The 72,089-nt window shown below is 33.4% G+C and overlaps 4 protein-coding genes and 1 long non-coding RNA gene across 13 annotated transcripts in view; 1 reads left to right on the top strand and 4 right to left on the bottom strand.

Moving 5' to 3' along the window:
* Positions 1-621, bottom strand: part of LOC100248721 (E3 ubiquitin-protein ligase CHIP-like) — a 9,355-nt gene extending 8,734 nt beyond the window's left edge. The window contains exons 1-3 of one of the 2 annotated variants that reach the window (XM_059738233.1): positions 396-621; positions 110-177; positions 1-32 (exon numbers count right to left, since the gene is read on the bottom strand). The exon at positions 1-32 is cut by the window's left edge and continues 32 nt beyond it. In XM_059738233.1, coding sequence (XP_059594216.1) covers positions 1-32; positions 110-177; positions 396-497 — 202 coding nt within the window. In that variant the 5' untranslated portion in view covers positions 498-621. The remainder of the gene's footprint in view (positions 33-109; positions 178-395) is intronic. The other variant, XM_059738234.1, reaches the window with a different exon arrangement.
* Positions 622-12,229: 11,608 nt separating this feature from the next.
* Positions 12,230-26,906, bottom strand: LOC100852448 (adenylylsulfatase HINT3). Its single transcript, XM_059738232.1, has 7 exons — positions 26,490-26,906; positions 25,021-25,076; positions 22,388-22,445; positions 18,313-18,379; positions 13,223-13,278; positions 12,718-12,771; positions 12,230-12,635 (listed from the first exon to the last, which is right to left on the bottom strand). Exons 1-7 carry the CDS (start codon positions 26,652-26,654, stop codon positions 12,504-12,506), a joined length of 588 nt encoding a protein of 195 aa, XP_059594215.1. The 5' UTR covers positions 26,655-26,906; the 3' UTR covers positions 12,230-12,503.
* Positions 26,907-31,014: 4,108 nt separating this feature from the next.
* LOC100241542 (serine/threonine-protein kinase MHK) lies at positions 31,015-44,823 on the bottom strand. Of its 5 annotated transcripts, none has more exons than XM_059738229.1 (18): positions 44,748-44,823; positions 44,311-44,526; positions 44,102-44,180; positions 41,015-41,083; positions 40,842-40,931; positions 38,578-38,716; positions 38,343-38,445; positions 38,099-38,151; positions 36,611-36,677; positions 35,516-35,624; positions 35,352-35,417; positions 35,153-35,221; positions 35,009-35,069; positions 34,801-34,902; positions 33,759-33,826; positions 33,626-33,671; positions 32,853-32,928; positions 31,015-31,297 (listed from the first exon to the last, which is right to left on the bottom strand). In XM_059738229.1, exons 2-18 carry the CDS (start codon positions 44,316-44,318, stop codon positions 31,195-31,197), a joined length of 1,308 nt encoding a protein of 435 aa, XP_059594212.1. In that variant the 5' UTR covers positions 44,319-44,526; positions 44,748-44,823; the 3' UTR covers positions 31,015-31,194. The 5 variants fall into 5 exon arrangements, with proteins under 5 accessions (XP_059594212.1, XP_059594214.1, XP_059594211.1 ...); XM_059738231.1 differs by having other exon boundaries at positions 33,759-33,793; positions 44,748-44,821; XM_059738228.1 differs by having other exon boundaries at positions 44,648-44,812.
* On the top strand, positions 31,042-34,486 carry LOC132254076 (uncharacterized). The gene is made up of 3 exons (XR_009466160.1): positions 31,042-32,012; positions 32,294-34,350; positions 34,400-34,486. It is a non-coding gene; the product is annotated as an uncharacterized LOC132254076 (long non-coding RNA).
* Positions 44,824-58,548: 13,725 nt separating the features above from the next.
* On the bottom strand, positions 58,549-71,305 carry LOC100852840 (pentatricopeptide repeat-containing protein At3g07290, mitochondrial). Of its 4 annotated transcripts, XM_059738226.1 has the most exons (5): positions 69,367-71,305; positions 68,357-69,066; positions 67,993-68,231; positions 67,389-67,499; positions 66,664-67,279 (listed from the first exon to the last, which is right to left on the bottom strand). In XM_059738226.1, exons 1-2 carry the CDS (start codon positions 71,144-71,146, stop codon positions 68,447-68,449), a joined length of 2,400 nt encoding a protein of 799 aa, XP_059594209.1. In that variant the 5' UTR covers positions 71,147-71,305; the 3' UTR covers positions 66,664-67,279; positions 67,389-67,499; positions 67,993-68,231; positions 68,357-68,446. The 4 variants fall into 4 exon arrangements, with proteins under 4 accessions (XP_010645291.2, XP_059594209.1, XP_003634842.3 ...); XM_010646989.3 differs by lacking the exon at positions 66,664-67,279 and adding an exon at positions 58,549-58,871 and having other exon boundaries at positions 68,357-71,305; XM_003634794.4 differs by having other exon boundaries at positions 68,357-71,305.
* Positions 71,306-72,089: the final 784 nt, after the last annotated feature.

Below are 72,089 nucleotides of genomic sequence, written 5' to 3'. Positions count from 1 at the left end.
TTCTACAATCCTCCTCCACTCTCGTCCAATTGCTGTGGAGAAACAGATTATTAAAACCCAAAAAACAATAAAAATCAACACTAAAAGAAAACAAAGCAACCATACATACTTGCGTTTCCGATGGCCTAGGGCACGATTCGTCCAATAAATAGGAACATTTGGGCACAATGTAATAGCCTTGAAATCCAAAAAAAATACAACAACGTGACAATTGAAAAATGATAGTACATACTATTTTCTGTTTGGTTCCTCGGAACAATCGAAAGAAAAGAAAAGATGTGAAACTTGTTATTTTATAAAACGGCCATTGAAAACCCCAAACCTCTAAGTTTCATTTCGTTTCTTTTCTAAATCCATATTATCAGCCACCAAACGACTTTTTACAGGTATATTACCTCAGTATAAGCATCGATTGCGGCAGCGAAACGACCCTTCTTGAAGTAAGTGTTGCCATCTAGCCTGAGTTGTTCCGCTTGTTTGGCTGCCGTCGGAGACATTTTTCTCGCGTTTTCTCAGATTTTATTTTTGCTCTCTCTTTTCCTCTTTTTTACATGTTGGAAGACTAGAAAATAGGTCAGAAAATTCGAGGAAATCCCAGGCGACGGCGAAACCAGAAAGAAAGTAGGAGTTAAAAACTTCGGACCTTCTAGAATGGAAATACAGTCACCGGTAGGTGACTTACAAACGTCACGGTACCATGTCATTGGTAAGACCCCATGCTGATGTGGATCAATCGAGCTGTGTCATTGGCGGAAGTGAGTCAGTGAATGTTAGTGCATATTTCTGAGTCTCCCTAAATGCCCTTTTTTAAATGACGATAAATCACAGGGAGGTGACTTAAGGAGGTCACAATGGGTTCTATTGGATGACATGTATGCTGATGTGGACAGATAGAGTAGTTTGATTGGAAGATAAAGTCGATGATATTACGAGTACTTATCGTTTTTGCATAAATGCCCTTGGTTGAAACTTGTTTGACTGAAGTCCAATCAGTTCGACCAAGTCTTCTTTCACTTTTTTAAAATTAGGGATGTTGACATACCTTGTGTGCTAAGTTTCCACACAGTGATCATGATGTGTTCTTAACTTTTTATTATTCATTTTTTAAAATATGTTATATTCTCCCACCTAACATTTTCACTTTTTCAGTAGTCATTATTTCTTAATTTTGTAAAAATAAGAAAATTTTAAAGCTATTTGGTAACCATTTTGGAGAACAAATTTTTATTTTTTACAAAAAAAAAAAATTTAAAAACATGTCTACAATAAAAAATTATTTTATATTGTTAAGAATAAAAAATATAATATTTTCATATAATATCTTTGATTATTTTTTAATGATTATTTTAAAAAATAATTATTTAAATATATAAAATGATTAAAAATAAAATATTCGATATAAAAATTATTTTTAAAATATATTTAAAAATATTAAAAATAGGTTAAAAATATTTTATGTTTCTAAATAAATTTATATTTTATAAAATATTACATAATAGTTTTCAAAAACAATGTAAAAAAAACACATAAAACACGTTTGGCAAGATAAAATCATTTTTTATTTTATACTCTTAAAAACAGAAAATAAGGTGAAATCATATATTTTAGTTGTTTTATATTATTTTCATAGAGATATTTAAAAAAATAATTATACAAAAATGTTAAAATGATTAAAAATAAAATATTATATATAAAATTTATTTTTAAAAATATGAAAAATAGATTAAAAATATTTTAGGTTTTTAAAAAGACTTTTATCCTATAAAAATAAGATAACAATTTTAAAAAAATATTCTCAAAAACTATTTCTTTATAATTATTTTTGAAAATAATTAACAACAAACCCTTAGTTCTTTTAAAGGTGATGTGAAAGTTTTTTTATACATTAAATTTGGGAAATGTTTAAATTGTATTTTTATATTTAATAAAAATATTTTTAAATATAAAAATCACTGGTGTGAAGGCTTGGAGAGGAGTTGAAACATAAATAGATCAAAATAAATTTATTTTTATGTGATATTTTTTGTGGAGGCTAAAGAAGCGATAAGTTGTGACATTTTCCACAAGAAATGGCCCACAACACATCAAGCAGTAGGGCTTTTTATAAAAAGCTTAGTGAATGAAATGAAATGAAATAAAATATTATTATTAATTACCCTAATTAATAGCACTGCCTTTTACAACACATCAAACACTTTTGCTTTGCAAAAAACTTGGCGAGCTAAATGACATAAAATATTATTTTTGTAAACATCATTATCAATAGCCATGATTATGCGTTCTAAGGACGGGGAAATGTGCAAGGCCACGACATCGTATCTGTAATATTTGAAAATATGAAAAAATATTAAGAAAATTATAATTTTATTGGTGAAATTATCATAGTAAACAATAACTCAATTCAAGTAAGTGTATTATTTATATCTTTAACATTTTTATGAGATTTAGTGAATAATGACTAAAACAAAGTGGTTGATCTGATTTAAGATACCATCAAAGGAGTAGAAAAATTTACTGAAAGGTTCTTGAAAGAATATTATAAAGCAGTTTATACAATATTCCAAGTAATAAATGAATTCAAATTTGAAAAAAAAATCTTAGAAGAAAAAACAAAACAAAGACGTGGGATTGTTTACAAAAATTATACAAAGGTTATAGTCAAATGAAGTGGTAATATTAAGAGGTGAATTCAAGTCTTTCCACATGAATAATTATAAATCAATCTTAAATTATTTTGATTAAGTGTGGATCATTGTAAACCAAATGTGAGTCATAGTGAGAAGCTTAATGATCAAAGAATAATATAGAAATTTATACTATTTTTAAACGCAAAATTTGAATATGTTGTTGTAACAATTGAAGAAGGAAAAGTGATGTGTTCACTCTTACAATTGAAAGGGCTGATGAGTTTATCATATCCGCATGAATGACAAATGAATTGAAAAATAAACTCTAATAGTTTGGAGCAAGTTTTGCAAAGAGAGTATATCTGTAGGAGGTTATGACGGCGAACAAAGTGATAGTCTAATGGTTATGATCAAGATAGAAGGATACTACAACTTCACTAATAAAGATTGAGATGGTGACAAAAATTCTTCTAGATGAAGGGGCAACACTTTCGATTCTAAAGATGAATCTCATATGTAGTATTTCAGATTTAAGAAGTATGAACACTATAAGTCTAAATGTTGAATGAAACTATAGGATGAACAAATAAAGTAGAAAGCATGACTGGAGTAGTTCAAAATTCAGTGTATGTAATAACATCAAACACAAAATTACAAATATATTTGGTACTTAGATAGAAGGTATAACAATTTCATGTGAGGTAAGAAAAAGTTGTTTTTTTAATTAGAATAGAAAATAACTTTGGAAATAAATCCATAGTTTCAATCATGGATAAAGCTAATATTAAAATTTATTCCAAAGATCATATTAATGATACTATGGTTGATGTATTTCTCTTTTTTCATCTTAGATCTTTTTTAGAATTTATTAAGCATGAGAGAATTCATAGACAAATGATTTTATAAATTAAAAAAAGTTGATTACAAGGATGAAAATGACAAATAATAAGATTTATTTTGTTAAGTTTGAAGGCAATAGTGAAAAATAGCAATGAGCTTTGACATTTTCATTTTACTTATTTTAATTTTCATGGGTTGAAGTTATTAGTATAGAATGATATAAAGAGAGGCATACTGTGTATGGCCTGTGGGCTTCTCCCTTTTCAACTTTCGAAGGCACTCCATTGGATATTCTACAGCATGATTGGAATATGCTTCTTGGACTGATATGAGAACTTGTTGAGGATTGAACGTGAAGATGAAGTGCAAAGTTGAAAGGATTATTGTGGAGAAAAAGTATTTTCAGGTAGAGTTTGAAGGTTTGAATAGTGGAACTTGGGTATCGGTAACAGAGAGGAGCCGAGGTTTCGTAGTTTCAATAGGATTTGACATGGAGGAGCTGGATTGGTTGATGGAGCATTTGAAGAAAGTTGTGGAGGTGGAGGCTTCCAAGGGTTTTGTAAGAAAGATCAGGGGCAAGACTAAGACCCTCTTGATGGATATATGCTTCAATAACAGAGGGAGGTTCATGAAAATTACAGAATTTGTTACAAAAAGGAAACCTTTATTTCTTGTCGTCCCTGAGGGCGTCAAAGGGAAAGGATGGGAAGATCTTAGGAAGGCGATCCTATCAGTGCAAGAGTATTTTGAACGAGACGGAAGAGTTTCGAAGGAGAAGAATGGTGATATCCGGATGAATAGGGACACTTTCAGAGGAGGAAGGTCATATGCAAAAGTGGTGGCAGAGGCTGGGTTGAGGACTGGAGGTACGTTGTCAGATGGAAAATGGGCCAGAGCTGTAATATGTGAAAACCAAGAAAAAGTCCAAGACTGGACTCACGAAGGAAGAGCCATTGTGAGGATGATGGGGATGAAAGGAATGGTGTCCATAAATCCCATTTCCGCTTTCAAAGGATGCTTCTTTGTGAGTTCAACAAGGAGAGCGGAAAGAGTTCATGATCAAGGAAGACTTTCAATGAAAGGAAGAACGATTCTGCTCAGGAAATGGTCGCCCAAGGAAAATATGGTGGTTCAAGGAAAGTTCAGGAGGGGCTAGCTAGTATTGAAAGGTCTCCCTTTCCATTTGTGGGATGAAGTTCAATTGAATTTCATTTTGAAGAAATGGGGGAGGGTAACGAAGGTGGCAAAGGAAACTTTGAAGCTGGTGGACTTGACGAGGGCGAAGCTGTGGGTGGAGATGCTTCCAAACGTCGTGTTACCAGTGTTGCTTGAGGTGGAAGATGGGGAATGGTCCTATACAGTAGCAGTTTCAGTCACCGGAGAAGATGAAGATGCCGACGCTGTCACGTCTGAGATAAACCGTAGCAGGAACGAGTGGGTGAGAGTGGGAGGTTGCGTCTCTCAGTCGTCAAAAGCTGCAGAAGGGCTACGAGGTAGCGTTAGGGACATTGAGTGCTACAGAAAGAGACGTCTTCCCCGGGCACGTTATCGGCAATCAAGGACGTGTTTGGCGGATAAAGGGGAGATAGGAGGGGGATGGAGTAGATCGGGCCAAGTTGAAGCAAATTTTATTGGGCCCGAGCATGAGTCATCTTTTAAAGCCCACAAGGTTAGGGCCCAAAGTGGGATGAGGCATCGTGGGCTTTAAGATGGCCCAGATGCTCCTCAAGCCCACCAGTTTGCATCGGCTTTGTCCCTTTCTCCCCAGCGAGCTGCTTCTTCTACAAAGGCGAGCGTGACACTCTGTCCAGACAGTGCAAGGGCCGGCGCCGAGGTTTTCTTTGGAGAAGAAGGTCGGGCCATTGAGCTAAAGGCCCAGTCCCTTCCCAACCCTAGGCCATTGTCAGACAACATCGTGGGCTGTAAGTTTAAAGGCCCGTCGGGGCTGGGCCAAAACTTAGGAGGTACGAAGCCCTCTGGTATGGAAGTCTGGTCGCGAAGGGAAGAAATCGAAGCGAGGAAGGAGAAAGCCCCTGCGGTTCACATGAGAGATGCTACGCGGGAGGAAGAGACGGCAATTTCAAAGAAGACGTGGTCTACCCTCTTCCCTTCAAGCGTCAATCGACGATAAGGACATCGGTGCTGCAGTGAACCTATTTTCACACGGGGTTCGTCGTCGTCAAGTGAAGACCACAACATGGAAGAGGAGTTTGGGATGGGCTTTCAGATGGAGCGAGGCATCAGAGTGAATCCTCTCTCCAGATGTCCTCTGTCTGGTAATCTTTCGAAGGAGGACACCTCGGCGAGCCGCGTTGAAGTCAAAGGAGGGCTAACGGGACGAGTGGGGTTTGATCCTCGTGGCTATTCAGACATGGGTTCACCTTCTAATTCAATAATCAGAGGTAAAGGACTCATCTTTGAGGGGTTTTGCGAAATTCCGGGAGCCAAAAACTTGGAGGTATGTCAGCCTTCTCCTTCTCAGCCACCCGAGTCATCTTCTTTTCCTTCATGTAGTCCGGATTCTCCTTTGAAGAATCCCTCTGGTCCAATTCTTCCCAATTCAGTCCCTCTTCCCCAGTCTCCTACGGAAAACCAAGGCATCTCAAAATTTTTTTATGAAAAATGTGGTGTTGAATATTTAAATCATGGTGACATACCTGACCGTGTTGAGGAGGAGAACCAGTGTGCTTTATCTAACCAAATGACAAAGAGCTGTATCCCTAAGGATTCTATTGTCAGGTCGCATAAGGAGGTTTCAAGTGATTTCCTTATTGATGGTCTGTCCCCCGGGAAAATGGCCAAAGTGCGAGAGGTATTATGCTCTCTTGACATTAAGGTGTATTCTAGGAGGAAGAGCAGAGGCCCCACAAGGCATTGAGACATGCTGGTTTTGGCTCGGAAGGTTAGGGTCTTTGTGTTTTCCCATGAAAATTATTAGCTGGAACGTTAGGGGTTTGGGTTCAAGGAATAGGCGTAGGATGGTTAAAGATTTTCTTAGGTCAAAGAATCCGGATGTTGTGATGATTTAGGAAACAAAAAAGAAGAATTGTGATAGAAGGTTTGTGGGTAGTGTCTGGACGGTCAGAAATAAGGATTGGGTTGCTTTTCCGGCGTCTAGGGCATCAGGTGGGATTTTGATCATCTGGGATTCAAAAAATCTACGTAGAGAGGAGGTAGTAATAGGATCTTTTTTGGTCTCAGTCAAGTTCTCTTTGAATGGTTGTGGACCTCTTTGGATTTCTGCTGTTTATGGTCCAAACAGTCCTTCACTTAGGAAGGATTTTTGGGTGGAACTTTTTGACATTTATGGATTAACTTATCTGCTATGGTGTGTGGGCGGTGATTTTAATGTCATAAGGAGAAGCTCAGAAAAAATGGGGGGTTCTAGCCTAACTCCAAGCATGAGGGACTTTGATAGTTTTATTAGAGAATGTGAATTACTTGACCCACCTCTTCGAAATGCTTCATTCACTTGGTCAAATATGCAAGAGTCTCCCGTGTGTAAGAGATTGAACCGTTTTCTCTACTCAAATGAGTGGGGGCTGCTCTTTCCCCAAGGCCTTCAAGAAGCCTTAATCAGAAGGACATCGGATCATTGGCCAATTGTTATGGATACCAACCCGTTTATGTGGGGGCCAACACCTTTTAGGTTTGAGAATATGTGGTTACAACATACTAATTTCAAGGAGAACTTTAGAGATTGGTGGAGTGGGTTTCAAGGAAACGGATGGGAAGGTCATAAGTTCATGAGGAGACTTCAATATGTTAAAGCTAAATTGAAGGAGTGGAATAAGTTTTCTTTTGGAGAGCTTAAAGAAAAGAAAAAAAGTATTCTCAATGATTTAGCTAACTTTGACGCCATTGAGCAGGAAGGGGGTCTCAATCCTGATTTGTTAAGCCAAAGAGACTCAAGAAAAGGGGAGCTAGAGGAATTAATATTGAGGGAGGAAATTCATTGGAGACAAAAAGCCAAAGTGAAATGGGTCAAGGAAGGGGATTGCAACTCTAAGTTTTATCATAAAGTGGCTAATGGCAGGCGAAATAGGAAATATATCAAGGAGTTGGAGAATGAGAGGGGCTTAGTGCTAAAGAATGCCGAGAGTATCACAGAGGAGATTTTACATTACTTTGAGAAGCTTTACACAAATCCTACAGGAGAGTCTTGGGGTGTTGAAGGATTAGATTGGTCCCCTATTTCGGAAGAGAGCGCGTTAAGGTTAGACTCCCCTTTCACCGAAAAAGAGATTTCTAAGGCCATTTTTCAGTTGGATAGGGACAAGGCTCCGGGGCCAGATGGCTTTACTATTTCCGTATTCCAAGCGTGTTGGGATGTGATTAAGGAGGATTTGGTGAGAGTGTTCGCTAAATTTCATAGGAGCGGAATTATCAATCAAAGCACTAATGCCTTTTTCATTATTCTAATACCCAAAAAGAGTTTGTCAAAGAGAATATCAGACTTTAGACCCATTAGTTTGATCACTAGTCTCTACAAGATAATAGCCAAAGTGTTCTCTGGGCGTCTAAGAGGGGTTTTACATGAGACCATCCACTATACTCAAGGCGCTTTTGTTCAAGAGAGACAAATATTGGACGCGGTTCTTATAGCGAATGAGATAGTGGACGAGAGAAGAAGGTCAGGGGAGGAAGGCGTTGTATTCAAAATAGACTTTGAAAAGGCATACGATCACGTGAAGTGGGATTTTTTGGATCATGTGTTAGAAAAGAAGGGGTTCAGTCCTAGATGGAGGAAATGGATGAGTGGATGTTTATCTTCAGTATCTTATGCAATCTTGGTGAATGGTAGTGCTAAAGGGTGGGTTAAGGCATCAAGGGGATTAAGACAAGGCGACCCTTTATCCCATTTTTTGTTTACTTTAGTCGCAGATGTTCTGAGCAGGATGCTTATGAGAGCTGAGGAAAGAAATATGATGGAGGGTTTCAGGGTGGGTAGAATTAGAACTAGGGTGTCCCATTTGCAATTTGCTGATGACACCATATTCTTTTCTAACTCAAGGGAGGAAGAGATGCAGACTCTGAAGAGTCTTTTGTTAGTGTTTGGGCACATTTCTGGGCTCAAGGTCAATCTTAACAAGAGTAGTATTTATGGCATCAATCTTGATCAGGCTCATCTTTCAAGATTGGTTGAGATGCTTGATTGTAAGGCGTCTGGATGGCCTATTCTCTATCTGGGTCTTCCTTTGGGCGGGAATCCTAAGGCGTGTGGATTTTGGGATCCAGTGGTTGAGAGAATCTCAAGTAGATTAGATGGGTGGCAAAAGACCTACTTATCCTTCGGGGGAAGGATAACTCTTATCCAATCTTGTCTTACCCATTTGCCAAGTTACTTCCTATCCTTATTTAAAATTCCCGCTTCAATGACTGTAAAAATAGAGAGGTTGCAAAGGGACTTTTTATGGTCAGGGGTTGGGGAAGGCAAAAAGGATCATTTAGTGAGGTGGGATGTTGTGTGCAAACCGAAGACAATAGGGGGTTTGGGTTTGGGGAATATTTCTTGGAGGAATCTCGCTCTTCTAAGGAAATGGTTATGGAGGTATCCTAGAGAGGGATCAACTCTTTGGCATCAGGTCATTTTAAGGATTTATGGTTCACACTCTAATGGTTGGAATGCTAACACTTTAGTCAGATGGTCACATCGCTATCCTTGGAAGGCTATTGCTCAAGTCTTTCAGGGGTTTTCTTTGATTACTCGAGATATGTGGTAGGAAACGGGGAAAGAATTCGGTTCTGGGAAGATTTGTGGTGGGGGGACCAACCTTTGGGAACCCAATATCCAAGACTATTTAGAGTAGTCGTGAATAAAAACATTTCTATTTCTTCAGTTCTCGGTCCATCTCGGCATTTCTTGTGAAATTTGAATTTCCGCCGTAACATGTCAGATTCTGAGATTGAGGACTTAGAAGGCCTCATGCGGTCTCTTGATGATTTGTATCTCTCTCATTCGGTCCCAGATGCCAGATTATGGCCATTATCCTCTTCAGGGCTTTTTTCAGTCAAATCCTTTTTTCTAGCATTATCTCAATCTTCTGGATCTCCTCAGAACTTTCCTTCAAAGTTCGTGTGGAATTCTCAAGTTCCTTTCAAAGTGAAGTCCTCTGTCTGGTTAGTGGCACACAAGAAGGTGAATACTAATGATATGTTACAAGTGAGAAGACCCTACAAAGCCCTTAGTCCTGATATTTGTATCATGTGCATGAAGTACGGGGAATCAGCAGATCATCTTTTTCTTCATTGTTCCTTGACTATTGGGTTGTGGCACAGGTTATTTCAGTTAGCTAAGATGGATTGGGTTCCCCCGAGGAGCATATATGACATGATGTCCATCAAATTTAAAGGCTTCGGTAATTCTAAGAGATGGATAGTTTTGTGGCAAGCGGCGAGCATAGCTCTAATTTGAGTTGTGTGGTGGGAAAGAAAAGCAAGGATTTTCGAGGATAAAGCAAGGAATTCAGAGTTCCTTTGGGACTCTATTGTTTTCCTTGCTTCCCTTTGGGCTTTCTGTTCCAAGGCTTTTAAGGGGATTCCCCTTAATGTGATTCAACTGGATTGGATAGCGGTGTGTACTCCATAAGGATTGGTCCTTAGTGGGAGTTTGTTTGTTTTATGTGTTTTTTCCTATAATTTAGTTGTCTTTGGTAGGAGGATTTCTCATCCTTCTTCTTGTACTTCTTTTTTATATAATATATCTTTGTGGCGTTTCCAATAAAAAAAAAAGAAAAAAGTATAGAATGATATGATAGTAGGATTAAAAAAGAATATAGTAATAGGATTACCAATGATTGACATTCCAAATCATGCTTATAAAAGATGTCTATTTAAGAAACAACACAAGAATTCATTTTTAATCGAAAAATCGAAAAGGGCAAGACAACCTTTAGCGTTAGCGAGCGCACGCACACACACACACACACATATATATATACAACTACGATGAAGTAAAATCTCTTGGTCACAACAAATATATTTTGAACTTTAGAGAATTCATTCTAATGAATTTTATCTTGTCCTAAATGTCTGGGTATTCAAAGACAATTGATTGTAAATTACACCTTAGCAAAATGATATAATTGAATAAAGTAAGATAATTGTGGAAGTGAAAACAAGCATGTTGAAAGCCAAATCACCTATATAAGAGGTTTTCAGAAAGAAGTCTTACATGTGTAACATTAAGCATGCGTCCTACTAAAGCTCTTTTTTGAAAAATACCAAGGAAGCTTAGAAATTGACATAAAGTCATAAATTTCTTTCTTGTAAGCTTTTGGGTGTACTATATATCCCCGTATGATACATTGAAAAAGTGGGTAGATAATAAAAGTGAGATGCATATTTTTATTAAAGGTTACAAACTATAAAACCCAAAAACAAGAAAGTTAAATTGTTAATAAAGATGTTTAAATCATAAAAAAATGAAATTTAGACATGAATTCAAAAGAAAAATAGGAAATTCGTAATTAAAAAAGATTTTGCGAAAGACAATGAATATCGAGAGGATTTTGAAGCAAATATTCTTATTTCAAGCATATCTTCTCTTACTAAAGTTCTCTTTTACAAATAGAAAGATGGTTGGAGTTTGAATCACAAGGGCGTGAAAACGTTCTCATATTATGTTTGGACATTAAAAAGGTTACAAAGTCTTACATAAGATAATGAAATTACTTACGAAAGTTTAGTTAAGTTTTATTTATTCTACCAATTGAAAAGAAACATATTGGTGTTAAATGAGTTTGTTAGATGAAGTATAGACCTAATGGTTAAGTTAATTTGTTTAAGGGAAGATTAGTAGAAAAAACGCTACAAGCAAAAGTTATGTATTAATTATTTTAAATTTTTTGCACTAGTTACCATATTAGGCACAATTTGCATGATAGTTTTACTTGTAGCTCAAAAGTGGTGAAAAATTCACCATATGAATGTCAAGTCATCTTTCCTTTAAAAAAAATTGTTGAACAACTACCATACCATATCAAGGAAGGAGGATAGGATAAGAAAGTTTATGAACAACATAAAAAAAAAAAACATTTTATGGATTAAAGCAAACCCTACGTGCTTGGTGCATGTAGATTGACAATTATTTGTTCTAGCATGTTTTTTTTTTCTTTTTTAATTATCATTTTTAAAGTATTTTACATTAAATCAAATTTTAATAATGATATAATTATTGTGCGCCTCTACATGGATAATTTAATTTCTATAGAAATTTGCCAACAAATGTTTAAAGATTTCAAGGAAACAATGCCGCAACAAATTGAGACAAGAGATATGAGATTAATGTCCTATTCTCTTAGAATTGAGATCCAATAAATAGATAATGGTATTACATCTTACAAAAGAAATATATCATAGACATTCTAAAATAATTTAAGATGGAATTGTTAACAAAGATTCACATTCCTATTACAAAGCCATTAGAGATGAAAAAGAAAGTCATTGAATAATTAGTAAATCTCATATATTTCAAGGGCATATTAGGAAGTTTCCAGTAATTTTTACCAAACCATATATTATTTATGAAGTGAAAATTATCGATTGATTTATAGAAAAATCATACCAGTCACATTTTAAGCAATTAAACTAATTTCGAGGTATATAAATGATACTCATGATCAAAGACATCAAGGAATTTATTTAAATATTAAAATTTGCAAATATTTAAAAAAAAAACAATAGAATCATATTCGAGTACAAAGCAATATATCATGACACGATACGATTGATCCCACTTTTTGGTACTCCTTTCAAACCACTGCAAGCAACTATACCATAACATATATACATTATGTTCATTATCATTGTTCAAACATCTGATGGAAGCAATGAATATAAATCAATGTCAATATGGAAGCTGAAAAAAAGGAATATCGATGAAAAATATCAATTATAAGAGGCAAAGACATTTTGTCAGAACATGGAACTAAATTATCCTTCGAGAGCAAATCAGCAACTAATATACACGATGATCCTACAGTCATCTGGTGAAAGCTCATACCATAAAAACACAACTGCAGTGAATGATCTTTGTTAGTCTCCGGTGAGACTGGAGCCTTGATCCTTGCTTTCTTCAGCGTTGTTCAAAAAGGAGAGCTGTTCCCGGACACGGTCTGCAAGCTGCGAAGCTTCCTGGTCCAACTTTAAGGTCCGTCTCCGCAGGCTCTGCAAACATTTGTTCAACCTTCATTCCTTGGATCCATTTGAAATAAAGAAAGTTACAACTTACAAGCAAGTAGTCACATACCTCAGAAGTCCATAAGCAATCTCTTGCCTTACGAGGGATTATGTGGATGTGAGTCTGAAATTACCACATTATAAAACAGAATCAGTTTCTGCAATTAAAACAACCAAACTAGCCCATTTCAAATTTTGCTTCATACAAAGGGATGACATGGTTTAGTTTAGGTCGGTTTTTTAAAGACTGAGAGCTAAACCAAGTTGGTCAGTTTTGGTGAAACTGGGGCAGATTAAAATGGCTTAGTTAATTCAATTTGAGCTACTGACTAGAGATATTTTAGTACTGGGTTAACCTAGAAAAAGAAGGTTTATGGTTGGTTTACTTCTCAGCAATTTAAAATATTGATAAAATGAAAACCAAATTGAAACTCTCTTTTTCTAAAATTCCCCAATAGAATTGATTCGGTTCAGTTTGGTTTTCTCAAGTTCTTCAGTTTGCCAGTTTTTTTGCCTACTCCTATGTAGCTGAATGAATACTAGAATTCATGAAATAACAGGTAATAAAAACTTACATGAAATATAACTTGGCCTGCTGCTGCTCCATTGTTAACCAACAGGTTGAATGAATCTGCATGGTTCAAACTTTCCATAAGATTAGCTTTACCTTAGAAAAGGTTTCAACTATATCAGAAAGCTTCGTTTTCTAACAGAGGCAAAAGCTAATACAATCAAGTTGCTTTGAAGTTATGCAGCCGCTTACAAAATTTGGAGGAGATACGGAACTGGGTCCATACTATCTAACACTATTGATAGAATTTCCAGAATTGTTAAAAACGATTCCCAAAAGAAATTTCATGACCCTGGCCAACTTGTTTATCATGTGACCTAAGAAATCCACCTAAAGGGAAAGAATGACGGTAACAATTAGGCCTCCTCAAAGCCGAAGAACAGAATTTCATTCAAAATTCTGGCTAAGCCTAATGAGCTTTAGCAGAGGATGCTCTTCAGACATAGGTAGGATCATTTTCCAGGTACAAAGTGAGTTTGACGCAAGAAGGGGAAAGAGTACCTGAGGGAACTTTGACCTGTATCTTTAATTCCACCTAACCATGATTAAGCAGCCTTGTTACTGCACAATCTAATCTGCTTACTGTGTTTGACCTATTGTGCCACATACTATTTGAAAATCCAGGAAATCAGATCTAGTACAAGTCAATGAACTTTTCAAGAGGAAGTTACTGCCATTACACCGACAGATGCTGGAGTTGCCTGCACATCTGAGAATTCTTTGTTTCAGTGCTCTAGTTGAGCAGGCTGCTGGTGCCTTAGCAAGGGAAGCTCCAGCACCATTCTACCTTGACTGATGAGGACTCACCCTCAACACAAAGGAGCTCTGTTCATCAGGATAGGGGGAAAGATCCACTGCAATAAAAATAGATGAAACACCATAATCTCCTGAAAGTTCAATCCAATGGCCATTTTCATCAATTGTTTGGAAAACTTCTTGTGAAGGTGAAACTCTACCGATTCTTGGTCACAATACCTTCTCTATGCTCATTAGCATTTTCTGATACCTAGGATTTTTTGCTTAATGATGCAGGTATGCACTTCTAAGAAACTAATGGCATTCAACCCATGGAGCACTTTGATGAGATTAGTATTAGGGGATTGGCCAGTGGATTAGATTGTATGCATGTTCAGCTTGAGTCAAAGTAAGATCCTATTAATGGATGCTCATGCCCACTAAACTCCCTAAAGTTCTCATACTTTAGTAGACAGCCTCGATTTCCATTTCATGGATGATATGCAGAGTTAAAATTGTAGAATGGCAAATTTTGCCACAGTGAGCAAGTATTTGGAGGCATGATCTGATGTAGTGATCTTTGGAATGCCATGGAGCTTAACAATTTCTCAGAAACAAAGATCAGCCATATGAGATCAATCCATAGTTTGCTACGTTACACGAAATGTTCCATTTTAGAGAACTGGATATTGCCACTGTAATGGGGTTTTGTTTCTTAGGGTTAGGATCTGCCAACAACAAAGTTTAAACTCACATCTTATGGCGCTTCGAATTTGGCGGCCAAGTGTACAGCAGATGTTCTAGACATAAATTTTAGCATGGTGACAAGTTCTACATCACTTTCTATGACAGATGACAGATGACATCCCACACCTCATTAAGTCAATAGAAATGTTCCTTAAGAAAAGCTTCCAAAGTGAGCATTATTAAGTCCACAGCCATGTGATTTAATGATAAATTTTCAAAAAGCATTTAGGAAAAGATAAATGGTTGTCTTTGAAAACAAATACATTTCACGTAGTAAGCATTGATGATAAGGACACTTGGAACACTCCTTCCAAATTATTTTGAAATATGTATTATCTTTATAAAACTCCTTTCAGACCCTTGAATCCAATATGTTGATAAGCAAGGAATGCCTTTGGCATAATGCATCCACCCCACTTGACTTGTATGACCAAGTTATGCTTGATCTAAAAGCCTTCAAACCATTTACCATGCCTATAATTGAGTTCGTTTGATCATTTATATATCCCCAAATAATCTGCATGATCTCAGAAGAGGATAAAGTACTTTAAATATAAGGCAAGGCCAATAATAACCACAAGCTCTATAATAGTGTAATTCATAGTTGGAATAGTTTTGGGGGAAAGTTCCACTAATATAATAGGGTAAATAGGGACAACACATGGACTCATGCCTATATTTACTAAACCGTTAAATATAAGCTCATCAACTAACTTTGAAGCTCTTCATGTGCTGGCCGTGTGGATGAACGATACTGACCATTGCCCATCAAGTATGAGGTCAATGTGATGTTGGGTGTCTTTCCTAGGAGGAAAGCTATCCTCCGTAATGATATCATGGTATTCATGTAGAAGAGGTTAAATCAAAGTTGGGAGTTCATGCTTTTCCTTATTTTCCACCATGAAGAACAGAGAAAAAGCATCATCAATTCCTGTAAAAAATATTTGAAATTCAGATCTAGGGAAAATCACTTCCCTCTAGAAGTTTGGTAGTCTCTTCAGCTGGGAAAAACCTAAACCAATCTTGACCCTATTTGTTGAACACATGCATGCTCTTAAAATCATCACGTATAACCTTCTTATCATATTGACATGGGTATTTACGAAGCAACTGACAAGTATCTATGGGAACAACATCACACCGTATCTCATCTTTGTGATATTTTTCAATGAAGATTGAAGTAGGTATTTTTTATTTGCCCCTAACTGTTTTCTTTACAAAGCTATGGGAGCTTATTAGGTTGTGAAGGTTCCTTATATCAAATTCAATTTTCTCCATCATATTCATAGCAATAACATCTGCACAACTACCACCACTAATGTTAACATCGCATACTTGCTAGGTACATTAAAAGCAGAAAATTGTTGCCCAGTCAGTTTTTATCTTCTGTGTAGAAACACCAATTCCAAGCTAGAAGGAAAGAAAACTAACTTACAAACTTTAACCCTATTAGACAACCAGTTTTCCTAAAAGCTTGAGGTGTTAGAATTTACCTCACATTGTATATTATGCCCCAACACCTACCCTCATGTGCAGCCCTAACCCGTGTATGGGGCACAAAATGCATGAAAGGCAAACAAACAAATCACCTTTTTGTGATCAAAATAATTAAATAGATATGAGGGGAAGGATTTAAGCCTGGACCTCCAGTTAACCAGCGCTTTGATACCATATTGGACAACTAATTTTCCTAAAAAAAAATGAAATTAGGTTGTTAGGATTTAAGCCCACAACGTATATTATGCTCTCCAACACCCCCCTTATATGTGGCCTCATACCTGGATGTGAAGAGAGACACAATTCTTTGGGAAGAAATCATGACAGCCTTCTTCGGGCTTGCATGTGCCAAGTTTCCTAAAATAAAAAATTGTTTAAATTGTTAAGATTTGAGCCCACAATGTCTACCATGCTCTCCAATATTCACCATTACATATGACCCATGCCCATAAGCAAATAAATCAAGGAAACGTCCTTTAAGCTTGCATGTGGAGTTACTAAATTGGGAAGATAAATATGAAGTAAGATTTTAGTAAACAAATCATGGAAACCTCTTTCTAGACTTGCATGTGAGCTGACTCAATTAGGGAAGTAAATATACGGTAAGATTTGTACTCATGACTTCTTGCCAAATGAGATTCGAATACCATGTGGGACACAACTAATTTTCTTAAAGCTTAAATTGTTAGGATTTGTCCCAAAGTTTATATCATGCTCCAATGTACCCAATATTCCATGTGCTATTTGGGAGCCCCAAAAGTCTAATCTAATGCACATCAAACAGTGCGTCAACTGGAGTTTAGCAGAGGAAGTCATAGCCATTTTATTGATAGGTGTCAGAGTTGACTGTTCAATCAAGATCTGTTCTTCTGATATCCTTGTAGAGCTGCCCATTGGCGTCTTAACAAGGGATTCTCAGGTATCAAGCATTGACCCATAGCATCATAAAGCCACTACACAGATAATATTCAAAATGAATGTTGGATTCTTGCAGAAATTTCTGTGATTGTTTGGGAAATCTAGACCCACAGTGAAGAATAATTTCACATATCAAATTCTTTTCAAATAGGTTATAAAACATGTGAATAGACAAAAAACAAGTGTTATCATTACAAAGTGGTATCTCATATAAATGCATTACTCATGTAATAAAAAATAACAAATAGATCCAGGGAAATAGCTAGACACTTGGTATAAAAATTGACCCCAGATGATCAAGAAGAGGGATAATACAGTAAGGTCCTCTCTAGATTGGCAAGATTTTGTCCAAAATCTGTCTTAAGTACTAAAAAAATGGTTAACCTAAAAAGGTTTAAGCTATTAGGTAATGAACCAGCAATGTATATCAAACCAACACACACCTAACATACCACCTCATGTGTAGCCTTGCTTGCACATGGGCTCCACAAATGAGATAATAAAAAAACAAAGAAATTCAAATTCATGATGTCCAAGAACCAAAGCTCTGATAGCATGTCAAAATACCAGGTAGTCCACTGTTAAGTTATGTGCCAAAAATGTTTATGAATACAGTTAATATTTAACAATAAACTTTGAGAATATTCTCTGCTTATTACAGGTATTACAAAAAAATATGCTATCAACCCGAGACCCAGAAAAATACTTTAATTTTCTTAGGTTTTAACTGATGCAAACAAATAATAGTTTATTGCCAGTGAGAGGTCTATTTATATGCAGTTAATTCAGATATTTTTCACAAAGCTTATTTTTTAGTTTAAATTTGGGAAAAGAATGAAATACCATATAATGGACTGAGATCCACATTTGAATTTATGATTCTTTAAATGGCTATGCTTAGGGTTTAATCTTCCCAAGTAATCTAGTAAACTGGGTGGTCAGGTTTGGACCAAGGGTTTTAGTTTTATGGGCACTCAACCCAAATTGAACCAATCTCTTACCGCCTCCGGGCATCTCTAATTAACAATTGAAACCCCATTGCCATGAAATTCCCTGAACAATGGGGGTACTAAACACAGGATGGGAAGGCAATCAAGCAACAAATAGAATGTGATGTTAGTCAAAACAGTGGTAAAAGGACTATAATTACAATCTCTTTATTTATCAAAAAAAAAAAAAAGGACTATAATTACATACCACAACCAGAAGCTTTCATAATTGCATTGCTAATAAAGGGTACTTTTGAGCACATTGCAGCAACCACCTGGCAATTAGTTATTTAGGAAATTCAATGAGATTATACGATAGTGGATCTGTGAAGAAGAAAGGTGCACTTGGCACTTGAGTAATGTAGTCTCTATTTGGATCAAAGGAAGTTTCAGAGAGCAAATGAGGGGGGGAGGGGGGGAATGAGGAAAAAGGGAAGCAAAAAAAAAGTTAAGGAACATAAAACATAAGTTTAAGATCCATAATTTTTTGTCCTGTCTTTTTTCAATATTATTCCTTCCTTGAATGAAGAATATGAATTTGAAACTATACTAGTTCATTAAATTTCATGTTCTCCATATTTTCCATTGCTAACCAAATGAGAGAATAACAATTCCTTCCTATTATTATTATTACTATTATAATTACTAGTTTTAAATAATTTCCCTTATATTTTATTTTCTCCATATCCATATTTTCCATTGCAAGCCAAATGAGAGTCCTTCACATTATTGTTATTATTATTATTTTCTTTCTTTACTACTCCTCAAATCGAGATTAGCCTTTAAGCTTAACAGAAAAGGGTGCAAAGAAGAAGAAAATGAATGTTTGATTTTCATGAGTGATAGAAAAGAGGGTCATACTCCAAATATCTTCAAAAGCAATCATCCTTCTTAACCAAAATATGCAGTTTCTATAATTAGCTCAACACTACTTAATCCAATCCATACGTACATGCATAAATACTTGTATAGATATGCAAAGTTCACAAGCATCTGCAGCTTGTAACACTTAGAGTTGATGAAAGAAGTAATTAACAGAAAACGCTGTTGTATCATTCCTAAAAGCTCCCAATTCAAAGTTGGCTCCATGAAACACAGGCCTCAATCCTTAGATTGTGTATTACCACAAGCAAATTTCATTATGTAAATGAAAACATTGCTGTCCTCAGAAACCAAGGATTGGAATCATCTTCTATCAGAGTCCAAATATCAAAAGCTAATTGGCAATAGATACCCCCAAATCCATCTCCTCTATCTGCATCTGAATCCTTTAAAATTAAAGGCATGGTCTAACCAAACCGTATGGCAGTATGCTTCCTTACAAACTATACTTAAATAGAACCTCCTTCCAAAATGCAGCTTTTCATCCATAATTTATTAGTAACCAGAACTGCTTATCAAGAAAAAAAAAAAAAAATGATTAGTAACCAGAACTAATTAAGAATTTATCTTGCCTCACAACAGAGGTCCTTGGAAGGGAGAATAATTTCATTGAGCACAGCACACCAACACTTGAAAGGGACCTCCCATAAGTTCTTATGTACCATGGTAACCAAGCTAATGTATCTAAATTTCAATTCCTGAGGTACTCAAACAATTTCAATAGGTCCCTACTCAAAAGTGAGCAAACATTCCTGAAAAGAAGCTATGGAAGAGCCATCAATCCCAGACCTGTTCTCCCCATCCATTTGGAAGACATTTTTTTTTTAATAAATCTCCTCCTCTAAGAATAGTCTCTCCAACCATCCAATCTTCTGTCAAAAAATGAGGGATTTTTACAATCCCTCAATTCTATATATCTTAGTATCCCTCCCCTTGTGCAAATTTCAAAAGTGAAACTGTAGGACCCTCAAGGGGAAAGAGCATTCTGTGCAAGCTCTGAAAGATGTGTTTATCTGTTCCCTGTTTTTGTGGTCTAGAGGAAGTTTGAAAGTTAATTTTTCCTCTCTTCTTCACTTTATTGATTATTTGGATCTTGCTAACTCTTTGTTTTTCTTTTTAACCTTTTAGCATCCTTTGTATATTTCCAATGTCCTAGGGATGCACCTCTTTTTTATTTATTTATTTAAAAAAAAATTATTTTATTTTTATTGGCGCTTGCCAATATATTCTCATTGTTTTCCTATTATTCAAAGAAAAAAAGAAAAAGAATCTCAATATATTTACAGGAATAAGATGCTGATCAACTAACAATAACTTATCCTCCACCAGGATCATTTTATCATCTTCTTTTTCCTTCTAGCATCAACCATTAACTGCTTTACGGAATAGCTTGAAATTACCCTTCCTGACCCTCTTTAGTATATATATTAGTCCCCAGCTCATATCTCGCAACAAGATTTCTTCTAACCCTGCTTTGCTATAGAGATTAAGGAATTTAAGACTGTTCATAAAGAGGACCAACCCCTCCGAAGTATCCAGGTTTCCAATTTTCTCAAGTACTAATTCTTTTTATCCCCTAGATCAACTAAGGTTTCTTCATGCCATCCTCACAGCTCAGTTTTGGCATTCCTAAGGTTTTGCATACCTATGTGTCCTGCTCCCCTGATGACCTGAGCTTCACTCCTCCAATCCCTCACCAAGTCGCTAAAGTTGAAGTGTGGAAGCCTCATGTTCCCAAAATGGAAGATACATAGCCCCACTTCTGTCATATTGGAATCTATCACTATGGGAAATCACCTGGCACAAGTTAGGGAACACCTTGATGATATAGGGGAATCGAGAATCGTACTCATTGTAGAACAAGAACCTATCATTTCTTATAAAAATAGCACTGTGCTGCAAATTCAGGAAAAGGACACAATTATAAGAGATAGGTCAATTAGATTGCATTCTTGACATCAAGGAGCCCTCGTTACTATAACCCTCAACTACTGTAGAAGGCTTTAGCAACAGGAATTGTGGGAACCAAACAAAAAGTATTCCTACTGCAGCAAGACTGGGCACTGGAATTGCTGGAGGTAATTGGCAATGAATCAGGATAAAGAGTTCTCAATAGAACAGAAAACATGGCACCAGAGGGGTTTATCTGCAGCTGAGTTGATAGAGTTGCGGTTGTTGTAGTGGCAGCTATTTATCTCAAGTTTTTAGATTGCCGGAGTTTGGTTCTGGAGGGTTCTCTTGGTGTGCATACACTGGAAGGAATTTGTTGTTTATTTGTTCATCTTTCAAATCTAGTTGTTCACTATAGATTTATTACTATTAAATAATATGGAAAACTTATAAGAGCTTGGCATTATGATTATTGGGTTTAGAGACTCCATTTGTCCAAGGTTTTGGAGGTGTAGTTTGTTTGGATGCCCAAATAAAAAATTAGGTGGACAGCCTATTTGCTCGCTAAGAGAGGATCAAGGTCTTTGTTTTAGGGCATCATTAACCCCCCTGATCTTGGAACATCCTGTTGATTTTTCTTGTTTTCCTAGTTGAAGGACCTCATCCTCCCCTCTTCTATGTATTGTCTGTTGTCCATTCAAAATCAAGTGCAGGTTCTTGACACACTGCAATCATCTTCATCCGAGTCAAATGTAGATTATCATTTTCTAATATTCCACCAGCATTTCATAAGAAGAATAAGTGGAGATCAAATATGAAGCATCAAATGCAGCCTACCTATTTCCAATACTCATCCAGAAACTTCTCTCAACTTCAGTACCATTCAGATTGGTTCAGAGATACTGAGTTTCATTTTTCTCAACCGCCCTCCCACCTGATCAAGTAACCTAAATCGAATCCATGTTTCTCTATCATGTCACAGAGTGGTCCTCCACTTGTAGAATCTCATATCATCTTATAACATTTGTTCACAGGGATGAACCACCCATAATCAATTAGTAAACTGGGTGCTGCTATTAGTAAACTGGGTTCTGCTTTAGTATTATTTACAATCATACGATGTAACTTGTGCTGTCCATGTGGTTCATGTGTCATAGAGTGGGGATTTCACAAATTGTTACCCCCACAAACATAAAACTTGAGAGACATAAATTAATATTTTCTTCCCACATAACATAGTTGCCCAATTTACCATTTTAACTCCGTTTTTATTTTCCCTCAATAAAATAATTTCTTACTCAGAAGTACACATGCATATCATAAATTGGCCAATATACTTCCTGGAAACCACATAATCAACAACACGTACTATAGAATGATAAAAGAAAAGAGAGCACCACAGGTAGAAGAATTCTTTCAAGTGTTTGAGCCAGAAAGTTTATGCAGAACTGTGTAAACTTACTGCAAACAGATAATGTCTAGTTGAAAGGGGCAAATGAAAAAGAACTTACAGAAGGAGGAGTCATTTCCAAAGAGGAAAAATGAGATTTTGGGATGATAAGAGAGTGCCTATGAACAAGGACAAGTTACTAAAGACAATAAGATGAGGATAATATAGAACAATTTTCAAAAAAGAAGACAAAGAAATAAAAGCAAACCGAAAAAGGAAACATGAATACTCCAATAAGATTATCATGTAAAGCATAAAACAATAATATACTTGTATCAAACAATTATCATTCAAATCCATGGATGTGCATATCAAACAATTTAACTAACCTTATGAGAGTATGCACTTATGTTTGGTTGTGTGAATCATGCCTTTGGTTGTGTGAATTGTGTCTTAGTCATGACAGTTCATCTGCATCCTTGTCTGTGTCCGTTCTACCTAGTTCACTCCCTTGTACACCCTTGTTTTTTCAGTATTAATGATCTGATTTCCTATTTTCTATCTGTCTTGTTTGGTTGCTTTTATGGCATGTTTTGCACTTAGATCAAGTCCTGATTGGAGATTGCTTCATAAAGCCCTAAATCAATGGTTGCTAAAGTATTGTTTCCATTCATTCATGGAAAATTCTGGTCTATTAAGAGGATTTCACTAGCTGATTTGTGATATGTGTTAAGAATTGCTAGTTATTAATTTCAATTGCACCACTTTATTGGCCTTGTGCCTTATCTTCTCTGTTCATGCTGATGGATCATAACTAATTGTTTAGATGTCAGTAAATCACAAAAGAGGAAATTTTCAGGGGGACTTATAACCTTCCTGCATCATCTATTAAAATCAAACAAACAAGTTGAAGATAGGTTCATCTTATTTTTCAGTAATTACTATCTTACACCATTTCATATGACATGGTTGTTTCATATTAGAATAAATTTGAATGGAATTTCAGTAAGTTCTTGCATGCATTTGTTAGTACCATCCATGATAGATGTTAATTTGTAGTGAACTCTATTCACTACAAGTGAACCTTAGCATCTAAATAGATATTATTTTAATGTCTAACAGATTCATTGCATTTCCGATATCTCCAACCTCATTTCATTCATTTTAACATACAATTTTTTTTTTTGGGTATCAAAAACGATAAAATAGTGTATATTGATAAAAGTAGTAATAGAAGGATTAGGGATCCTCCCCACAAAATACACAAATCTGATCAAAATGTGACATAAACTCCTCCACTATACAAGGAAAGCTATACAAAATCTAATTACAAGCCAAACACGAATTAAGTTGAATAATATTGAGGGGGGTGCCTTTAAATGTAGTAGTACAAGAAGCCCATAAGGAGGAATAGAAATGAAGTAAATCCCACAGTGTCTCTACCGTTTTCCACTTTTCCTCAAAGATCCTAGCATTTCTTTCTTGCTAGACGATCCAAGGCAAAGTGAGGCAAGCAATTTGCCATATGGTCTTGCCCTTCATGGAAAACCTGAAGCCTCTAAAAGAGATGGTCATCATGTCACATATGCTTTTGGGCGGAACCTAATCCATCCAGACTATATTGAATAACTTGTGCCATAACCTCAAAGTTATTGGGCAATGTAGAAAAAGATGATCAATCAACTCTCCACCCCTCATACATAAGATGCACCAATTAGGGTTAAGGGATTTGTATGGTCTTCTCAACTAATGCACCACTCCCCATTTCAACATACACTTTCTTTCAAAGGATTAGGCACCTATGCAGAAAGAAATGGTGTATTTAAGATTTGGTTATCCCATCCTTTGGAGTTAGAGTAAAATTTTATGGCGTTAAGAAATAGAATTCAAATTGAATAGCCACTCAATCAATTTATTTTGTCACAATAGTCTCATTATCAGAGCTTTTGTTGGTTTCAAACAAGAATTAGTACACTTCCATCATAAGGGCATTGTCCTTCCTATAATACAAAAGTAGAGTAATTTTTCATAGACTAGAGCCCGTTTGTTAGTGATTCTAGGAAGCACTTTTAACCTAAAAAGTGTTTTTGAAAAAAAAATTAGATGTTTGAAAAAATTTAGGAAACACTTTTAAAAATCTAAAAAATCACTTGTAGCATTGAAAAACTATTTGTAGCATATTCTGGAAAAACACATAAAATGATTCTCCAAAAACTACTTTAATAGAAAACACTTCTACTAGAAACACTTTGAGTAGAAACATTGTCAAACGCACTCTAAGAGTTCATTTGACAGTATTTTTGAAAGACACTTTTAACTTAAAAAGTGTTTTTGAAAAAAAAATTAGGTGTTTGGTAAAATTTAGGGAACACTTTTAAATTTGAAAAATCACTTGTACCATTGAAAAATCACTTGTAGTGTTTTTTGGAGAAACACTTGATAGGTGATTCTCCTAAAAACACTTCCAAAGAAAACACTTCCACTAAAAATACTTTGAGTAGAAACATTGCAAACCGCACTCTAAGTTCACCACTTGATATTTATCTTCTTCAGCATCATCATAAAATGAAGCTTAAAAAATTTTATGAGAGATGCTATTTGTGAGATAATACTTCAACACTGCAGGACATAAATGTACAAAAAAATATACAGATGGAAACTGTGAAATCATGGTCAACCTCCAATATTAAGCAAAATAAGACTACCTTTAGTAATACAGCCAATATGCTCGCATTTCAGATAGGTATACCTTACCCATGACTCAGGGGATGTGTATCCAAAATACACAGGCACATGTCATCTTCATAAAGCTGTAACAATAAAATTTCATTAAGAATAAGAAAATGATAATCAAACTTGTAATTAAAAAAGTTGCAGCTTTCTAAATCATACCAATGACTAGGCCTTATTTGTTTGCATAGGTCTATTCTGATTAGAAATGAAAAGAGAGAATATTTGAAGAAAAACTTGTTTAGTAGAGAATGTTTCTTCTTTGTTTTGTTTTTCTTTTCAACAGTTGAACAAAAATTAAAAAAAGAAAAAAGAAAAAAGAAAAAAACAGGAAAAGAAAAGACATTTTAGAAACAGAAAAATAAATTGCCTTGTATTTGTATTTAAACTAAAGATGGTCGATTCAATTACAATAAAGAAAAATACAATATCCTTGATCATTTCTCATGATACAATTGTTTATTGAATTGAAAAACTATAGTCACAAATAGATTCCATTCATATAGGATTTTTCCTCAACAAAAGAATTTCGTCTTTTCTTGAGTATATTCTACATAACATAATAACATGAAGATATTGAGTATATGATTGATGTATAACTTCCAATCAATTAGTTAGGCAAAAAGTTATTTGTCAATGACAATAAAAAGAGAAACGGAAACAACAAAAATGCAAAGTAATGGATTTTGCTCTCTTGCTTGTATGATTTTGTCTTCAGGTCATCGTGTTTGATAAATTGCTTCATTAAGTAACAAAGCAAAAACAAAAAACAAAAGCAAAGGGAAATTGTTGCCTCACTAAGAAACAATCCTTACCCCTTCTGCGTGCCATTGGTGGCAGATAGTGAATGCAGTACAGGAAATAATTACAGTTACATAAAGTAACAGAACAAAATCATTCCTTCCAGCAAGCAATGATTTTTTGCTGTCACTGCAAACCATTAGCTTGCATGAAATTCATTATAATTCACAACAGGATCTCTTCATTTCCTCCATTTGCTTTGTGAATAGGATTTTTAAAAGAAGGAAAATTCAATGGTGGGAAAAAAATTCACCAAACAAGAATTCAATTAACTTCACGGCCAAGGATTAGCCCCTAATAATCTTGCAAGGAAGCAAGAATTGGAATTAGCAATGAAAGTGGAAATTTAATTTTAGTCTTTTTCTTAGAAATTATTCCAAACGAAGGACTTAAGAAACCAAGAACAACTCCAAAAACAACCTTCAAACCCGGCTATTGACCACGAATCATCTTGCAAAAACCGAAATAATTGTTTTTTTCATATCTGGAATTGGAAACGCAAATGGAAAAGGATGTGTTCTTCTAGAGTCTTTTTCTTCTAAGAGTCTTAATCTCTCATTTCCAAAGGACTATCAAATTGGTGAGTTCTCAAAGATTTACAGTATCATTTGCATTTCGTTTTCTCAGCAACAAAACAGAGGATCAAAGAGACGGAGAATCCAAAGCTCCAGAAACAAGCACAAAAAAATTACCTTCAAGGCCGGGGATTGACCGCGAATAATCTTGCAAAAAACGCAGAAATTTGTTTGTCCATTCTCGGAACCGGAAGCGCAAATGGAGGGGGAAACAGGGGATGATTTGGAAGCCGTAGTCGGGCGGAGATGAGAACAGAGAACAGCAAGTCTCCAATTCTCCATAAATATGTATATAAATTGAAGAATTAGGCTAATGATAAGAACGGGAAATTGGAAATGATGAGCTGGAGTTTTGAGAAATGTAGCAGCGAAAATGATGAAAGAAAAACAGAAGGACCGATGAATGGGTCATGGGGGTGGTGACTGGTGGCGGCAGCGGGCGTGATAGTTGGTGGTTGGCTGTGGTTATCCGCTGGAAGGGTGTGGGGTCGTGGATAGAGGTTTGGAATGAGGCTTTGTTAGTTTACTTCGATACTTTCTGTTGCCTGCTCCGAAATGGGAAAAAAGCCACCCTCTTTCTCTTCCCTTGTTTTTCACTATTTTATTTAAAAAAAATTTATATATTTTTAAATTATTTAAGAAGAAATAAATAAAATGAGTTTGAAGAAGAGTATAAAAATAATTTATTGTGTTTAAATTTATTTTTTATTTTTCTTTATTTATTTTTATATATTTTTATTTTTTATCTCATATTTTCTTTCAAATGTTTGGAAACCAAATATAGTCTTAATATTTTCATCAAAATATAAACCATCCGAAGAATCAATATCAAAAAGAGGAAAGAGAAATTATAATATTTAATAAAAAAAATTATTATGTAGAATATTGAATATAATAAAAAAAACTAAAAACAAAAACAAAATTTACAGTAAAATTCATTCTTTGATATTTACTCGACTCTACTTTCAATTCAAACCCTAAATAGCCTTCTCTACTCATTCAATCTCTCTTTACTTCTCATTCATTTTTCATTTCTAACCTTACATCAATTCAATCTCTGCTTTACTTCTCATCGTGTTTAGTATGTGGTGATGAAAAGTGAGGAGGAATATTTTATTTTATTTATTTATTTATTTTTATATTTGGATAACTCAATTAACAATTGCGAATGACATAAAAAATAATTTCAATATAAATGAAATCAAGGGTGAGATTCCAATTAGTATTTAATTGGAGGCATTTTGATTCATTCAATGTAAGTTGCTTTCAAAACACTTTTCAAAAAATAAAAAATAAAAAACTTAATTGGATAAGTTATTTTTAAAAATGATTTTATTTATTTATTTCCACTTTGTTAAAAAAAGTATAAATTCGATTTGTATACTATAAACTAAATTTAATTCAAATTTTATTAAAAAATAAAAATAGTTTTGTAGTTACAAATAAATTAAAAAATAAATATTTTAATAAATTACGAACGTTAATATTATAATAACATTCCCCCCTTTCAATCCTTATTAAGTAAGCCTTAAGTGTCTCCCTTCCATGTAAAAGAGGCCGCCCATGGATGGTTTGGAATTAGTTAACTATTTGGCTACCTCATTTCCTTGGTTTTAAAGTAAAAAGGTCGCTTATGGGTTGCAATCACGTGCTCCTTAAAAGAAGGGGGTTGCACCACTAAGGAGTGGGTGTCCTTATAGAGCCCTTAGTGGCACCCTCTTAAGTTGGAACATCACATATATTTCTCTAATATATTCCTTGGTCAAATCGTTTCTAAAAATTTCAAGTTTGGAAAGGGAGAAATCCAACAAAATTTATTTCAATCCTGATTAGACATGTCTAGTTTGTTGAACCGTTTCAAAACATTTTATTGATTGAATATGGTCAGCATCACAAAACTCCTAGTAAATTCAATCTTTTAGTCCAATTCACTCTTCATCATTGCGTCTAAGATGTCCGAAAAGGATTTCAAAGTCATCATTATTTATGAAATATGTTTGGTTAGGATTCCGTATAATTATATTTCCCATCAAAGAATGTAAAAGTCAACAATAATTGTTGACTTGGACTAAACAAGATAAAGTCAAAACAATTTTGTTTCATATATTTAATCTTACAAAAAAAAAAAACAAAACAAAACAAATTTTTTTTTTTTTTTTGGTTATAAACAATCACATATAAATTATATAATCCAACATTTGATCCATATAGAAAAACAAAAGAATATTTCATATGATTTAAAATAACATATATAAAAAAATATTTTTCTTTTACCAAAAACCATATTAATTTCCTTACCTTGAAAATGAACTTATTTTTTTTGTTTTTTTTTTTCAATCTACAACCATGTACAACTACAAATCTTTTTTTCCTCATCTAAAATTTTGGAATTTTTTTTTATCTCCATTAATAAATTAATCATTGTCTATCTATACATATATATATATATATATATATATATAAATCAAACTCTAATCTAGATTAACTTTTTTTTTTTTTATCCCTGAAAAAATTATGACGTTATATATGCATGAACTAACCATGTCAATGTGTTTTAAAATTATGAAAGCCCTTGGACCAGAGGTCGTCACATAAGGTGCAAATAACTTTTTTGAGCAATCTTTCAATGAAGGCAACAGGTTGCTTCCAAAGTGCAAGAAATCAAAATGTCATGAAGAAGACACAAAGCCTTAGTGAAGGTTAAGAGGTTACAAGTGCAACTATCCACTTTAAAACTTTAAAGGCAGCCCACATGGACAAAAATGGAAAATTCTGTCTCTAAATTTTGTTGGTAGCATTTTTTATTTATTATTCATTTATTATTATTATTATTATTTATTTATTTATTTTTGGCTTCTTGCAAGACGTTCATGATTTATGAATTCAAAAAATGTGTTTCAAGGGAAACTAGCTTGCTTCCCCTTTAAAAATATAATGAAATTTTTTAATAAATAATATACTTATTCCAAAGTTATAAAATATAAATTAAATTATAAAATATTATTTTAAAAGTTAAATGTCTCAAAGTCATATAATACTATTATTTACTAATTTAATATAAATTACAATTTTAAACTCAAATTTTAATTTTTGAAAATATCCTAATAATAATAAATTAATATTTAAAATATCTTATTAATTAAAACTAAAAATAAATTTATATAAAAAAAGAATATTTTGTATAAAAGATATGAATTTACTTCATATCTTTAAAAATAAAAAAAATTTCAAATTGTTTTCAAAACCATTACTTTTTCAACGTCTCTAGGAGTTTTTATATATTATACAAAAGTTACCATTATTTTCTAATTTTAAAAAATACAACAATTAAAACGTGTACAAGTGGACACTTATTGTTATAATATAATTAAAAAACAATGAAGGCTAAAGTTCTTTTATCATACTTTTTATATTTTTCATATTTTAAGTAAAATAATAAATAATATTATCAAATGATAAATAAATAAATAATAATATCAAGTTTAGGTTACCCATACCTTTAACAACGAATGTCGATTTAATATATTTGGATCCCTTTATCAAATTTGAAAAGATATATCTATCAACCAAATCCCCTTATCAAATTTGAAAAATATATCCATCAACCAATATTTCCCCATCGTTTAATATATCCATATATATTGATATATCAAATATATCCCCACATCAAATTTTCAAGATCTAGATATTTTACTAATTTTTTTGTTTCATATATTTTACCAATATTCCATTTATTTTTTTATTTTTATTTTTGGATGATTAAATAAATTAATTTTGATTATTTTATTTTTATATTTGATTTAATTTATTACCAAAAATATAAAAACATAATTTTCTTAATAATTTTTTTAATTATATAATCTATATATTTATTAAATATAAAAATAAAAATATTAAAAAGATTATACATATATTATTATTTATTTGATACCATTGAATTAGATCATAATTTTAATATTATATATATATATATATATATATATATATATATATATATAATATAACTTAATAATAAATATACATTTATAAAATTTATATATTTTTTTATCAAAATATTATTATTAAATATAAAAAATTATATATATATCAATATTTTTTTAAATAACTTTGAAATGTTTATTTTTAATTTTTATATAATTTTTTAAAAAAATTTCTTAATATTTTTAAAATCAATATTTTTTTGTCAAAATGTCAATTATCAATATTGTTGGGCAAAGTTAAAACATTTAAAAAGGCAATTTTCAAAAATAATTTTTAAAAATGATTCTTAATAACAATTCTGAATTTTTATCTAAGAATAAAATTTAATTTGAATACTCAAATGTGAAAAACACTTTTCTTATATATATAATATAAAAATTTTCAAAATATTTTTCATATTTTTAATTATCATTCATAACACTTGTACAAAATCAACGGAAAACATCTCAAATTTATTTTTAAAAATAATCAATTTTTAAGTATTAAAAACCCTTCCTATAATCACCCCAAACAAATTCTAATTAAAAAAACATAATAGAGTACAAATTCTAATAATATATATATATATAACATTATATAATATCCCAAGCTCCATAGTAGATTTCTATTGAGAAATACCCTCAAATATCTCCAAAAAAAGGAAAAGGAAAATTACAGGGAATTTTGGTCAATATAAAGTTAAAAATATTTTCATAATGCACATACTATACTCATAATTACAATGTAAGAAAGTAAAAATAAAAATAAATTCTCGTAAACGAATGAAATAAATTAGAGATCATATTTCTACAAGCCCTGCTTCTTTATTAGAAATATGCAGCAGTTAAGTTAGCAGAAATACTCAACCCTGTTGAAACTGTGAGGGCATGGCCAACAATGGACAGCCGAAGATGGAGAATCCAGCTGTTGACTCTCTAACTCCAACTGAGGGATGTGGAATTGAACTGCCACAAGCAAATCCACACAATCACATCAGAAATCTTTCCCAATTATGTTCACCTGAAGCTATGTTTGATTTCAGGAAGGATTAAGTGCAAAAAACCACTTTTAGTTGTTTTCGATAAAAAAAATAATTATACAAATATAGAAAATGATTAAAAATACATCATTACATATACAAATTGTTTTTAAAAAATATTTAAAAATATAGAAAACCAGTTAAGAACATATTAAATTCCCAAACAAACTATTGTTTTCGAAAATACTTTCCAAACAAAGCCACAAAATCTTAAGTTGGGAAATTTTCTTGAGATATCCTGAATAAAGATGGTAAATATGAGACCCATAAGGGTAATCAGTTGGTCAATACTAGGAGGTATGGTCCCTGCAAGTGGCATATGGTCCCAAGTTCGAATCCTGTCGTTGATGATACCTTGAATTTACTCGGTATTGGTTGTTGGGAGGCAGTCAATACCTTGAGGTTTGGGTCCCAATGGAAAGTCCTAAGAGCTTGGCCATGGAAAGTTACTCGGTTATTAAAAATAAAAAATAAAATGGTAAATATGAGTCTTTCTATGATGACTATAGGGTAACCTCAGGCCTTTTATTCCCATAATGGAATGGGAAACAGAACTAATCGGTGTGAACCGGCTGATCAACAGTGAGGAGTATGATGGGGTGATTTAGACTAAGGCAAACCTAGGATATTTGGTTGTTAAGGTGGCGTTTGTTTTTTCACTTAATTCTAAATAGAACCTTAATACTTAATAGTATTAAATATTAGGTTGTTTGTTTTTATAGTATTTTATTTCTATTAAGTATTAAAAAGTAAAAAAAACCATTGTGTTATTTTTTCTATTTAGAAAAAGCCACATATTCTGGCTTTTTCTATTTAGTAAAAAGTTTATAAAAAGTCATGAAAAAGTAAAAAAACAAACAACCTAAATTCTAAAACTAAATGGTTTTCAGCAAAAAGCCAAAAAAAACAAACACCACCTAAGCCATAGTACTAAATAAGTAGCTACCAGTTTCGAGATATGTTTTTCACATGTAAATGTAAAACTGAAACAAAATACTAGACGAATAAGTACTTAGGCGGTGTTTGTTTTTTTGACTTTTTGCTAAAAGCAATTTGTTTTCAGAATTTAGGTTGTTTGTTTTTCTACTTTTTCATAACTTATTATAAACTTTTTACTAAATAGAAAAAGTCAAAATATGTAGTTTTTTCTAAATAGAAAAAATAACATATTGGTTTTTCTTTACTTTTTAATACTTAATAGAAATAAAATACTACAAAAACAAACAACCTAATATTTAACACTATTAAGCATTAAGGTTCTATTTAAAATTAAGTAAAAAACAACCACCACCTTAAAGAAACAAAATTACATAAAGCTTTTAGTGTTGAACAATAGTTCCCCTAAGCTGCTAGTTGGCATGTGCATGTTTTGCTCAAAATAAATTTGACAAAAAAATGACACACATGTAAAGAGTGAGGTTTGAAGACATTGCCAATTGACAGATGTAAGCAGGAAAGAATTGTTAAAGATTAGAACTGACCTAAATGACAATGACAGCGAAGCATCAACCGATGTGTCAATTCCATTCCGATCAGGGGAAAGTACTGACCAAAAAACTGGCACATGAAGCACACAGAAGCCATCAGCATGAATCTTTAAACCAATAGGGAAAAAAGCATTTAGCATTGTGTTAAGAGAGAATTAGAATGATCTCTCATTCCATGACGAATTAAAACTTGCAGCTTCTGCCTCAAACTGGACATCCAAAATCTTAAGAGAAAGAGAGATCACAAACTAAAAATTTAGAACACCTGACTTTCTTTAGAAGTATAAGGATATGCTAGATCTTAAATTTAGTAAAACCTGAATTTCTATAGTAGTAAAAGGACACACTAGATCTTGAGATTGGTTTATGCCCTGCCTCTGCCAGTTTTCCTCTTTCCATTAAGAAGAAACTATATTGCATGGACACTCATGTTGGACATGACATGACATGCCTAGTAGTCAAATATGCAGTCAACATGCATGTCTAACAAAGAAAATGGAGAGTAGTTCATAGTTGACTGTAAATAACCTTGGATTCTTAGGAAAGTCAATATACTTCAGCTAGGGTATAGAATGAGAAAAAGTACAAAATAGGATAGAAAGTCATAGTCCAGTATCCTTAAATTGGACATTAAACGGAAATAAAACTTAGGCACACATCAACATCCAAAACTTGGTCCAAGCCAATGTAACAGAGTAGAATGTTTATCATTGAGACATAGCTAATTTCACCAGAAAGAGCAGATGAGCAATGAACAAAAGAATTACCTGACTTTCCCGAACTGTCCTGAAAACCAGAGCAAAACAATATATCCTGCGCAATATAAAGTTCGTAATCTCTCAGATTAGCGTATAGCAATTTGTTTAATATTAAGGAAAAAATGCAACCCAGAAAGCTCACCTCTCCTGTACCTTGAGATACCTTGTGGACCATCTCTGCAAGGAATAATTCCTCAAATTCAGGAGAAGCTTCAAAAACAGGTGTAAAATAAATCCAGAGAAAGGATTCAATGGAAAAGCCAAAATTTTTGAAGAAATAATATCAAATTATCCTAAATTTCTCCAAAGGGTAACAGCTATGGCCCAAATACATGCATAACACTAGAAAACACTTCAAAAACACAATGAGTTGTAATTTACTAATTTTAAGCCAAGTCTTGAAAAATTTAACTGCCCACAAAAGATGAATATGCCCCATGTCCATGTTACACATAGGCAACATAAAGGGAAGGAAGGAAAGCAGCTCCATTACAGAAAGCACAAGCTTCTCAGTGTCCATTTATTCCCAATATTGAAAATGTTCAAAGTATTAATGACTTTGAGGCCTTGCTCAAGTGGTAAAGGAATGGGGAGGGTTTATGGGAGGTTCCAGGTTCAAGTCTCAAAGGGGACAAAAATTTATCTATCCAAAAAAAAAAAAAAAAATTAATGACTTGACAACGTTTTCATCTTATGGGAGATGCAAATAGTCCCAAACACATCCCATATCAAAGGTTCAGAAAATAAAGAGAGAATTGAGTTCAAACACATCCCATATCAAAGGTTCAGAAAATAAAGAGAGAATTGAGTTCTTTGCATAGAGATATTCTCTCCCTGTTCATCATAGTGCCTGCACACGAGTCCTTTGCTAAGGCATTTTATTTACAAAAAGTTCCTAAACTTTAACCAACGTTTAGAGACCATAAAATAAACATAATTAAAATAAGTCCAGTTTCCAAGGCAAGAATACAAAAATCATCTTCCGTTCCAAGCCAGATGCATATCAATAGTTGAAAAAACATCCCTACTTCCACCATGGTTATTATTAGCACACCATCTCATACCGGCGGAGCAGGATGGAGCAGGTCAGTAATTTAACCTGTCCGGTTGCTATTGCCATTCATGCCTAAAAGCAGAAACCAATTCATAAAACTACAAAAATACCACAGGAACAAATGTATTACCCAAGTTGGACACACTGGGCTTCACTGCCAGTGTCAAGCCAAGAAAACAGTCATCTGGTTCACGGCCAAAGTCCCATAGGTTCAACTCAAGGTTAGGCTTCGCTGCAGTGGAAAGTAGCACAAGTGAAAAATAATGAGATTAAATAAAAATATCATATTTGATTACATAAAACTGAAGATTTTAGCAGTGTGCATCCATCAATCTCACCTGTGTCATTTTGCTTCATCTGAAATGGATCTGGGAGTGGATGAGGAACCCACTTGCCCACCTATTGATAAGATACTTTAGGAAATAGATCAACTATAAAAAATGTTTAAGAGACAGAGAAGAAACTTGAGGGCACAAAATTACATGGAAAAATGGATGTTTGAGTGCTTGCTCTGCAGTTGGCCTCCCTAGTGGGTCCCATGAACAAAGTTGCTATGGACAGCCAAAAAGGGTATAAGACACTAAAATATACTAAAAAAAGTCCACTCGGGAAAAAATAAGATGTCAAATGTTATGAGGTTAATTTAGTAAAAAGAAACAGACTGTATCAACACCCACCCACCATGATCAAATCAGTTGCTTCCAAGCTAGCATTGGGAATAATGTCAGAAAGATTGGCAGGTAAAATCTATTTACAAAAAAGAAAAAAACAGGTAAGTGAGACAAAAAGAAAAAGTATAGAGGAATGCTGTAGGAAACCAATTAACTGTTCAGAAATCGGCTCACCTCTGAATAACTAACACTTAATAATCGTGAAATATTTGTAGCTTCAGAGAAAATAGTCCAATCTGGAGTGCCGAGGACACAGCATATCTTGTATAGTTGATCTATTTCACTGCCCACATAAAGGAAATCATCTTATAAGCTTTAAAATAAAAGGTGCAGCCAAGTTTCTCTTAGTTCAGATAACACTTGATTATGAAATGGTGCACATGATATGCAATGAATTTTCAATTTTGAATCATGTATGAAGCAAATACCTTAAAACATTAACATCACTAAGATGCTGCCCTATAGAAACAAATAGGATTCGCTAAGCATGGAAAACAATTCTCAAAGAAGAAGAAGTTCAGCACAAATTAAAAAGAAAACAGCTAGAACAGATTATTAAAGAAAAATTTAATTGGACTCAAAGATCAAAACACTGTATTGAACTAATTTCAATTTTTGATTGGATGTCCGCTGATATACCCTGCAATTTGAAGATTCAGTAATTCTTGCAGGCCAACAGGCTAGAAGTGTCCCAACATGATTTAGTGTTTACAATCGATTAGGAGTAACAACTAAGCTGACAACTTTATACAATCAATGCTAAATTCTTTCATGCTCTATTTGGCGGGGAGAGGTGCACTGCGGTAGCAAGAAATTTGAAACCTACATTTCTGTTTCTTCAGTTTAGAAAATCCATCTAAGTTTTGGAGAAGTAATTGGCCCACAAAAGTTGAAGTTTCTTGTTTCTAAAGAACCAAGGATCAGAAAATGGAACTTCGAATTTCTTTTTATTTTCTTCACACTTTCCTTGGCAACCAAGGAAATCTTGGTAAAGAATGAGAAACATTCGACAGACAAAATGAACTCATTCGAATAGATATAGCCCTTCCTCCTTCAAACCAGTAACATGCTTAACCATATGCCAGTGCACCATAAGCAGCTGAAGATAATGTTTTGATGGGTTAATTTATCCCAAAGAGAGTTCACTAAGCTCAATTAAATACATTTACATGACTATTACAAGTTATCTGCCAATTATTTCTCCATCACAGTTGGTCATCTAACTATTATAGTGAAACAGTCCAATTAGCTTTGGGAGAGTATAATCACCTTTCACCAGGGAAAATTGGGCACAAAGTGAAAAGCTCAGCTAGTATTGCACCAACTGCCCACATGTCTGCAAGTATTTCCATGATTAGACATCAGTCCTCTGCTATCCAATACTAAATGAATCTCCAAATGAGCAATTTAACATGAATCAATTAGAGCTCAAACCAACAACTTTGCACTGGTAAATATACATTCTCACCAAAGTGACAAGGTAAAAATTACTCAAATAATACATGGTTTTCTAAATTGATAAACGTACAACAGACCATTAATTCCAGTTTTTCTTAATACAAAGAAAATTTTTTAAAAACCAAAGGGGAAAAAAATAAAACAAAAAAAAAATGCGGATGTGATACAAAGTGTCAGTTGATGACATATCTCCCAAGTATGAGCTGATCTGTACTTATACTCCTATAGAATCATACACTAGTAACAAAAGAAAAAAAAAAAAACAAATAAAAAAGAAATCCAAACAAAGAATCAATGTTCCAGATGACTAATTCTCAAGTCTCAAGTATTCAAGATACATTCATGTAACAATACATGTGCTTTAACTGACATAAAATCAATATGCAACATCATAGAACAAACTGCTTGATACCTTGAATTTTTTCTTCTCAAAGATTATATGATTTCATTGACCAAATCACTTTTTTGAAGTGAGTGAGAATATTTGGTCAAACCAGCAATAGATGTTAGAAACTTCTAAAAGCAAAGTGGAAGAAAGTCTTTAGCTTTCTTTTAATCTTGCATGATAATAAGAGGACACCCATTTTCATATCTAAAACCTTATAAATATGAAGTGCTGTGATAAACCAACAATAACATAACATATTTTATTAGCTTTTAGCTCCTATAATGTATAAAATGTACAATTTAACCATTTTCAGCTTTAGAGAGAGAAAATACACCAACATGGCAAGGGCCCCATAAAAAAACAAACATGGGAAACAGACAATAACTAGAACACATAAGTATTGAGAAAAAGATATCATAGTTAGCTGGGAGTCAATGAGTTAACAGTTACATGTAGCTTAGATAATTTGATAATTTCTTCTAATTATGGTTTTTTTCAACAAGAATTTCTTTCATTATGTTTGCCTATACACTATTTCGGAGATTATTCCTAGTCATTCTATTTTGGTGTGTTTGACCTTATGACCAAGAGTTCTGCACCCACTTGATATTAATTATTAGAATTTTAATTAACAATTGACAATAAATTTTCCAAATCAGAAAAAAAAGATACTAATTTTCAGCTATTATAACTGAATGTTTAGAAAAATCAAACACTTTTTGAACAAATATTGTGAAAATGAAAATGGACATGGGTTTTTTGACATGTCGAGTTTGAAATACTTATTGACTGCAACTGCAATCAACCAAGCTCATAGCAGCCATAGAAGGAGAACCAAACCAGCTTCTTGCTTAAAATTGAATGTGAAGCTGATAAGCATTGCAATAAACAGGAATAGAAATAGTTCATACCAATTGCAGGGGTGTATGATGAAGACTGGAACAGGACTTCTGGTGCTCGGTACCTTGCACAAATATTGCAATCAAAACATAAGATGTGAGTGTTACATTGACTTCATCACCCAACAAACACACAAGCCACACACATGGGCCTACACACACAAAAATTCAACCAAGAGTGTTAAATTCACTTCAGTACCCAACAAACACGCACACACATGTGCCCATACACAGAAAAATTTAATAGAAGACTCACCACCGTGTGGACACATAGTCAGTATAAGGAGGCATAGATGATACTTCTCTAGCCAGTCCGAAGTCAGCAATTTTAATCACATTGTTTGTCACCAGCAAATTCTCTTGAAGACAGAAATGGTGTTTGATAATATACACTATTAGATAAAGCCTACACAATTCTTCATGAAGATGCAAATAAAATTCCAAATCATAGACTGCACAAGTGCATAATTTTGTAGAAGTCAACTTCATACCAGGTTTTAAGTCCCGATGAAAATATCCATTTTTATGCATGTGTGCAAGTCCTTGCAGCACTTGAGACATAAAGCTCCGTATCTCTTCCTCTGAAAGGGGTCTTTTCTGTTCTCCCATTAATTGGTACAGATTATATTCCTGAGAAATGCAAATTCCAGACTCAAGCAATTATTAACCAAAATGGCATCTGGTACATTTAGAAATTAGGACAGTTGGAAAATACCAGAGTGGCATCTAATCACTATATTTTGCTAAGACTATTTATTGTAATGAACCTTGAGAAAAGGACATTATGCAACAGTTGGCATGTGTTTCTCAGACCAGTGAAAATCGTATAGGCAGAAACAACTTGCACCAATTCTTTCAGAAATATTCTGTTTAAACCTACCATTTTAAAGAGATAACTAACTAGGGAGGGAGAGAGAGAGAGAGAGAGAGAGAGAGAGAGAGTTCTGTGTGGAGTCGCCCTAAGAATAAAACATATAACCGTACTAAAGCAGCACGTCCAAAAAAAAATGTCATGCCTCAGTTATTTACATAGTTATCAACTTGAAACTTGTATCATGTATCATTTTCCTATATCTCTATACAATATCATGTTTTGTTTTTCATATTGAAATAAATAGAAATACACAGAGACATATATGAAACACATGCACAACCCAAACATTAGAATGGATGGAATAAGAAGGGAACATTCATTCCATACTCTCAATTCCATGAAGCAAACATACCCCAAGGTTTGTCATGGTTTGGATGAAAAGTTCCAGGCATAATTCAAACAGAAACAGTACAGCAAACCTTTTTTGTCAGAGTAAGTCAGACCTTATTCTCAAGACAAATTGAGAGAAAAAGGAAGGGCAAGAAGGAAAATAGACATTGATTCAGAAGACCTAAAGTTTTTGAAGTAAACACACTCACAGAAAGATATAGATTGGGGGTGTTATAGAGAGAGAGAAAGAGAGAGAGAGGAGAGGGTGTTGGAGCCATCACACTTAAGAAATAAGGCACCTTTTAACAAGAACTTTAAGGCTACAAATTCTCATTGATCATTCATTAATTCACTTCAAAAGCATAGCACTTAAAATAGTGGCAATCTATAATTCACACTAAAAGTTGCACAAACTAAGATGGTGCCCAAGAAAATTGAAATTTGGTTTAAACATCTTTAGATTTCTACTTCTAGTGCTGAAAACTTCAAGATGACAAAAAGTATATCATCATTAGGCCAAAAAGGCAGTGGCAAATTCGTAAAGTTTGATTTGATAGTTATAGTTCTTAAAATGAAGAACATTCAATCTGCAAAAAATGAAGATTTTAATAATTACTATAACATGTTATTAAATACGTTTTTTTTTAAACAAGAAACATGTTTATTAGACGCACCTAGCACATAAATTTTGAGTGTGTATAATTCAGTTATCAGATTGCCCATAAGTCAAGCAACTCAAAAAGACACAAAAGCCTTATTTAGATTACTGCAACAGTAGTGTGATCAATATCTACAGTATTTAGGACAGTAATGCTACAATAGGCTTGGTAAATAAATTGACTTTAACCCCATTTTAAATAAAATCTATCCTTAAGAAGCCTAGCATTGTAACTTATAACTCAAAAGGAAAACAACTAAGGGACCATCTAGGACCCTTTTCCTAAACATATCTACATGGCTAAAATCTACAAACTGGGCCTATCCCATCTAGAAACTTCCATTATAGAGCCTCGACTCAGAATGAAAGCTTATGAGCCTTCTTTTCTATATTTTCTGGTGCTGCCTTATGTACTCAACAACCTAACAAATCAAATATTTATTTTAACTGGTAGCCAGAAAAAAATGATTTAAGATATCAAACTGATTATTAAAAACTTGAAGTGATTCCAAAAAATAGTAATGCAATTTCTGACACTGAATCCTAAATATCAGTATGTCTCCAATTTCTGACATTCTACACACTTTACTGTCACCAAATCCATTTGTCTAAAAATCTGTTTGGTTAGGATAGTAAACATTATAAAATGAAGTTACATGTTACAAATATAATGAAAACTAATCAGCGACAGAACGCAAGTTACATTTGCATTAGGAATATGAATAAAAATATTATGACAGACTAGCAGCTACCATCATGTTCCACCATCACATTTTCAGTGAACTATGATGCACAAACATAAAAAATCTGAAAAAATTATCCTGCACAATAGAAACACAAGAAATCACATAGTAAAATATGTTGAACATTGAAACAAAGGCTCAAATATTCACCATGTGTTCAAATATGAAAAACAGCTCATTGTTTTCCCTGACAATCTCCTTCAACTTTATGATATTGGGATGATTCAATTTCCGGAGGGACTGAAAAGGAAATGTTAATATGTATCAATCAGCTGTCTTGCTTCTTCACTTCCCCCATTTAAACAAATGACATGGTCACATACCTTGACTTCTCGTAGGTTCATGCATTCCTCCCAGAAAAAAAACTTTCTCTTCATTTTCTTGACTGCAACCTAATAAAAACAAAATCACTTTTCAAAAACATTGTCCAGCTACAGCTGACAAATAATGTGGAGAGAAGGAAAATAGGATAAAATCATTATATTCAACAGAAAAAAGAAAGCCACAATGATGATATTTTCCAAAAACAACAGCTTAAAAGGTGAAGCAGAATACTGAATCAGAAACTCACAGAGTGAGAGGATAAAGCAGTAACCATTGAACATCAAGCAAAAATGGATTGCACATGGGGAAGAATCCATGTGAAAAATGCATGACAAAATGTTCTATGCTTAAGCTACTGATCCTTAAACAATTGTTAGCTCTCCCACTTTTTTAGCTCATTGACACATATCACCCAAATTGAACACCACATTAACTAGGTTCAAACACTCAAGAAGATACACCTTTTTCCATGGGAGAAAGGTACACTGCAAGTTTGTTAGACCAGATAAAAACAATTAGATCCTGTATTTTTGCATTGCCATGAATCAACTAGGTATTGTTCTATTCACGGGAGCTCAAAAGAGGACTTCTTGGGTATTCAGGATTTCACCCTTTTGACATTGTTCTTTCTTTACACAATCCTGAACCTGAAAATTCCTCCACAATTTGAAAGTGAGATGATCTGCAAGAGTTCAACTCCCTCCCAAATGCAAGGGTGCATGCGAATCCAGTGTCTGAACCATTTCATATGAAATGATCATCCATACATCCTTAAATTTGTTGCAGCTAAAGATGGGAATAGGATAACATCAAGCTAATTTGAACTTGGTAGGGTCTAAAATTGAACAGACTGAACAGAATGGCCAACCCACATAGATTAAAATTTGTGAATAATAATATTAATTATTTAAAAAAAAAAAAAAAATGAGACTATAGAACAAAAATAAAAAATTGGGTAATAATTGGGTTTGGCTCACCCCAAACCCAATTTATCCATCTATTTTTTAAAATATTTTATGAATAGTAAAAAGAAATATATTATTCATAAAGCAAGAAATGATAACTTTTCACATGACCTGTCAACAGCTCCAAAATAAATGGATCAAGTTGTAGTTTCTTAAATGGTTTAATTCTAAGGACCTAAAACCCAATTGAATAATGACCTTGCTTTGGATCAGATGTTGATCGTGTGATTCTAAATTTAACGCATTTTGCAACTATTATTTAATTATGCTTAGTGTTTGGAGATCCAGGCCTATCCTCAATTCTTTTGAATCCAAATTGGCAAGTTTAGCTATAATTTTTTTACTAAATGATGATAATACTTTATAATATCTTTTGGATTTTGGGTTGAACACTAATAATTAGGTTGGCCTTGGGTTTGGGTCTGGATCTGATTTGTGTAAAGTTCAAACCTAACTTAATTCACTTGAACACCACCTATCCACTGAAAAATATTTAAATGGAATGGTTTGTATTTTAAATGCTTAGTTGAACTAATTTCAACTTTAGAAATTAAAAAATAAAAAAATAAAAACCCAAAAAAAAAAAAAAAACAAAACAAAACAAAAAAAACAAAAATGAGACAAAGGAAGACTTTAAAATTTACAAGAAAGTTACTATTCATGGATTTGAAATAAACGGTGACGCATGATAACACACTGCAGATGTCAATAATCACTTAATTGAGCCACAGTTTAGGCAAGCATAAGATTTTAAAGCTTATGAAGTTGGAAGAAGGTACAGTTTGAAGACAACAAGTTGCTTCCAAAAAATGGGTGGCAGAAATTTCAGGACAGAAACTGATTTTTGCTTTGGACCCTAGTCAAACAAGGGTTTCTGGCTACTGGGACTGGTGAAACTTCCCTAATTTGTTCGGTAATCCATCTCTACCTCTGCTCACCACCTCACCAACCACACAATTACCTACTAATTTTCACATGTAGAAAGAGATGGGAAAAAAGGCTCTCTTATTACTCTTTCATGCTCAATCAGACTTCTGAAGAGGATTTAAGGATAGAGGCCTGAAAGGAATCCAAAGGCTGTACATTGGGTAATAGAACAACTGCTGTGCCACTGAATTTTGGTGGTTATACCTGCTTCAGGAAGTTTGATGCATTTCAAATAGAGAATTCACTTAAAGAAAATGAGAAAGCAGTAGCACTGCCACTACTAATACAACAGGATCTAGACCATATCAGAAATGCCCAATATCCTTTTTTTCTTTTTTGATAGGTATCAGAAAAGTCCAATATCTATACTTACAGTGTCACATATTTTAAAACTTAAAAAAATATTGTGGAAATTCACATCTGCAGAGATGCAAATACACTTGACAATTTCCATTCTGATCACTCTAGTTGGAGGAAATGCCAAAAACATGAAAATTAGAAGTTATGAGAGGCTTCGATTTCTAACCTATCTATTCCCACTTCAAACCCTTGCCATCTAAATATATCGTTAGGATCAAAAGATACAAACAAAGCTGTTTCAGTGTATAAATTAACCAAGAGGTGAGAATTTCACTTTATTTAAAGGCATAAAGAACATAATGGTAAAAATAACAATCTATTATAATGATACAACTAACATAATATCATAATGATATAAATAATATTCTATTGAAAGTTTTCATATTTAGCAATGAAACCATTGAAACCCAAAAGCCTTCTGTTGATCCATGAGGGTACTAATGAGATAAAAGTTCAGGGCACAAGACCTCCAAGGTTTTGAAGAACCCAAGAATTTTCAATAAGCAAGGAAATTAAATCAAGAGGCACCACAGGGCAAACACACGTAGTACTGTAGTAGTATATTCATATTCCCATCTTTAATTGCACTTAGTTTCAGAAAACAGAAAATATTTAAATGATTGCACAAGATTGTTCGTGGAAAAACAATGAGTAACCTAGACTATAAATTCTTCATATTTTATTGATTTTCAGTATTTATTTCAATAATAAAATCTTATCATATCACAGGCTACCCAGTCAGGCAATTTGATTGCAATAAAGAAGTATAAACAAAAAAAAAAAAAAAACGAAAAACAAAAAATTTGATTAATTTACTAATTGAAAGAATCTTACAATTTCATAAGTTTCCATATTAAGGGCCTTATATACAGTACCACAAGTTCCATCTCCAACCTCCTTCAAAATCCTATACCTGCAAACCGAACATTCACTAAGTCCCAAAAAAAAAAAAAAAAAAACACAAAAAACGAAAAGAAAAGAAAAAGAAAGAAAAAGAAGACCCAAAAGTGGGTCACAATCAAGGGCATCAAAAAACCACTCGCCTTTCCATAATTAGAATTGAATCAAGTGATCAACCACAGGTTGTCAAAGTACTCGTAGCAACCTCCAGAGAGAGGTTTCTACACTCTTCACCGCCATGAAATTCACCCATTTCACATCAAACACCAGCCACAAAACTAACAACATTCCTAAATGCAGCCTCCGCAAGCTGCAATCCGCCTCTATCACTTGAATTTCGATCAGATCACAAACACCATCTGCCAAACAAACCACAAACATTATAGGAAACCCTAACATCGGCAATGGAAAATCAGGACAAGAGCAGAGAAAATTAAAATCAACGAATCATCAAAACATCAGATCATAGAAACAATTTACTTCAAATTGAGATTGGGAAAGTGAAAGAAGGAAACTGATTATGGAATTGGGGATTGGAGATTTTTGAGGTGGGAGACTGGAGAGATAGAGAGAAACGTGCCTGTGAAGTTTTTTCTTGGTCATGTGTTGTTCGTCGCTGTGAGATTTGTAATAAATAATAAACTCAAGAAATTGGGGAGAGAGAGAGAGATGAGACTTTGTTTTTATGTGGGGATGTTTTTCCTCTAATTTTGGGAAAATTGCATATTCGGGCCCTCAAATTTCATGGATTTTCACAATTGACCCATCTATATTGACAGTTGTGCCCTTATTATTTATCTCAATCATGATTTCAAGTCTATCCATTCCCTCGAAGTTGAGTTTATCCGCTCCGCACAAAGAAGATTCTTCCTTTTCATCCGCTTTTTAAGGTAGTAAATTACCATTTTCGGAAGTGTTTGGACCGTAATAAAAAAAGGTAAAATAAATTTATATTCAATTAAATTTTTTAAAATTATTATAATCATTTTTATTTTTAATAAAATTATTTTTAAAATGCTACACCCTTCCTAGAAAATATATGAAAAAAGCTCAAATTTTATAAATTAATTTTTATTTTTAAAATTATTTTTATTGAAAATTTTATTATATAATATAAGATATATCTCATTGGAAAAATTCTTGATGATAAATACTATTCTTTCTAATCCTTAATAATGATTTTATATGTTATATTATATAAATCTCCTTATCTTCTTATATTTTTTAATAAAATTGAATAAAAAAACAAGAAATTTTAAAATTAAATTAAAACTAAAAAATCCTTAAAAAATATATATATATAAATAAAATATCGATTTTCACTTCGCTTGTAAAATACGCTAGTTGAAAATATAAATATCTAGAAAGAGACTAGAAATACAATATTTTAAAAAAAAATTAAGTTTTTCGGTTTTATTTGTATTTAATTTTTAAGCATTTTAACTTTAATTGTATTTTTAATTTTTCAAATTCGTTGTTCAATATTAGTAACAATGTTAATTTTTGGAGAGAAAAAAAAAATCCTAAATCAAGTCTCATTAGGGGGTGCAACTTTAACGGATTGGCCGGACCTAACTCATGTTTGTGTGGGTTCACACAAACATTTTACTTACTGGGATTAAGTTTGAGTTAAGTTTTTTCAACTCAAGCTCCATTTAGGTTGGGCTGAAGCTGTGGTTCACATAACTTTTGCTTAACTGGAACCTTATTTAATATTTTTATAATATTTATTATTCTATATGATAATATTAAAAAAAATATCAAATTATAATTATATCATATATTTTTTTGTTTTTTTAAAAAAGATATATAACTTTATTTTTACTTTTTTTTTATTGTTATCTTGAAATTTTGTATTATTTAAATTTTGGTATAAATATATAGAATTTTTTTAAAATATTATTATGGATAAATTTTGAATCTTGCAATCAATGAACTCAAACAACCCGAATCAAATATAATCAACTTGAGTCTAGCCTAATCAACCTAAGTTTAACCCGATTAACCGAGTTTAATTTGATCAATCGGAGTTCAATTTGAATTTAGAAAAAATGAGGTTGGATTAGGCTTAGGTTAAGTACATCATCTTAAAGGTTGGGTTGGTGTTGAGCTTGGGTTACCCATCAACACAATCAATCCATCCAAGTTATAGTCCTAGGTCTCATGGTTAGAAAAAAAACATAACTAAAAGGGAGATCAATTCTTTGCAATGAAGCATCCACTTGTTTATGTATTAATAGGTGTTATTGACATGACAAGTAAAAATATTATTTTAAAAAATAATTATTTGAGTTATGAAAAAGTGTATAAATTTTAAAATATTTTTAATTGGATGAAAATAAATATGATTTATAAAATTTGACGCATTTTTTCTCTATTTTTTTTTCAAATTAACGAGTCATAACCTTTTTTTTCCTTTTTTTAAAAATAAATTTCTTAAAACAAAAGAGGTAATTTTAACATAATATTTTGTTATTGTATTTGAGGAAAATATGACTTTCTTTAAAAGTATAGATAAATTAAATTAAAAATAATATTGGATTCACATTTTATAATCATATGATTCATATCCAAATACTACTAAAAATTCGTGTTTAACCTTCAAATATTACCCTCCAAAATAGATGCTAAAAAGTAGCGTCTAATCCCTATGGAGAGTTTTTTAAACCATAAAAAAACAACCCCTTGAAAGTCAAACACGCTATTTAAATATTTTGGGCGGAAGCCTCAAAGTGCTTTCAACATTTTTTATTTCCATTTATCAATATTTTATAAGAATAGGAAAACCTATGCTTTTCATAGGATAACATTCTTAAATACCATGTAGCCAAATTGGTCCATAACCAAAAAAAAAGCCACATGATGTCGGTTTGAATTCTATTACTGATAATACCCTCAATTTATCTAGTGCGGATCTAACCATGAAAGGTTTCTTGATTCTTAAAAAAAAAATGATAATTTTTTTAATGTATGAAAATACAACATAGCGCGGAAAATAACACATTTTATTTTATATTAAGCTATTTTTAAACTCTCTTTTAATAAATTATTTTTAAAAATGATTTTTTTTAAAAAAACTTTTAGCTTCTCAAAATTAATTAGAATATAGCCCAAATTAGATTTAATGCTGCATAGAGAAGGAATAATTTTAAAAAACATGTTTATGTTTATATTTTATTTATAAAATATCGACAACATAAAGATTTTCTGATTAGTTATTGGATTTGGAGATTATCTATATATATATATATATATATATATATATATAACTAAATAGATATTTTAGATTAAAAATAGTAGGAGGAAAAAGATAGATGAAATTGGTGAATAATAGCCAAGTAAAAAAATACTAAGAAATAGGAAAAAGAGGTAAAAGAGGTATACAAATGAACATAAAGAAAATGAGCTTGTGGATATGCAAAATCTTGCTTTCATATATTGTGGTTGCTATTTCTTAATACTTACATTCAGACTTAATATAATTATTAATGTACTAACAATCTCCTCCTTTAGCAATTTTGTGGCAAAATAATGATTATATAAATCACCAATACTCTCAAATGGAATTTAGAAATCATTCAATATCACTTATATCTCAATCAAAGACCCTAATGAATAATATTTAATATATGTGTAACACATGGAAGTATGGAGCGTGTAATATATACACACTTAACCAATAATAATTGTGAACAATAGAGTGAGAAAAAGATAAACCATAATAATAATAATAATAATAATAATAATAATAATAAACTATCATGTATGCTTCTAAACTTAATTCCTCGTTCCTTTATCATGTATGTGTACACATAAAAAAAATTAGTGGATTAAATTACCACTAATTTGGTCTTCTAAAAAAAAAAAAAATCATCTTATGGATAAGTCTCTCATCTTATGGATAAGTCTCTTTCATCTCCAATTATAAAAAGGATAATAATAATAATAATAAGAAAATTATCATCTTATGGATAAGTCTCTCATCTTATGGATAAGTCTCTTTCATCTCCAATTATAAAAAGGATAATAATAATAATAATAAAATTAAGGAACTAAATCCCTTGAAATTCAAATTCCCTATCTTCATCTATAAATAGAGATGTTTTCCATTAAGGAGGGAAATAAGGAAGAAAATTCAGAAATCAGAGAAAAACTCCAGAAACTTCGTAAGGGAAAAGGGGCTTCACAACAAAAGAAAGAGCTTCATCAAATCTCCCTATAAGTTCGGTAAGCGACAAAAGAACTAATACACTCGTTCTTTGCCATTCAACAAGATCATTCAGGAATAAGCCACTTGTAGCCTTCGATTGACTTTTGAAATCAAGAAAACGTCATCGTCGTCTTCCAAAGTGCGATCCAGGTAAAAGAATCAGAGGGAAAATATTCTTTGTTAGAAAGAATATTTTTTTTTTTTTGAGATTGTACCCGCGATATTCTTAAATTTAATAAATCATTTGTTCACACTATTTTTCCTATTTTATTTTGCTAATTTCGCAGGATAAAATTTTACGAAATTTGTGTGTACAAATTTCTTAAGCGGCAAAAGAACTAATACACTCGTTCTTTGTCATTCAACAAGGTCATTCGGGAATAAGCCACTTGTGGCCCTCGATTGACCTTTGAAATCAAGAAAACGTCATCGTCGTCTTCCAAAGTGCGATCAAGGCAAAAGAATCAGAGGGAAAATATTTTTTGTTAGAAAGAATATATATATATTTTTTTTGAGATTGTACCCGCGATATTCTTAAATTTAATAAATCATTTGTTCACACTATTTTTATGAAATTTGTGTGTACAAATTTCTTAAGCGGCAAAAGAACTAATACACTCGTTCTTTGCCATTCAACAAGGTTATTCGGGAATAAGCCACTTATGGCCCTCGATTGACCTTTGAAATCAAGAAAACGTCATCGTCGTCTTCCAAAGTCCGATCAAGGCAAAAGAATCAGAGGGAAAATATTCTTTGTTAGAAAGAATATTATTATTTTTTTTGAGATTGTACTCGTGATATTGTTAAATTTAATAAATCATTTGTTTACACTATTTTTCCTATTTTATTTTGCTAATTTCGCAGGATAAAATTTTACGAAATTTGTGCGTACAAATTTCTAGCACGCCCGGTGGGACCTCTCTGCCTCTCATATCTTTTGTTAGAAGATTGATCTCTACTACGTCGATGACACCCAAAAGAACTCAATTTGTGCATGTCAACAAGGGCAATGACAAGATCGTCATTGCATAATCGACACATGACACCGCTGCGGGCCCCATGACTCATAGCAAAGCAAAATCAACATCTTCACTCTCAACAAAACAAACAAGTGAGTCTGCTTATTTGCTAAAACCGGTAAGGACACATGATGAGCATCAACTGCTCATCACTTTGGCCTCTTTGGGGGCAAAGAGCCATAGTCCTCGTAGTAGGGGAAAATTCTCTTCAACACTAAAGGACTTTGGGGATAAATCTTCTGGCTCATACTTCGGATCGCCAACTAGAATGTCAAAGGAGGAAAACTACTCCAATCATTCTGACTCTTTTACTTCTCCCTTCTCGATGACCATGTCGGTAATGACAACTGGCACTACATCCATAGAGGAACAATTAGCAGAGATAGCTCGCGCCATCGCCAAACTCACCAAGACGGTTGAGGAGAAGGATATGCAAATAGCCTCTCTCATAAACAAGGTTGAAACACAAGTACAAAATGCGGGTGAGTCAAGTCACGGACTCAACCACCCTCCGAATGTTGTATCTTCTCTCGATGATGCACCACATACGTATAAGACAATGTAAGGTGAGAGACAAACGACGGAATCTGCCTTAATGACGTCATTATCTGTCCAACAACTTCAGGACATGATAACTAACACCATTAAGGCGCAGTATGGTGGACCCTCACAGAGTACGCTCATGTACTCTAAACCTTACACTAAGAGGATTGATAACCTACATATGCCTATGGGTTATCAACCTCCAAAATTTCAATCATTTGACGGAAAAGACAATCCAAAACAACATGTTGCCCATTTCGTTGAAACTTGTAACAATGCAGGTACAGATAGTGACTTATTAGTTAACCAATTCGTCTGTTCTCTTCGAGGGAATGCTTTTGATTGGTACATAGACCTTGCACCAGAGTGTATTGAGAGTTGGGACCAAATGGAACGTGAATTCCTCAACCGTTTCTATAGCACCCGACGAACTGTAAGTATGATGGAACTTACTAACACTAAGCAATGGAAAGATGAATCGGTTGTAGACTATATCAACCGTTGGCGTTCCTTAAGCCTCGACTGCAAAGATAGATTATCTGAGGTATCAGCCGTGGAGATGTGCATACAAGGAATGCATTGGGGTCTCCTATACATTCTCCAAGGGATATGACCCCGTACCTTTAAAGAATTAGCTACCCGAGCACATGACATGGAGCTCAGCATAGCCAACCATGATGCTAAAAATGACCTTATCATTGACCAGCAGAGAGAAAGACACAATGGGAAAGCAAATGATAAGAATTCAATAAAACCCTTCCAGGAGTCAATGACGGTAAATGCAACTCCTATCAAAATCTCAGCGCGAGATAAAAAGAAGGAAGTAAAAGAGGCTAGACTAACTCAAGAAAACGAGAGGTGTCGGTTCACCTTGAAGGAATTAGAGGAGAATAAGTATCCTTTTCCTGACTCTGATGTGTCTAGCATGTTGGAAGACCTACTCCAGAAAAAAGTTATTGAGCTACCTGAGTGCAAGCGTCCAGAAGAGATGGGTCATGTTAATGATCCGAACTACTGTCATTATCATCGAATCATTAGTCACCCGGTGGAGAAATGTTTCATCTTAAAGGATCTCATAATGAAACTTGTAAAACAAGGAAGAATCCATCTGGATCTGGATGAAGTGGTAGAGTCAAATCATGCTACAGTCACATTTGGATCTCTCGATCTTGTTTCGTTACATGTTCCACTTAAGAAACTAGGGGCACGTGCTAATACTATTCAATGTGAGTCATTGAAACCAAAGCAAACACAAGTGTCGTGTTAGGATAGCCTTCTTCACCTTTGCTCTGATAATAAATCAATGTCGTATGACGAAAAAGGTTGGACATTGGTGACACGAAGAAGACCTCACAAGAAGCAAGAATCTCATTCCTACCCAAATCTTCCTAGGAAGGAACAATGTAAGCAAAATATTCATCGATATGCGAAGAAGAAAGAAGAAAAGAAACCTAAAAGAAAACAAACGATTGTATAGGTTGATGATCTCTTGGTACAAAAGCTCATCATCCCTATCACCTTAGAAGAATACTTCCCTCAGGATTTCTTCAATAGAGGGATGGTGACATCAACTCATATGGTCTCTTATCATGAGATTTTGAAAGAAGATGAGTTAGGTAAAGATGAAGAAAACGCTTTCGGTGCAGAGCCAAGCAAAACCAAGGAAGATGATGAGATACATAGGAATCCATCACTTTAAGCCACAAAAATAAAGGTGGCAAAACGATTTGAAGACAAAGGCCACGATTGTGCGACATGTTGTGCAAACATCACCTACACCAGCGGCGATGAAAATGGCGTGACATCAAATTTTACCACAATTGTTTTCAAACCTCGACATTCTAGTGATGCTCCTTAAAGCATGAGCCTAAAATGCATATTGCTCATATCCTACAAGAGCTTAAACTATAGTAAAAAAAAAAAAAAATCATTCTTGGCAAACTTCTTAAACCGAGAAACAAACTCTTTGTATTAACGAAGTCAAATTCAGAGATTCCAAACTAAAATCTCTAACTTCTCTGCATACAAGTGTTCTTTTCTTTCAGCATGACGCATTCTCAAAAGGGTGATACAACCCAAAAGCTAAATCTAAAAATGAAGCTTCAAAAGTCAAAATCAAACTCCAAACATTCTTCAACAAGCTCGTGGAAGAATATCAAACACAAACAAAAGTGTCATTCATCCACCTTCAAAGCTAAAGAAGACAAGGTTGGGTTTTTCAAAACACTTAAGGAAATTGTTTATAAGTTTACTTGAGATCAAGTCATCATTGACCCTCAATTAAATTTTGCTCCAAGAACACGTGGTTACCACCTTGGATTAAAATCAAGTCCAAGCTTAACACATTCTTCAACAAGCTCATGGAAAAATACCAAACACAATACAAAAGTGTCATTCATCCACTTTTAAGACTGAAGAAAATCAAGACAAAAGACTTCTTTTGTTCTCCAAAATGCTTAAGAAAAGTCTTCATAAGTATGGTTGAGAATAAGTCATCTTTGACCCTCAATTAAACTTTATTCCAAGGAGGTGAATTTATCATCCTTTGATCAAACTCAAGACAAGTGATGCTCCTGAAAGTCTGCTAAGTCGAAAACCTGAAAAGACGACTTAGGCAAAAGTTAGGATATATGCTCGCAAGATTAAATCTTTCTTTTAGTCTTGGCAAAAGTTAAGAGCAAAAAAAAAAAAAAAAAAAAAAAATCTACTAAGTTGAAAACCTGAATAGACGACTTAGGCAAAAGTTAGGACATATGCTTGTAAAATTAAATCTTTCTTTTAGTCTTGGAAAAAATTAAGAGCGTAAAAAAAAAAAAAAAAAAAAAAAAAGGAACTACGTTTGACTTGATCCCCTCTCTTTGAAGGGTACGTAGGCAACTCGGGGAAACCACTCGAATTCAGTCACTACCACAATAAAAAATAAAAAATAAAAAATTATTACTTCAAGACTCACCCTATCTACATGACAATGCATGTATGTGATGCGTCTTGAAGTGGGGGCATTTGTAGACATAAAAAAAATTAGTGGATTAAATTACCACTAATTTGGTTTTCTAAAAAAAAATAAAAAAAATAAAAAAAATCATCTTATGGATAAGTCTCTCATCTTATGGATAAGTCTCTCTCATCTCCAACTATAAAAAGTATAATAATAATAATAAGAAAATTATTATTATTATTATCTTATTGGTTGCTAAAACCTCCTGATAAATTTTTTTTTGCTAAAATTAAGGAACTAAATCCCTTGAATTAAGCAACTAAAATTGAGGAATTTGAAATTCAAATTCCCTATCTTCATCTATAAATAGAGATGTCTTCCATCAAGGAGGGAAATGGGGAAGAAAATTCAGAAATCAGAGAAAAACTCCAGAAACTTCGTAAGGGAAAAAGGGCTTCACAACAAAAGAAAGAGCTTCATCAAATCCCCCTACAAGTTCGGTAAGCGGCAAAAGAACTAATACAGTCGTTCTTTGCCATTTAACAAGGTCATTCGGGAATAAGCCACTTGTGACCCTCGATTGACATTTGAAATCAAGAAAACGTCATCGTCATCTTCCAAAGTGCGATCAAGGCAAAAGAATCAGAGGGAAAATATTCTTTGTTAGAAAGAATATTATTATTATTTTTTTTTTGAGATTGTACCCGCGATATTCTTAAATTTAATAAATCATTTGTTCACATTATTTTTCCTATTTTATTTTGCTAATTTCGTAGGATAAAATTTTACGAAATTTGTGTGTACAGTATGCTTTTAAACTTAGCTCCTCATTTCTTCTGAAAAGAATAACTTGATTTGAGTAGCTTCCAAGATTTTGTAAACAACTTCCAAGAGGGATTTTTTAAGTGGGTGCATAAATTAAATGTTGGGATTTCTTTTGAAAAGAACAACTTGATCTATCATGTATGCTTCTAAACTTAGCCCCTCGTTCATTTTGAAAAGAGCAACTTGATTTTAGTAGCTTCCAAGATTTTGTAAATAGCTTCCAAGAAGGATTCTTTAGGTGAGTACATAAGTTAAATGTTGGGATAGAGTCCTTAAATTTAACAAAATTAAACTTGAGTTTCCACTTATCTGTTCATCATTCGTATTGATATTGATTTGAGCATTTAGGTCTACATTGCTTGCATTGTATATAACTTTGATATATTAGGAGTTGTATAAAAAATACAAGTCATGGGGTTTCTTCCAAGATTGATAAGTTATTTAAAGTCTATTCATGGACTTAGGTGATCTATATGAGGTTGTAGTGTACTATATCCTAATTGAAAGAATGGTTGGTCTTGATTAACGAATGAGTTTTCCATGGTAAGTACACTAGTGTGTATGGTCACATGTTGGATAAGACCTATGATGAATCATGACATTGGTTATCAAGTAGTTATGATTTACCTACAATGTTGCATGGATTCTTAACTTTGAGAGGATATTAAGCCTAAGTTGAGATCAATAAGAGACTTTGACTATTGGTGAGACCTTAAGGTGGTCATATATCCTCTATGGATTATGTCATTATTGATAGAGGCTAGTGTCAATAGGTATTCTCAATAGACGCACCATGATATCTTATGAGATGAAGACATTATCTCCCCTTGGGTGATCTTAAGGACTTGTGATTATGAAATCTATGGTGCGATAATAATTCCTTTAATGGAATTTGCCTTATGCTCTTTATAAGCTAAAGTGTGTCATTTGATCACATAATAGGATGATCTGTAACTCAATGATTGGAGAGGTAATCTTGAGAGGTTGATAACACTTACCTCATTAAATTACAGACATCAATTTATGAGGAGTTCACATATAGTGGATAGTAGGCCATTGGACTTGACTATTTTATCAATGACCTAATATCATAAGATACTAGAGTGCAATGGACTCTCAGTAGTAGGATATTGATTTAAGTTTAGAATTAGATTTTGAGGGAACCAACATTTTCTTATAGGTCCCAATAGTCTCCGTTTTAGCTCATGTTTCTCAATAACACATTTTTAGGGTTAATTAGGTTATTTATTCACATGTTTGCATAAAGACATTTAGGAAAAAAATGAAAGGTTGCATAGGAGATTGTGAATGTTATCTTTGGATTGGGTTAATTGAGTAATTGAATCCTAATAGGGATAATTAATTAGTTAGGACCCAAGTAGATTCGATTAAGTGACCCAAGTCTAAGATGAACTTAAGTCACTTAAGCCTATAAGAAAGCCTATATAAACCCCCTTAAGGGTTAGGGCTTCAATCTTCTTATTCACTTTTTGAGGATCCAAAGAGAGGAATCCTAGTCTTTACCCCTCTAAAAGGATTCTATCATCCTCAAGTGCATAGATCTAGAAAAGAGAGCTATTGGATAGAAGATCCCTTGGTTTTCAAGATCTGAACTAACTTCTTCACCAATTGGAATAGATCTTGGAATATTCAAATCAAAGGTATGATTTTTATCTCTAAATCTATGGTTATTGATGGTTTTTATTATCATATTTTCCACTATGTGTAGATCTAAATGCCTAGGATAGTTTTTGCAGGTACTTCGATGGTCCAGGGCTTATAATGGAGCAATATAAAGATTCTAACATTAACTAACAATACTTATGATATAAGCAATGTTTGGCCTTATGTGTGATAGATAATTGCCGCATCCTTTATTGCCTCTCCTAGTTTGTGGTTTTGTTAAGTAGGAGTGTTAGTTTGCAACTTAGCATACCTGTTTTTTTAGAAAGTCTAGGATGTATTTTTCATAGGAAATAAAGATTCCATTTCTTGATCGAGCCATTTCAATCTCTAGGAAGCATTTGTGTGTTCTTAATTCTTTTATCTCAAACTCCTTGGCCACTACTTTATAAGTTTCTTCATTTCTTCAAAAGCATCTCCAATAACAATAATATCATCTACATACATAATGAAAGTTATAACCTTACTCATACTTGATCTTTTAATGAAGAGTATATGATTCCCTTCATTTTTATCTAAACTCCATGTTTTCCATTGCCTTGGCAAACTTCTCAAACCATGCTTTAGGAGATTGTTTTAATTCGTATGGAGTTTTTATCAACTTGCATGCATTATAGTTTTATTATTATTATTATTATTATTATTATTACTATTACTAGTATTACTATTACTATTATTATTATTACTATTACTATAACTATTATTAGCATTACTATTACTATTATTATTATTACTATTACTATAACTATTACTAGTATTACTATTACTAGTATTATTATTACTATTACTATTACTATTATTATTCTTATTATTATTATTATTATTATTATTATTATTATTATTATTATTATTATTATTATTATTATTACATTTATTATTATTATTATTATCATTATTATTATTATTATTATTGTTTTTTACATTGAATTGTTGCAAAGACCAACAAAAAATAACAACTGAAGATAGCAAAATTTTAATAGTATTCATCTTTTCAGATATTCCATATATCTAAGTGTAGCATTTAGCCATAAACCTAACTTTATACCTCTCCAAGGCTAACTCATTTACATCCAAGCATCTTTTCACCCCTAGGAAATTCAACGATATCCCATGTTTTATGTTTTTTAATGCTCTCATTTATTCACTCATAGCTTCCCCCCAATTCTTATCTTTTAGTGCCTCTTGAACTATTTATGGAATTTTTATGGAGTTTAGGTTAGTAAGAAATGCCTTATGTGAAGATGACAACCAATCAAATGACATGAAATTGTCTATAGGGTGTCAAGTGCATCTTCTTGTTCCTTTTCTGAGGGCAATGGGAAGATGAAAATCATCAAATTCAAGGTGTACGTGAGGAAGGAGAAATATCAATACCTATTACCAAATTCTTAGGGTTGCATAGGTTCGGGAAACTTTTTCCTTCTTGAATACACATGCAGTAATTTCGACCATTGAGTCTAAAGGATAGCTGAATGTTTGATATTCTCTTGAGGGTGGCAGGTTGCCATTTTAGGATGGAGCACAGTTGATCGGAGTGGAATCCTAAGTGAAAATTAAAAAGCATCCTTTTAGGTTGGATCTACCAGCACATAAAGCCAACTGAACAAACCTTATCTCTGGTCAATCATGTCATCATCCGTGAACTCCACCTTCAATTGGATCAATTCTCATTCCCACCATGCATCCACATATCTTTGAAATGACCTCTAGGTTCTCACCTTCATGATTTTGGCAGCACCAACCACCCCCATCATCACCTACCTCTTTGCAACTGCCACCTGATTCCATGCACCAAAGACTAATATGAGTTTAGATGATATTTCATGGCCGGGAAAGAAATGGCCTTTCATGTGTTGTGGAATAATTACCAGCAGGGGTATTTGAGATGGTGTTTGGTAAAACGTCATGCTTAATGCTTGATGATTAAAGATAACATAGGTTATAAATTATGCACTTAGTTGTTGATCTAAAACTAGTTATTTAATTTTTACCTTTTTTAAACTATTAAACTGACATATTTTCACTCATTAATATTAAATAATAAATTTGTTTGCCCATCCCATATAAAAAATGATATGAGCAACTAGAATAAAGGCATTTGAGATCTAGGAAAAGTAACGTATTTTGATTTATTACTTTAAGTTATTGTTAATTTTGATATCATAAATTAAATTATTTTGTCAAATATACTTGATACGTTAAATAAAACTTAAATTAAGTTATTAAATTGATCCATATGTCCTCTTTTTCTTGAAGTTCAAGAACTTATTTTACTAAATATATTTAATTTATTTTATAATGATTTGAATTAAATTATTAAATCACTTTGAGATATTAAGTTGGTTTACTAAATGCGACTCCCACTTTTTCTCATTACAAGATTGAGAGTTTCCTTTAAAATTGAAATTTCATAACAATGGGAAAATTGAAATTTCATAACAATGGGATGGTAATATTCCACATCGGATGGGAAATAAAGTTTTAATTATTGAGAAGTCACTATAGAGAAGCCACTTTCATGCTATAATTGTTCATGATAATGGGGAAGGATTGCCGGAAAATGAGGTGAGGTGCTATACGCGGGATATAGTTGGAGGACTCTGCTATAGTTATGTCATGGCCGTGTTTATGTCCACTGCAACATCAAACCTTATGATATCCTGCTTGTACTCACTTGTTCAAATAGTTTCACTGCAAATATTGATGATTTTGGGTGGGCCAAGAGAACCTATTTTGAAGCTGAGGATGATGAAGGGTAGTCGTGGATATGTCCGCTGAAATAGTGGCATATAAGATGCTGAGTTGGCTTTCAGACATATGGGCACTTGGAAAGGTGTTTTGATAAGAGGTGGCAACCCTTTTGGGTCAGAGATGGTAAGCAACGGATTTTAAACACTCTTCTAAGTCATAAATCACTTCGACAGAAGATGTGTATAGTGCTGATTGACAGAGTTGCATCAATTTGCCTTTTTTTTTTTTTTTTTTCGAGTTCAAATATGGTAATTTCTTTCAAAGTTCATGTGCTTGTAGTTTAGAGGATAGCAGATCACTGAGTTTTTGAATGCAACTGTGGGGATCATTACTTGACCCTCTTTTCTAAATCTGCTTAAACTGAGTGTATCACATCCAACCAAGAAGCTGCACAAACATCAACAAAAGGAAGTTTCTTCATTCTAATTCAACCCATTTATTGAACGAGTCCAATAACTTAAAATTTGTTTCCCACCACAAGCAGTCTCCCTCAAAAGCAGCCAAATCCATGTAACTAAGAGGAACAAAAAGGCAAATTATAAATTTTAACAAACAAAGAAAACCCACCCTTGAAATGCACATCTCACACTAAACACAAAACATTTGAATCTACTGTGGCACCTGTCCTAGCTTGTGAGTCGTCACCAACCGCATGTGTGCTGTTAAGCCCCTCCCATGTATGGCAAGTGCTTTCCCAAGCATAATATAGATGTACCCGAGACAGAAAACAAGAGTCTGCCAACACAGACCATAAAATATATCAATATATGAGTTAAAATAAAAATATAAATGCATGCATATGGAGAATATTATGTCTTTCAGCACAACTTTGTCATATGATGTCATATCTAACAGGTTATCAGCAAAAAATGAGCAATATATAGGATAAGAGGCAAAGCTCTTTGGAAGAGGCACCATTGGTGGCACCTAATGGGTTCAAGGCAGGCATCATATGAGGATCCTGTGTGGTGTGGCTGTGTGGAGGCATGAAGAGGCACAAGGCTGAAGGAAGGGGTGTTTTATAACCACCCAACTGCCAATTTTAACTCAAATAAGCTGATGTTTGAATTCAAACTGTAGCAGAGGGAAGCAGCCTTGGATATAAATAGGCTCTTCTCCATTGCCTTGAGGGATCAAAGAGTGATGTTTGGTGTGGGATCTCAATTCTCCAACTTGGGCAAAAAATATAAGTGTTGGGCACTTAGAAAATTTTGTAATTTTGTTTATTATTGAGTAATAAACAAGTTGAGAAGTCTTACCCGTATTTTCTTATGTTTGCTTTTGTTGTTGCGTGATCAAGAACGGGAAAGTTGGCTAAGTAGGGACTTAGCGTTGCACAATCACAGAAAAAATAAAAATAAATGATGATATATGTATAAATTTTTTTAATATTTATATTTTTTATATTTAATTAATATATAAATAATATAAAAAATGTTAAGAAAATTATAATGATAGGTTTTATATTTTTAGTGATTAATTAAATGAAATTTAAAAATAAAATAATTTGAATTAATTTTTTATTAAAATATTTTTTTAATATTTTGTTTTATGATAGTTTTACTATATATTTTTTTTGCTGTCTAATATTTAACAAGTGGACAAGTTAGCCTAATGGTCGACCAAGGTAAGGCTTTGTTAGTTTTGGGTTTGGGCATGGTTCAAGTTCCACGCACAATTTCACATTTTGAGGCTTTGACCGTGCATTGACCAGACCGAAAAATTGGTGAAATTTTCCGAAATTTTCATCCGTGGATGGGGATGGGAGGAGGCAATCACATCCTACACCACCCATCTTGTTTACATACATAAATGAGTACTCCTAGGTATTCCATTCCCATTCCTTGCATCGCATGTCTGATGAATCTCAATGTCTTGTTAATTTAGATCGTATATTTATTTGATGATTTAGTAATTTGATCACTAATAATCAATATCCTAACTGATATATATTTTTTACTACCGTTTTTTCTAACCTTTCATGTAGATTGCATATATTTAGTCCATTATTACTTACTAATCTATTAAAAATTAATGCATAGACCAATTCATTGTAAAATATATGAAAATGTCCATGGTAAGTTTGATACTTCTATCCAAATTCTCTATTGTATACATATCTAAAATGTATATCTAGTAACTCTAGCCTAGAAAAATCAGCGACTTACTACCACTTTTAGTATTGGGTATCGTCCACAAGAAATCAAAGAAACTTAGTTAATTTTGTTTAGTTCAAATCAAATGTTGATGCCTACCCAAAACCCTGGAAACTATTACAAATCCAATTCACATTTATTGATTAAGAATAGTCTTTCTAAAATCAAATCATTAATATTTGATCATTTAGACCTATAACTTGAATTGAAACATGAAATCCATATCATTAACATAAAACCTTAAAAATTAAATTCTTGATCTTCCATCTTTCAACAAATTTTGTATCAATATTTAATTATTTAAAACTTAAATTAATGTCTTAATCTTACTCTTCATTATCTTCTAATCTATAAATTAAAAATAAAATATAAAACCACAATCACGGTTCTAACTCTAAGGTTGCAACTTGGGCTGCTTGGTCAAGTTGATAGCTAACTTGAGCCTAACCTGAGTCCAACCCAACTAGACCTCTAACCCGAGGTACTCAACCTAAGTCTAATCCAACCTCATTTCTCTAAGTTTGAGTTGAGTTCGAGTTGATCGGGTTAGACTCGGGTTACATAATTCAAAATTCATCCATAATGTTTTTTAAAAACCTTTTATATATATAAAATGAAAACATATATGATATAATGTAATTTGATATTTTTTTTCTTAAAAATCTAAAAAAAAAAAAAATGAAGATTACTATATTGAATAATATACATTATAAATATTATAAAATCATTAAATCGGGTTTGAGTTAGGCTTAGGTAGTCCAAATCTTGGCCTGAATCCACCCAAATTGAGCTCAAGTTGGAAAAACCTAAGCTAAGGCCAACCAGAGTATTAAAAATGATCACCTATGCCTGCTTAAACATTGAGTTCGGTCAAGCCAACTTACCCAAGTTGCACCCCTAGTTACAATACTTGATCTCAAGTTCTCCTATAGCTCATTGTTCATAACAAAGATATAACATGGAGGAGTAGGGCCAATGAAACTTATCACCATCAAGGAACATATTAGCTTTAAGCTCAAATCCATGGGCTCTAAGCATGATCCATAAATACTCTAAATTCAGCATAGGCTAGTAGTGAATTCCACAATAAAAGGGAAAAAAACCATTTCCTAAGTCACTACAACATATCAGTGTGATAAAGATAAAATTCAAATATTTATCTAGAAAAGTAAGGAAGTAGTAATGATTAGAATACAATGGTACGTCAAACACTAAAAGTTTCGCAGCATGAACATGTTGGGATAATGGAACAATAACAATAATTTTGTAAAAGTCAAAGGGAAAATGCACACACTATCAGTGTGGAACATAAACATAACAAGCAAACAAAAAGGTTTGTGAACTCAAAATCATTTAAGGATAACTTTTTACCTATTCTTTTTTTCTTTCCTTTGTTAGTTCTTTTGCAGGATAAAATGAACAAAGAAAAAGTGGATCTAAATCCAACTACATATTCGAATTTTTCCGCTAAGAAATTAAAATTAACGGTAACAATTCCATGTTTAGGCATGGACAACAACTGATGGAGGCTGCAGGCTGGAAAAAAGGATGTGGTAATACATGCATATCCCATAATTTTTTCAAAAAGATGATGCCATTTACATGTCTTCGCATCGTAACCTAGTTCAGAATTTGCTAAAAGTTTCAATTGAACTTTTTAAAATTCCTTCCTTAATATATGGAGAAGACATTGTTTCCTATGATTCAAAGTCATTAACTTGGAGGTCCTGAGGTATATCAGTCTCGATATCTCAAATTGGGATCAAATAATATACAATATATGAAGTCTAACTAATCCAACCTAGAGTAATCACCCAAGAGGGGGGTGAATTGGATGATGGTTAATTTTCAAAAAATTAAACTTAACGAATGCGATTAACTAAACAAGAGTTTGCCGGGGTGGCAGCTTAGTGGTAGAGGAGGTGTGGGAGTGGAGATCACTCATTTGCTGTTCATGGATGACACTTTAGTATTTTGTGAGTCTTCCATTGATCAGGTGTCCTACTTGAGTTGGTTTCTTATGTGGTTCAAAGCCATGTCAGGGTTGAAGGTGAACTTGGACAAAAGTGAGATCATCACAGTGGGAAGAGTGGAGAATGTAGAGGAGTTGGCCCTTGAGTTTGATTGCAAGGTTAGCCAACTCCCTTCTTCTTATTTGGGTCTTCCTTTGGGTGCTCGTTTCAAGGAGGTGACAACTTGGGACGGAGTTGAGGAAAGGCTGAGGAAGAGGCTTTCACTTTGGAAAAGGCAGTATATCTCCAAGGGGGGCAGAATGACCTTGATCTGGAGCACTCTGTCCAGTATGCCTATCTACTGTATGTCCCTGTTTCATATGCCAAGGAGCGTGAGTTTGAGATTGGAGCGGATCCAAAGGGACTTTTTTTGGGGTGGTGGGGCCCTGGAAAGGAAGCCCCATTTAGTGGAATGGTATATTGTTTGCTAAGATAAACGTAAGGGTGGATTGGGTGTGAAGAACTTGGTGTTGCTAAATAAGGCACTCCTATGTAAGTGGAGTTGGCGTTTTGCGGTGGAAAGGGAAGCTTTATGGAGGCAAGTTATTTGTGCAAAGTATGGGGAAGAAGAGGGTGGTTGGAGGTCCCATGTTGTGACAGGCAGTTATGGGGTTGGTTTGTGGAAAGTGATTAGGAGAGGTTGCGATGTGTTAGGTGACAATTTGGTTTATTCTGTGGGAAATGGTAGGAGGGTTAGATTTTGGAAGGACAAGTGGTGTGAAGATGATCCTTTGTTTATTTCTTTTCCCTCCTTATTTGCTATATCCTTGGATAAGGAGGCTTGGCTGGCGGATGTGTGGAGCCATTCTGGAGGGGGTGTGTGGGCTCCTAGGTTCTCTAGGCGGATTAATGATTGGGAAGTGTTCGATGTGGAGCGTCTTCTCTTAAGGTTGCAAGGGAGGAGGGTTCATAGTGATGTGGAAGATCAAGTAATTTGGACTAAGGCAAAGGATAGAAGATTTTCTATTAAGTCTCCTTACAAGGCGTTGGAGCCGGAAAGACTAGGAGATTTTCTTGCAAGAGTTATATGGAATTCTTTGGTGCCTTCGAGGGTGAGTTTTTTTGCTTGGGAGGCTACGTGGAAAAAGGCCTTAACCTTGGATTGTATTCAGAAAAGAGGGTTCTCCTTGGCTAATAAATGTTATTTGTGTTTGACAGAGGAAGAGTCTATTGATCACATTCTCCTGCATTGTGGGTTGGCCAGAAGTTTATGGAGCTTACTTTTTTCCCTCTTTGGGGTTTCGTGAGTGCTCCCCTCTTCAATTAGAGAGACGTTATTAGGGTGGTTTGGGCCTTGTGTGGGAAAGGAAAGGAAGAAAGTGTGGTTTTAAGCTCCCTTGTGCCTTTTTTGGATTGTTTGGAAGGAAAGAAACAATAGGGCACTTGAAAATGAAGAGCATTCGATTCATGGGTGTAAATCATTTTTCCTTTGTAATCTGTGGGCGTGGACTAGGGGGTTTTATGGTTCTAGTCCTCCTTCCGTTGTAGATTTTGTTGATTGGTTAGGCCCTAGTTAAGGGTTTGTTTCTTTCTCTTTTGTTTACCTCCTGTATACTCTGGGGTGCTTTCTTGAAGTGCCTTTTTTCTTTTAATATATTTCTCTTTATTCATAAAAAAAAAAAAAAAAAAATTAATGATAATATAAGTAAGAGAGAAGGAAAGAAGGATGGAAACTCAATTTAAACTTGCTTTTATAGTGATTTAGTCAAATATCGGCCAAGGATGAAAATATCGGTAATCACGGATATATCGGTACTTCGATTTTACGGATATATTGGATATATCGGAGATATATCAGCGGATATTTTGGAAAAAAAATATCGGTAGACTTAAAATTGTTAAAAACTCATGAAAATGTAAGGAAAACCTCATAATAATATAATATAGAAGTATAATAGATATTTTAAAGTTATTTTATTGAAAAATTTGATATATGTATAACATGATTTATCATATTTGATAATAATATCGTATGCATCGATAAAAATATGAATTTTATAAGTGTACATTTATTATTAAATTACATCTAATATTATGATATTTGATTATAATATGTCTAATTTTAAAATATATATTAATATTAAAATTATGATCCATTTAATTTAATTGTATTAAACAATATAAAATAAATTATGATATATATATATAATTTTTTTAATATTTAATTAATTATTAATGATATTAAAAACATTATGAAGAAAATTATATAATTTTTATATTTTTGGTAATCGATTAAAAGAAAATTTTTCATTTAATTATAAAATAATTATAACTAATTTGCTCTTTAAAATATTCTTTTAATATTTTCTTTATATAATGAGTTTAAGTATATATAAGTTTAGTGCACAATATATAACAAGGGCAAGTTAGCCCAAATGGCAAGTGGAGTGTACCCCAAACCTTTTGGTTTGGGGTTTAAATCCCCTCGGAAGCAAAAAGGAAGGCACTGTAGCACATTGTCGGGAAAAATCGCCGATATATCGCGAAATATCGTTGATTTCTAGGGATTATATCGCAAAATATCATTGATTTCTAAGGATTTATCCCGAAATATCGTCCGCGACATTTTCCTCCTTGATCTCGGCCTATATCCACATTTCTCAAGCTTCAAACACATTAAGGGTTCTATTAAACCAAGGTTTCAATCCAAGCCTGCACTTCAATTCAATTGGATTTTGGTTTCAATCAATCCTTCATTGTTTTCCTTCAATTGAATCTCACACTTGAATATCACCCCTCAAATTTTCTCAAAGAGAATGAAGGGTCAAAAGCACAATTCTGGAGTACAAGTTTAACTTGCCAAATACAAAGTGCGTAAAATAAGTAAGATGACCTTAGAGCACCAAGAACCAATCTTACATATAGTTCCTAAGGGTCTTGTCTTTCATGCATCAAGTCTTCATTGAGGTAAATTTGTCTAACTTGGTATGTGACTTGTTTTAATTTCGTTATGGTTTTGTTATCATCAAAATAGAAGGAGGGAAAACATTGGGCTAACATGTTATACTCATTAAAAAGTTCAAAAAAATAAAAAAATAAAAAACTGTACAAAGAGTTGTTACAGTTCTTAAAAAAACACACACACACACAATTAGATGGACTAAAAAAAATCAACAAAATAAACTTCTATCACATTGAACATTTTTTAATACTCATAAAAGCACACATTAAGAGATAATTTTTATACATTTTTGTTACTTAACATAATTTAAAAATATTATAAGCTTAATTAGGAAAAAAGCTAATTGATAAGACTTGATACAATTCAATTAATATCATGTTTATATTGAAATTTATCGTAATTAATTTGGACATTATTTACAATAAATTTAGCGTTTTTTTTTTATTTTTTATTTTTATCAATGTTTGGCTATAATTTTAAACAATTCAATATAATTAATAATTATTGAATATTAAACTATAAATGTACTATAAATATTTTTAATTTTTTTGTAAAAATAATAAAGTGAAAAAAGAAAAAAAAAAACAAAAAAAAGAATTTAAAATGTAGGAAGAAAACGGAATGAATTTTCATTAGAGGTCTTCCCCTATTATAGAGAGTCACAAAGAGATACATTATTAAGGATGATCATTCATAAGTTCCACAATTCGATAAATTTATTATATTAAAAAGGAGTACAACAATAAACATATTTCTATGTTATAATTATATCCCATAAGTTGACTTTTTTGAATTCATTTCCAGTTTCTTACTTTTTCTAAATCCTAAATTCCAAATCAAATCAAACAAAGCAAATGTAGAGGTGTTCTCTTAGCATCACATTATATGTCATCCACCCACTCACATGAAAGATTGAGATGTTACTAGACTTGTCCCCGGCCGCCGATGAAGATGATTTTAGTTACTTCAACATCATTGCCTTTCAACCAAGGCATTGACGTCAATCAGCAAGAAGTACTAAGATTGACAGCGAGGGTGGCCACCGAAGCATGATTTCGGGGGTTTGAAGCCATGGATCTGAGTAAACTTAGAATAGTATTGGTGAACCTAGTGATACAACCTAGGTGTTTTAGGAGCTTGATAGAGTTAAGTGAGTAATACCAATTTACCAGCAAGTCAGTGGAAAAACATGTGTTCAGTAATGAACCTGTTGAGAACCTTGCCGAGGCAAATATGACTTGACTGAGTTGTACTCAATTCAATCAATATTTTGAACCTTATAGTTCCCATTTATCTAAAATCATGCAACATTCAAGGTGAAATTAATACTCTTGAACATTAAGAAAAATGATAAAGTTAATAGCTTTTTTGTTTATATGATGCAGAAAAGCTGCATAAATGTGACAATGTGCAAATGAAATAACTAGAACTATGAAAAAAGCTGACAGAGGCAGTGATTTGGTCTCCAACATTGTTTCATAGTCTATTGAGTACCTGTTTCAGTAGTTATGTGATTGCTGACTAATACAAGTTTAATCTAATTGCTACTTGCAACCATTGGAGAACCAGGTAAAGATCATCCTGAGAAAAGAGTTGCCCAGACAGCGGCATTTAACTGGGGAAGCAGAATCATGACCCATTAGGAAAATAACTAGGGTGTTCCCGCCTATAATATGTAAGCATGAAGCTGTGCACCAACAGGGTGGATACAGAAACTTCTATATTTAAAGTTATGAAAACGCTAAAAGCATGTGGTTGAAAACAAGAGTTTGTTTTGATCTTCAAGTCAAAATTGCTAGCCACAATGTTAACACTATCATGCCTATGGGAAAAATGAAATTTTGAACACAAAAGAGGTGCTTCCCATCTCTGTTGCTATAGCTGAGCCGTAGGACATGAAGAACATAGACTATCTTCTCACATCTAAAAGATGATCCCTGAGGCCCTTGGTTATCAGTTAGTAAATTGGGAAATAATGAGAGGTGAGGTTAGAGTTGGACTTGGACTGAGACTGTAAGGCGAAGCAAGCCAAGCCAACCACGAACCATAACTATTTGTGTGTGCATGGAATATCTGCAGGTTATATTTTCATTAAGTTCAATAAATGTTTCATGATTGTCAATTTACGATACTTAATTTCAAATAGCCTAATGTAGAATAACTAACATGAACAGATTATTACCTTATCTAGTTGAATGGACCAGCCTCGGAAGTGGGTTGGGTTGCTTTGATATTGATACTCTAAACCCTTCCACTTAGATTGATGACAAACTCGGTCTGACCAATTGCATACCTAGTTATAAACAGCAAATGTGTTAGTATTGATTTTTCAAATTAAATGCAATTGATAAGATAACGAGCTCAACAATATAACTATCAATTGTCAAAAAAACCATAGGACCATAGGCAAGATCATTAATTGTTAAACATCAGAAAAAGGAAACTTGCAAATGCTAAAGAAAGAAGTTAAATAATAGTCTCTTCAACAGAAACTCGATAACTCTCACATGAGCAAATAATGCCTTTGCAATCACAACATCAAAGAATAATGTGAGAACAAATGATCAAGAAGAAAATGGAACAAGAAGACAGAACGGAGAAAGGGTGAAGGAAAAATGCAGCTGTGCTGCTACAGCAGTAGCAATTAGAGATAAATTTCAAGCTACAATTTCACCTTCTGAAAATAATAAATATACTTTTTCATACCCATAATAGTAAATATGCACACAAATTCCAAATACACTACAAAGCATCAAGGGACAATGTAAGTTCAAAGCACAACTTACTAGACAAAACATAGGTAGTTGCATAGCAAGTCATCTGTTCAGGCCAATTTCAAAATATACTCTTGGCCCTTCAATCACCATGAACATCCTCATGTTTCATCCAAGCAAACATACAAAAACTTAACTCCTTATGATGTATTCACGATACGACCTATTCCTTTCATGCTTCAGTTAAGCTATTGATTATGCTCCTATGTCTGTGGAGATACAATGCCTTGCAGACCTTGTTACAGTCTTATCTACCAAAAGCAAGGAAATAATAACAGAATATGTCAGATCACTAGAAAAATACAATATAGTAGACATGTGAGTGGATAGAAGACATAATTATTTTCATTACAATTTATAAACCTATCTTGCTTACCAGACATGTCGTCTGAATCATGAATCCAACTTGATATTCCATGCCTCTATTAACAGGCATCATTCTCAGAAACTGAGAAAGGGCTGGTACTTAGATAATTGGCCTCTCTTTGTAATGCACTTGCTCAATCGCTTTTATGAGCTTGAGGCATTTGTCAGGATCATCTTCCTCTTCCTTCATTAGGAACTCGATAGAAGGTGTAACTTCAACTTCCTCCTCAATACCAGTGTGCCTGACAAGATCAGAGACCAGCTTTTGAGCTTCTTGAACCCTCCCCTCATTGCGTAGACCATGAATCACCCAACAGTAAGATGCAAAAGATGGAACAAATTTATTATCTAGAACTAATTTCATGAATTCAAGGCAATTATCATATTTGCAAGTCTTGCAGTAGTGTTCAATGATGGAAGAAATGGCCTTATCAGGAAATAGACCATGTTTCACCATATCTTGGGTAAGTTGATCTGCTTCAATAATTCTTCCCTCTTTGCATAAGCCCACAACTAAGAAATTGTACAAATCTTCAGTAGGCACACCACATTTCTTAATCTCATCTCTAATTTTTAGAGCATGGTCAACATCCATTAGTCTAAAAACATGACTGGATAAACAATTATTATCATTCTCCTCTGAAGATAATGATCTAGCATCCAAGTCACCAGTAGAACTTAGTGCTCGTGCTCCAATAGCAGTGTTTGACAAAACAAATCCTGAAAGAAGTGCAGAATAAATATGACTGTTAGGTTGACAACCATTTTTAACCATGGTACTCACAATTTGAAAGGCACGATCTAATCTACCAGCTTTAACATGTGCTTTAACTAATACAGCATATGTAAAGTGGTTGGGAGATACTCCAAAACTAGACATACTAAAGAGAATAGTTTCTGCTTCCTCTACTCTTCCATTATTGCAGAGACCATTAATAATGATAGTATAAGTATAGACATTAGGGGAGCAGCCAGCTTGTTTCATCCGTTCTAGCATTTTCAAAGAGAGGGCAGTCTCACCAGCTCGGCAGTGTCCCTCGATTAATATTGTATGAGTCACAACAGAAGGAACTAATCCATACTTCATCATCTTCCCAAGCATTGCATTTGCCTCATTCAACTTATAATCTTTGCCGAGTGCATCAAGAAAACAGTTGAATGTATGAGCTGTTGTCAAACATCTGTTCTCCACCATATTCTCAAAAAGAAAACATACATCTTTAGCCTTACCAATCTTACAATGCCCATCTATGAGTGCTGTAAATGTAACCTCATCGAGGGATATTCCCTTCTTCACCATTGAACCCAAAATTCCATTTGCCTGTTCTAGTCTCCCCAGTTTACAGAGACCATCAATTAATGCAGTGAAAGTAAAACCATCTGGTTCAAGGCCAGCTGAGTTCATTGAATTAAATATATTAAAAGCCATATTGAGTTGACCTTCCTTGCAAAACCCATCAACCAGAATGTTATAGGTTACTCTGTCAGGCAACAAACCATTATCAACCACCCTTCTCAATAGCAAAAATGCTTTGTAAGATTTACTAACCCTACACAATCCTTCCATAAGTTCATTGTAGGTACGAATATTCGGTTTACAGTTCCCTTTCTCCATCACAGAAAGTAGTTGAAAAGCAGAAACAACCCATCCTTCCTTGCAGTAACCATTTATCAGTGCATTGAAAGTTATTATACCAGGACATAGCCCATGTTTTAGCATCTTTCTGAACACCCCATTGGCCTCCTCAATCTTTCCTTCTCTACATAATCTATCGATCAGTATAGTGTATGTGTGAACATTAGGTACACATGCCTTTGTAGCCATCTCATCAAGCATCTTCATAGCCTTATCAGTCATTCCAATATCACACTTAGCTTTGATGAGGACCGTGTAGGTTCGGGTACTTGGTTGGCAACCTTTCTCAACCATCTCTTGCTTCAATTGAAAGGCTTCTTCAAGTCTACCCGCTTCACACAAACCGTGTATCAATATTGAGTAGGTGACACTATTGGGCCTACAGCTTTCCTCTTTGGACATTTTCTCAAACACTCGGAAGGCTTCTCCGAGATCATCTCTCCTACAATTAGCCAACACCAGAGAAGTACAAACATGAGTATCCAGGCCAAACCCAAGTCTCAAAACCTTGCAACAGAACATTTCAGCAGCTTGTACAAACCCATTCTTGCATAGAGCGTTGACAACAGTCCTGTAGTCAATCCCACCAAGAACAAACCCCTCATTCACCATTCTCCTATAAACCAGAAATGCTACAAAACCCATATTCAACTTAGCCAAACACATCAATAGAGTGCTGTAACAAGGGTAACTAAGTCTAAACCCCAGCTCTGTCATCCCATCAAGAGCACCCATTAGCTTCACAACTCCATTTTCACTGTCTTCACACTCCTGAATCAACAAAACCACAGCCTTCTGTGCAACCCCAAAAAGATCACGAGAAACCAAAACACCCAACAACTGGATTCTCCCATCCAAATCATAACAATATGAGGATTGTCTGCAAACCCACTTGAAAAATCTAACCCCAAGTTCAACATTGTTACTTTGAAGCCCAATAATCTTACCAGCAAGATGTGGGGTCATATGAGACGCCAGTGACTTGAGGGTCTTGTCATGTTCCCAATTGGGTTTATTAATCAGATTTGAAATGTGAAAGGCAGTGCCTTCAGTGGTTTGATTAGATGAAGATTGAAGGGATAGAGAGGAAAACATAAAGGGAAATTGAAATGCATAGGAATGTCGATTTGGGATCCTGACAAGCCTGGTCGTGCGGAGCAGCATGCAGAGAGATAGAGAGGGGAGAGTGGGCAGTGTCGACTTACTGCGATGCGTAGAATCGAAAGTAAAAGTAAAGGCTACTGAGGATACTGGCTTGACACATCAAAATGGGCGGACAACTTCAGGATTCCCTTCAATCCGCACGAAGCAGCGGCTATTTGAAAACTGCCCTTGAAACAACAATCGTTTTTTAAAAACCAATTAATTGGTTAAAAGGTGAAAATTGTGGTGGTAAACCTTTCCCATTTTCCCTTAAAAAATCAACCTTGTTTTATTATTTTAATTTCAAGTATTTACACCTAAATTTAAAAAAAAAAAATTATTTTTATAAAAAATAAGAATAATTTTATGAAAATGAGAAAAGAAAACAAGGATAAAAGGTCAGGATTTGTTTCACAATTATTTTTTAAATCGGTTTTCTACTCTTCAGAACAAAAAACTTAGATAACTCGTTTGATAATGAAAAACTATTTTTTATTTTCTATTTTTAAGAATAAAAAATATGATATTTTTAGAAAATATTTTTTAATTGTTTTATATTATTTTCATTTACTTTTTAGGGTTGTTCTAAAAAATAATTACATAAATATTTAAAATGTTTAGAAATAAAACACTATAGGTAAAAATTATTTTTAAAAATATTAAAAATATGTTAAAAATATTTTAAGTTTTCAAATAGATTTTTGTTTTACAAAGTATTAAAGAACATTTTTTATAACTGTTTTTAAAAACTATTTTTAGTTTTAAAAAACAATTACCAAATATGCCCTTTTATTTTCAAATTTGGATTTTGAATATAGTTTTTAATCAAATTACCCCTTTAAACAAAAAATTTTGAATTGAAAAAGCTTTCTTAAAAAAATAAAATAAAAACAAAACTAAGATAATATTTTTGAGTAAATTCAAATTGTTTTTAAAAATATTAATAAAATATCCGGAGAAAAAA

This window comes from Vitis vinifera, chromosome 7, assembly GCF_030704535.1.
Source record: "Vitis vinifera cultivar Pinot Noir 40024 chromosome 7, ASM3070453v1".
In the NCBI taxonomy this organism is placed as follows: domain Eukaryota; kingdom Viridiplantae; phylum Streptophyta; class Magnoliopsida; order Vitales; family Vitaceae; genus Vitis; species Vitis vinifera.
Note: the sequence above shows the minus strand (reverse complement) of the source record. Positions and strands in the feature narration are given on the sequence as shown.

Bases quoted from the DNA above. Each gene is read 5' to 3' on its own strand.
- LOC100241542 (XM_059738227.1), bottom strand. The intron at 38,152-38,342 runs GTGAGTCTTCTA...TATTTGTGCAAG, and splicing joins GACTATGTGTCCACACGGTG to GTACCGAGCACCAGAAGTCC. The intron at 34,903-35,008 runs GTGAGATTGATG...TTTCCACTGCAG, and splicing joins GATGAAGCAAAATGACACAG to CGAAGCCTAACCTTGAGTTG.
- LOC100852840 (XM_010646989.3), bottom strand. From the start codon at position 71,146: ATGCTGCTCCGCACGACCAGGCTTGTCAGGATCCCAAATCGACATTCC.
- LOC100852448 (XM_059738232.1), bottom strand. From the start codon at position 26,654: ATGGAGAATTGGAGACTTGCTGTTCTCTGTTCTCATCTCCGCCCGACT. The intron at 12,772-13,222 runs GTAAGTTTTTAT...TGGTAATTTCAG, and splicing joins CAGGCCAAGTTATATTTCAT to ACTCACATCCACATAATCCC. The intron at 12,636-12,717 runs GTATGTGACTAC...AAATGTTTGCAG, and splicing joins ATTGCTTATGGACTTCTGAG to AGCCTGCGGAGACGGACCTT.